We start from the raw sequence: 72089 nt of genomic DNA on the forward strand, positions 1-72089 counted from the left end.
ATCTGAACAAGTGTGCTTAGATCAGACTCCTTCCCTTGGAAAGGCTTAGACAGATATTGCCAGCTGCCCTTGTTTTTCGAAGATGACCATCCCCCTTCTATTCACATAGATTTTCTCCAAACAGAACAATATAGTGAATGGCTGTTTTTTTCTCGTCTGCCTTCTGCCTTTCTCTGATGACTACACCATTACAATCAAAAGAAGAAAATTCCAGTCCAGGTAATTGAGTTTACCTATATGGTATTCTGGCTATTGAACAGTTTTTTGAGCCTTTTGTGTGTCAACGTGAAAACGTAATCATTTTAGAAAACAGAAAGAAAGTTTCTGGAACAGCAAAACAGAAGACTGTACCCTGAAACATGGTAACCACACGGAGCTATGACCATTCTTTGGCTCTGCCTGGGCAATTAGTCAACTTTACTAGGCATGTTACCACAACTACAGCACTACTTACCTTCCTGCATGATTTTGCTATCAGACAGTTTTCAGCTGTCCTTCCTAGGTCTTCAACATCTACAAGAACAGCCTTTCATCACTTGGTCTCAGAGTTCCTCCATCTTCTAAACTCCAAGGACCCTCTTGCAAACCCTGACTTCCATTCAATTCAACTGGGATTTATTGAGCATGGACTGTGTGTCCAGAACCTTGCTAAGGCTCCTGACAGACAAAGCTGAAGAAATCACCCTCCTCTTTCCTCAAGAAGCTCATACTGTAGCAGAAGAGACAAGCCCGCATGTGCAGCCAGTCATCACATACAGGAGGACATGTAGAGCATAGGGATTAAGACTGTGGGCTCTTGGATCAGCCAGATTCAAGTATAAATCCCAGCTCTTCCACTTCGTGACTATGGACAAATTCCTTATCCTTAAACTTCTCCATTTGTAGAGGAAGTTAACAGTACCCACCATGCAGGGCCATTATGAGGACTAAGTGAAATAATGCTTGTAAGGCATTTAGAACAGTCCCTAAGACACAGTAAACTCCATTACAGTTGTCCCTCGGTATCCTCAGGGGATTAGTTCCAGGACCCCTTCAGATACCAAAATACAAGGATATTCAAGTCCCTTATATAAAATGTCATAGTCTTTGCATATAACCTATGCACATGCTTCTGTATACTTTAAATCATCTCTAGATTACTTATAATACCTAGTGCAGTATTAATGCTATGTAAATAGTTGCCAGTATGTGGCAAATTAAAGTTTTGCTTTTTGGAAATTTCTGGAATTTTTTCCCAAATATTTTCAAACTGCAGTTGGTTGAATCCATAAATGTGAAACCCATGGATATGAAGAGCCAACTGTATAACTTAGAAATCAAGAAGGTAGGCTCAGAAATCAGAATACCATAGTTCCAAGCCCAATTCTGCCACTTGCTAGCTGTACCATTTTAGTTGCTGAACTTCAGTTTCTTCACCCATCAAATGAAGATGACAATAGTAGAGTTGTTGTGTAGATAAAATGGTCTTATATATGTAAGCATTAAAGACCCACAGTAAAGCACCAGGAAAAGCATATAACATGAAAATCTTACATGTCTCTCTGGTGGCCTGTATGCTCCTTTCCAGTTTGTCCCCTGCAGTGGTTCTCAGGGGCTCACCTACAAAACCTCCAGGAATCACTGGAGCACTGTATGGATACTACTAATTAAATAAAGGAAGTTGCTCAGTTGTGTGTAACAGAAGTCAGATCCAAAAGACTTAACAGAATCAACAAATGAATGATGTGTGGTCAATTAGAATTGAACAGGACCCCAGCATTCTAACTTGGATAACTTCTTGCCTGATGTAAATGAGAGTCTTGTCTCCATGGTAGAAATATGGAGGAGACTGAGATCCTGACTAGTCTATGGATGCTATAGTTAACAGAAAGGAGGCGTGCAGGAAGGGTACTGGATAAAATCTCTGGGTTTCAGTGATGAAGCTATGACCCCCAGATCTCACTGTAGAACCTATTTCTAGTGAACAGGCAGGACCATGTGTGAAACTGGATGTCTCCTTCTGCTTAGGCTTCCTTCCCCTGTGTTCCATCCAGTCCCAGGAACATAAAACAAAAGGAAGAAGCAAGAGGAAGACCTAAGAATCTACAGAGAAATTCTGAAGAGAGAACAAAAGGAGAAAACGAAAAAAAAAAGAGAGAGAGAGAATCCAGAAGACCTTGCACTGGAAAAGGCAGTCTCGTGGAGCCCTCACTCAGCTGCATAAGAATGGACCTTGGGTCTGGAACACTTCCTTACCAAGGGTTAAGGAGCCCACACAGACCGTGCCTGGTTTATTACCTTGTGTGGGAATATGTTTCCTTGTTTCAATCTCAATGAGTACTCTTTTGTCTCTGCTTAAAGCATGTGCCTCATATGGTACCTGACCAACCCCACTGTTATGACTGTCCTCTAAGGCGAGGGAACAGGATTCCTTTCACTGCAGCATGAATGGGTGCAGCGCCTAGGCTAATTACCCTGTGTCAGCAGCAGGGAGAGACCCGCTAGCTATGGGGTGCCGATGCCCATTATTGAAGCTGAGCTTGCTGTGCCTCTTCTCTATGTAAGTTAAGTGCTGTCCCATCCAGGGCTGGACTGCATTGTTTTTTGTTTTGTTTTTTTTTTGAAACTCCAATCAATACCAAGATGCAATGGGCAGACGTGTTTGGAGTTTTCCTCAGGATTGATAATTAGGGCATTGTACTCTGCCTGACACCATGTCATGTGGACACCAAAAAATTCTGTCCATAAGGACTATGGCCAGAGGCCTCGTGGTCTAGGTCTAACCCACATTGGTCCTCTGCTCCCTTCCCAGGGATGAAACGCGGGAAGAGAGCATTGAGCTCCCCTTAGAGTTCGGAAGATGACAATAAACTAGAGAATGAGGGAATGAAGCAAGTTTTGATCTTTTCCATTTCAACAAATGTGTATTAAATGCTTATAATGTATTACACACAACCCCAGGAGACAATGGTGAACAAAAATGGACATGGTATTTATTCTCGTGAAGACTATAGTTCAGGAGAAGAGAGAAAACTAGTGAAAGAATTATTAAACTAAATGTAAATTTACAACAGGGATAAGAGCTGTAAAAGGGAAATACATGTTCCTCTGAGAGTATTTCATAGGAGGGCCTGGCCTGCTCATGGAAGTCAGGAAGAGAAGTGACAGATGAGCTGGAAGGAAAGGAAGAATTAACAAGGTAAAGGGAAATTGCTGGGAAGGGGAAGGGAGGAGAGATGGTGCAGGCAGAGAAGTGCACAGGCTCAGTGGCAATCAGAGAACTGAAAGAAGACCAGTGTGGGCAGAGTGCACAGGACAATGAAAGGCTGCAGGAAGAAGTCAGACCCTGCTGGGGGTTACGGTTCACGTTAAAGACTTTGAGCTCTCCAGTGGAAAACCAATGAACTATTTTCAACAGAGAGGTGACATACTAGACTTGCATTTCAAAAGATTACTCCAGCTGAGGTCTGGAGAATGGATTAGACTGTGGCAAGAGTATGCACATGAAGACAGGTCAACAGGTTATTTTGACTTCCAGTTTAAGGTGACAGTTTGAACTGTAGTTATTTTCACTCCTTTCAGAAATCCAAATAAAATATCAAAAAGGGAACTTTCAAAGGATTTCTGACAAGAATGAAGATGATAGGGTAGGAGACAACAGCAATAAAACTTTGCAAGCAGGAATGAGATGGATAGGTGATCGTTTCTTTTGTGAATCCAAGAGGATTCTGAATTGACAGTGGAAAAAGCTAAGAAGCAACCTTATATGCACCAAATAAGTCCTCAAAGGCTTAAGAGGCCTCAATATCTTCTGCTGCGGAAGGAAGTGAAAACAGAGTTGATTGAACATCAATTTACAAAGCACTGAAGACATGCACTTAAGGCTCTTTCCTTCCAGTACAAGAAACCTGTCTCTCCCCCACTATAGCTGAAGATTGAAGGTTTATTCTCTGGAGAGAGTACGATGTAGGGACAATGGATACAGATGAGATCAGAGGCTCTATGTAGAAAAGAAGGGCATCATGTGAATGATGAAATTGAATGATGAAACTCACACTCTTTTCCCCACTAAAACTGGTAACCAAGCTTAAATCCTTCAGGGAGAAGATTATTTCTGGGGAATTCGATCAGCACAACAGGGGGGAAACTACTAAGTGTGGGGGAAGACTAAAGACATTTTCAGATATCCAAGGTCTCTAAAATTTCCGTCTTATGACCCCTCTCAGGAAGCTGCTGAAGTATGTGCTCAGCCCAAAGAAAGAAGTAAACCAGGAAATAAGAGGATATACAATCCACTAAGCCTGAGATCTCTCTTTTCCTCTTCCAGCTTAATAGAGTGCATATTCTCTTCGATCTTGCTTTACTCCCTTGAGGAGAGATCATATAATATAGTGGTTAAGAACATGGATGCCTGAGGCAACAAAAACAAAAATAAACCAGTGGGACTACATCAAACTAAAAAGTCTTATGCACAGCAAAGGAAACCATCAATAAAATAAAATGGCAACCTACCAAATAGGAGAAACTATTTGCAAATCATATATCTAACAAGAGTAACTATCTGAAATATATAAATCACTCATACAATTCAGTAGCAAAAGCCCCAAAAAATCCAATTTTAAAAGGGGCATAAGGTCTGAATAGACATTTATCCAAAGAAGACATACAGATGGCCAACAGGCATGTGAAATGGAACTAAACATCACTAACCACTCAGGAAATCCAAATCAAAACCACAATGGGATAACACCTCACACCTGTTAGAATGGTTATTATCAAAAAGACAAGAAATAAGAATTGGCCAGCATATAGAGAAAAGGGAACCCTTGTGCACTCTTGGTGGAAATGTAAATTGGTGAGCCATTATGGAAAACAGTATGAAGGTTCCTTAAAAATTAAAAATAGAACTATCATATGATCTAGCGATTCCACTTCTGGGTTTTCTCTGAAGAAAATGAAAATACTAACTCAAAAAGATATATGCACCCCCATGTTCACTGTAGCATTATTTATAATAGCCAAGATATGAAAACAACCTGAGCATTCATCAATGGATGAATGGATAAAGAAGTTGTGATATATACACACACACACACACACACACACACACACACACACACACACACACACAGTGGAATATTATTCAGCCACAAAAAATAATGAAATCTTGCCATTTGCAATAACATGGATGGAACTTGAGGGCGTTATAGTAACTGATAAGTCAGACAGCGAAAGACAAATACCATATGATCATATGATCTCACTTATGTGTGGAATCTTTAAAAAAAAAAAAAGCCAAACTCATAGATACAGAGAACAGATTGGTGGTTGCCAGAGGCAGGGGGTGAGCAAAATGGGTGGAGGGTGTCAAAAGGTACAAACTTCCAGTTATAAAATAAATAAGTCATGGGGATGTAATGTACAGCATTGTGAATATAGTTAATAATACTGTATTGTATATTTGAAAGTTGCTAAGAGAGCAGATCTTAAAACTTCTCATCACAAGAAAAAGAATTCTTAACTATGTGTGGTGACAGATGTTAACCAGACTTATTGAGGTGATCATTTTGCAATATATACAAATATTGAATCATTATGTTGTACACCTGAAACTAATGTTACATGTCAGTTGTGCCTCAATAAAAATAAATAAATAAAATAAAATATTTTCCTAAAAAAATAAGAAGAGAAAAGCAACACAGATGCCTGGATCCTAATACAAGTTCTTATTGGCTCTCTCTGTTCCTAAATTTCCTCATCTGTAAATGGGGGATAACAGTATCTACTTCAAAGGGCCACTGTACAGATTAAAACCACTTGGAGGAGAACCTGGCCCATAGTAAATGTGTTAAATATATTGAAAGGAGATTCATAGTTCTGAGGAAGAATTGAAGATTTTTTTAAATGATAGCATATGATAACTAAAGAAGCAAAGAAGACACTCAAATAAGAGAAAGATAAAAATTGTGGTACAGTACATGACTCAAATGTGAACAGCATTTAAGTAGTCATAGTAATGTAAAAGTGATTACTACTCTAACTGAAAATTTAAAATAAATATATTAAAAAGATGGAGAAGTTCAGAAAATGTGATAAAAAGCAAATCTTCGTCTTTAGCAGGCAGACAACTGATAATGCCTACAGCTGAAAAATTAAGTTTAAAACAGGTCATTGCAGTAATTAAGCGGTGGGGGAAAGTTGTAGTTAGGGTGGCAGTGATGGCAGAGATTAAGAAAAGTAAAAGAATTCAAGGGATATTTGGGCAATAAAGTCAAGAGATATTTAAAAGATAAAAATCAAGAAGTCTTGCTAATGGACTGAAATGGGAAGTTGAAGGGAAGGAAAGCATCAAAAGTTACTCCTAGAGTTTTGGCCTTCATTACAGTTTGGATGATGTTGCCATTAACTGAGATAGAGGACACTAGAAGAGAGCAAGTTTGGGGGTGGGAGAAGGGATGGAGATCATGAGCTGTTTTTGGACATCTGGATTTAAAGATACTCCATTCCACCCAAATGGAGTTTTTCAAGAAAACAGTGGAAATACTGATTCAGAGCTCAGAAAAATTATTTGGCCTGGATATACATATATATGTGAGTCATCTACAAAAAGTGGTCATTGAAGTCATGGACATGACTTTCCCCAGGAGGAAAACCAAAGAATGAGAAGAGTCAAAAGTCTAGGAGTGAGCCCTCAGGGATTCCACATTTAATAGGCAAGTAAAGGAGTCTGGGCCTACAAAGGGCGGAGAGCAGGAATAACCAGAAAGTTTATTCTAGGAATAACCTGGAGGAAAACCAGGAGAGTGTTCCATCATGGAGGCCAAGTTCAGTTTGGAACATGATGAATACAAAGCAGCAGTTGTTTATATCTAGTTGTTTTTATCTAAGAATCTGGAGATTGGGAAAGAGTGCAAGACTCACCACACAAAAGGCCCCAATTGTAGGATTTTGACCTAATTCCCCTTTTGACCACAACCTCCATTTCTGCACTTTGCATTTAGCCTTCATGTTCTTTGTAGTATTTTAGTTCATTAATCCCCTCATGGACTCACTTACCTTTCCCTTTTATTTGTTAATGCCCAGGAAAGCACATCCAGGGACTCAAGAGCACCAGTAAAGAATCAGGGTTAGGGCTTCCCTGGTGGCGCAGTGGTTGAGAGTCCGCCTGCCGATGCAGAGGACACGGGTTTGTGCCCCGGTCCGGGAAGATCCCACATGCCACGGAGCGGATGGGCCCGTGAGCCATTGCTGCTGAACCTGCGCGTCCGGAGCCTGTGCTCCGCAATGGGAGAGGCCACAAAAGAACCAGGGTTATTGTCAGGGTTAGAATCATGATCTGAGTGTGACCCTAGGAAGTCATAGATGCTTTTTGAGCCTTGGTTTTCTCATCTGTAAAGTAAAGGTGATGATAATGGTCCCAATGTAGGATCAAATGAGATATTTCAGTGCCTGACACATTGAAAGCAAGAAATTAATATCAGTTATTTCAATTATTATCCATGGTCTTAACTCCCACCAACATATTAGATAATTCCTATAAGTTGAATTTCTACCTTTAAATTTTTTTCTTTAATCAGTAAGAAGCCTTTATCTGCCCCAAGTATTTTCTATGTTCCTTTAATGTCACAGTTCACCCAGCCACCCAAATCAGAAAACCTGGGAATGATTCTTATTCCTGTTTACTTCCTCTATCCAAGTCATAAAATTCTCACAATTCTTCCTCCTAAACATCTCTTTCATTTATCTTCTCCTGCCTCTCCCTTCTTCCCCTGCCCTATTTAGACCCTAGATTTCTGCTTTAGCTTCCTAAGTGGTCTCTACCTCTAGAGGTTTCCATATACCTCTTTTCTAGAATATTTTCTAAAATGCAAATCTGATCAACAATGGTAGGCAAATAACAGGCATTCAAGAACATTCATTTGTATTTCTTCCTACTTTTCCAGCCTCATCTCCTGCCACTGACCATACACACCCCACGTCTCAGGGATACTGAGATATGTGTCATTCACTGGTGTGCCTCCTCACTCATGCCTCTGGGTCTGTTCTGCTGGTCCTGCTACCTGTCCTGTCCTACAGTGTCTCTTACTCTGCGACTTCTTCACTGATCTCCCTCCTACCCACCAAGGCAGGGGTAATCCCATCTTCAAGTTGCACAGTCTCAATTAGAGCAGTTATCTCAAAATATTTTAATGATTCATTTCTATGTATTTCTTTCTATGAAGCCCCTGAGGGAAAGTGCCAGGGATAGCTCTTGTCCCTAACAAGTGTCTACTCATAGAAGTGCTCAGTAAATGTTTGAAAAATGATTGAACTCCGCACCAAAGATGAGATGCCCTCTGACTTCCCATAGGGCTCTCTTTCCTGGCAATTATGCCTCTCGTAACTCAGTTTAGGGATTCAAAAACACAATAGTCTTTGGAACACTCAAGATGATTCCCATTTCCAGCTCCAAACTGTTCATCAAGCCCTAGGCCTCCACATCCATTTCTGTTATACCTCTCTACCTGAGTAAGCAACTTGTTCAACAAAACTATACTTGTCCTCTCCATAAACTGTTCACTTTGACCCTAGGACTTTCCTAGCCTATCCTCTAGATGCTCCCACTCCAACGTGATTTAGCCCTTTTGCAGGTAAGATCTAGACTTGCTGCCAATTTTCAATTCTAAATGATTTCCCTTCCAATTATCCACTCTACCTTTTCAAAGTATTTCTTACTTTTACCTCTGTTCTTTACTTAGAAAACTGATCTTGTTCAATTTCTCTGATCCCTAGCCCAAGATTTATTGATGGCTTCACTCATCTTTCTTTTTTCCTTCTATTCCGAGAATGACTTTCTTCCCCTTAGATGGTCTTCCTCCCACTCTTACTTTAAGTCCTTGACCCCTTCCCAGGAGCTCAAGAGAGAGTCAATTATTCCTCTCTTTATTTTAAATCTCTCTTCTACTACTCCTTTCCTTTACTCTCCACTTATAGACCTATTCTCCTTATCCTAAAGAAAAAATTAAAATTCTTTTAGCTCAGTCCCTTCTTTTGCCTTCCTTTCAATGCCAAAATAGTCTACATCTGGTGGTTGCTCTTTCTCAGTACTGTTCTATGATTTGCTTCTACCCCATCACTGTAATAAAAATGCGCTCTAAAAGATCACTAATGATCCCCTAATTTCCAAATCCAAAGACTTTTTCTCCATCCTCAGCCTCCTTGACCTTTTGTAGCATTTATATTGTTAGGACACACAGCATTGTGGTTAAGCAGCCCCAAGAGTTAAACTGCCATAATTTAAAGTTGCTTCTGTAAATCGCAAGCCTTGAATTTTGGTAAGTTTTAAAAATCTTCTGTCTCCATTTGTCATCTATAAAAAAAAGAGATGATAATAGCAGTATAGGTTTCATAAGGGTGTTGAGTGGATGATAATTTTGGTAAGGCATGTTGCAGTGCCTATCTCATTCTAGGTGTTCAATAAGCATTTGTGATAGTGTTTGAACCCATCGTTTCACTTTTTGGGGGTAAAGTTCTTCTTAAGCTGACATTAAAACATGTTCTTCTTCTCATCCACTTCTATGTATAACTCTTTCACTTCTTTGCTGGGTGATACTGGGCATGTCTTTAAGCCTGATAAGTGGCGATTACTACCTATTCATAAAAAGATTGAAATGATACATGTAAGAAGTTTAAGTTTAGCACAATATCTGGCATACAGAAAACATTTGCTTTTCTGACTAAAGAAACAGAGGAAACATCTCTGGTTCCGTAACTTTCCTTCTTCCTGTCTTAAATCTGAATGTTGATATCTGGTGTGAGGCAATCACATTGCAGGTAGGAGGGAAAAGCCAAGAAAACTGCAGAGATGACTATCTGATATCATTGAATGAACACCAGAAGCCCCTACCTCCAGAATTCCTATGTTTGTTTTTGTTTAAGCCACTGTGAACTGGTTTAAACTACCTGATCTTCTATTACTTGCAATGAAAATATTCCTAATGATACAGTCCCAATTTATGCTTAACAGTTGTAGCTAACAGTCTTTCTGTTATCCTTCTAGGCAGTTTATAAAGATGAACCGAGAGTATCTACAGTTATTTCCAACTTAACTACAACTATTTTGAATCCTTGTGCTACAGATAAACTATTTAGCTCTTTGGGGAAGTTTTTTTAGGTGCAGTGCCCAAAAGTCTTAGACAACCACATAGTTCCACTGTCTGTGGTATAAAATGCCAGTATCATCTTGTTAACTAAAGACAATAGGTTTGTCCTACATATAGAATATGCCTTTTTTCTCTATCTATTCTGCAAAGAAGCCACTAAATAGATTGAGAAGATAGCAACTGAGTAAAGCAACTCGTTCAACATAACGAGTATGAAAAGATAACAATTTTGGAGTTGGCCAGATGGAGACAGAGTCTAGTTTCACCACTTCCTAAAATGTAAATTTTTTGATCCTCAGTTTCTTTAATTGTAAAAGTAGCCTAAAAAGGGGATAGCGTTCCTACAAAGGGTTATTATGAAGAGCTAAGGTTAATGCTGTCAAGTGCCTAGCATAGTGCACAGTGTGGAATACAAAGAATCTGCTCTTTTATTGCTTCAATTATATAGTAGACAGTGAGTAAATTTTACTGCCCTGACCACTCCCACAGAGCATTAAGGAGGACTAGAGTTAAAATTCACCCACAGGAAGCTTTTGAAGGTTAATCTCAACTATTCTGACCATACTCTTTCTGAGCCCCGATTAATATTTATGGAGTCATATGTTTTTCAAAAATTATATTCAGATAAGTGATTTCTACTTCAAATTAGACACTCCAACAATATGGTAATTACTCAAAAAACATTTTTTATAATGCCTCTTTAAGGAACATTTTTCATAACGTACACCTTCTGTGTCATAGGTATTAGCGACAGAGTGAATGCTGGTCTTTTGGGGAAGGTCACATGACAAATAATAGGCCTAATGGTGGCTAATAGTTAAAGTTATCTAACTTCCTTAGATGCATTTTCCCACACGTATTGAGAACATTATACGTGTGTGTGTATTTTCCTTAATAGTGATAAATCATCATTTTTATTATGAAGTTTGTGGGTTTTTGGAAAGCCAAAAGTCATTTCAAGATACCACTGATGAATAAGGTGGCTTCAAAATATGCCAGATTTTATTGGGGGGGAGAACAAAATACAACAAAACAAATAGAATACAACAAAAGCAGAAGTGAAATTTAAATATTAAGAAATAACTTTTTCTTTTATGACCCAGAAACTGGCTTTGAAGTTAATTCTAAAATGTTTTGGGGTTAACAGCTTCCAAGAGTGCCCATTTTGAAAGACAACAATCGTGTATGTGTATATTTGATTTAAAAAAAATAAGTCCCTTTTTTATTCACAACTGGACTAAAGATCTCATTTTGTAAACATGATGTCTATGCTTAAAACACAGAACATAGAAACACAAAGAAAGGTCTGTCAGGAAAGATCTGTTTTTAGTGCTTTAGTCAATCTTCCAACATTGCTTATTTCAAATCAGTGTTTTTCCTACTTTTTTGACCGATGTATTTTGACAAATACATTGTTGGAATGTCGCCTTTAACACGAAAATGACCTAGTCTGTGTAAATTTTGATGTAAATATGATTTAACAGTTTAATGAAGCAATACTTAATTTGTGTGATAAAAATCAGATATTTTCTTTTCTGTGGTTATCTATTTTGCGACCTCCTAAATTGATTTCACGTCCCGCTAATGGGTCGAGTAGCAGAGTTTGAAGCAAACGTTGTAAATAGCCGGTCCCACTTGCCAGGCTCCAGGGTTAGCTTGTCTCTAACTCATCCTTTCCCAGACCAGCCAGCTTCCCGCGGCTTTGGTAACCTAGCAACCAGACAGCGCAGGCAGACACTTCCGGACCGCAGTTGTCCAATCAGCTCTGCAGAGTTGTCGCGGAGGCTGATGGGGCTCCGGAGACTGCGCGGCCGCGAGTGAGTGCATCTTGGTGACGGGCGAACGCGGGACTGTGGTGGCAATGGCGGCTTGGTCCACCTTAAACGCTGCGGGTGTGACTCTGTTCCTCTTGTTGGTCCTTCTTCGCGTCTCACAGGCTCAGACCTTCTTCTTCCCTTTCCAGCAGCCGGAGACATGCGGCCACAACCAGTACTTCGATATCTCCGCGCTCTCCTGTGTCGCGTGTGGAGCCAATCAGAGGCAGGATGCTCGAGGTGAGACGGCCCGGGATGGGCCCTAGCCAAAGTAACACCTCCGCCTTGATGCTGTCCCCAGACCCCTCGTCACTAAAATATCTTTTCGTCTGCGGAAGAATGTTTCAGAAGGGTTAACTGCCAACGCCTGAGAGGAGGGTTTCTTGGAGGATTGAAGTTTGCACACAACGAGTGAGGTTGGGGAAACCCTGAGTCCGCTACCTCATAGGCTGTCGAAATTAATTTCTCGGCTCCAGTCCCTCACTCCTCATCCGGGGGGTCTTTAGGGAGGCACCTGGAAAGCTGACTACCGAAGGAAGAAAAATAGAGAAGTAATCTGAGGTGCAGAGGAGCAGGTGACAGAACAGGTCAGGGAGGGAATGCAAATTAGCGCTTGTAAACTTTGATAGTTTTTGATCTTTTCAAATCCCAGAATTTAGAGCTGGAAGGGACCTTACCCGTAATCAGGTCCAGTCTTCTCGTTTTACAGATACAGAAATGGAAGCCCAGATGAGGTCGTAATGTCTTCTTTGTCTTCTAAATTGGGGACAGGAAGAACTCCTGTCTCTTTGGCCTCAGTCTTGACCTATGTGTTTCCACTATGCAGTCTGTCCGTAATATTAGAGATTTCCTTAGGATTTAGCCCTTTCATTGTTGAATATTACTGATTGCCCTTAAAGTCTCTTTAGATTAAACTTAACTTTTTTTTTCTTGAGACGTTCGTTCATCATTTCGTCCTGGTTGTCCTCACTGAAACTGCTCAGAATAAGACTTTTCCCATATTATAAAGTTTAGAATGTTTTTAATCTCGGTTTGGGCACCCAGGTATTAACTTTCTGCCATCTTTAAATTTGATGTATCTTTATTTAAGTCACTGTGTAGGACAGGTCAGGATTCTCAGGTGAGGAAATATGAATGAGAAAGCATTTCCCAGACTCTAAAGTGTAAGGTTCATAGTTATGAACCCTGATATCATAAACATTCTACTACATGGATTCCTATGGGTGCTGTATCCACTTAATGCCTCCTTAGAGAATGCTGTCCTTACCTGTTCAGCAAATTGAGTAGTGATTATCTTATAAAGTTTACTATCTTTCCAAACAGAGGAAAACAGTGATTTATTTGAATCGAGATAACTTTCCTAATAAGGTTTTGTTTTGACAAAGTAAATTTGAATTCATTGAATATATGTGTATGGTTGGATGAAATAGAAATGTAAAATCTCCCATAGCAGTTAATCAGTAGTTTGGTTATTAGTTTAATAGTTATAACTTAATAGTTTATTTATGCTTGCACTTAAAATGGTAGCAAACACAATACCTACTGTGTGCCAGAGGGATTCTAAGACCTTTACAGATAATAACTAACTTATATTAACCCCGTGAGGTAGGTACTGTTTGTTGTTCCCATTTTACCAAATTGGAAGCCAAAGCACAGAGCAGTTCAGTACCTTGCTCAGGGTCACACAACTAAGTAGCAGAATCAAGATTAGAACCTAGGCAGTACTGGCTCCACTGTATTGCTTTTTTTTTTTTTTAATATTTATTCATTTGGTTGCGCTGGGTCTTAGTTGTGGCAGGAGGGCTCCTTAGTTGCGGCTCGTGGGCTCCTTAGTTGTGGCATGCAAACTCTTAGTTGTGGCATGCATGTGGGATCTAGTTTCCTGACCAGGGATCAAACCCCAGCCCCCTGTATTGGGAGCACAGAGTCTTAACCACTGCTCCACCGGGAAGTCCCTCTGCTGTCTTGCTCTTAACTACTACTTCTCAAGATCTTAAGAGTTATGAAAATTTTCCTATCTTGGAGTTTTATTTATCAAGGTCAAAATTGGCTCTTTTCTTTTTAGGAACTGTATGTGTGTGTCTACCAGGATTTCAGATGATCTCTAATAATGGAGGACCTGATATTATATGTAAAAAGTGCCCAGAAAACATGGTATGGAGTATTTATTTTAAAAAATAATCTTACTGTAAAAAATAGTAAATTAAATACCTTTGTTTTTTAAACTACAATTTAATGCTGTACTCTAATATTTTCCCACAGATTTTAAAATTATTAAGCCAACTTTGTTTTTACTAGAGTAAATTTTGGGAGATCAGTGAAATTTTGCAAACTTGGAAAAAAACAAAGATATTGCTTTACTTTTTGAAATCTGAAAAAACACAAAGCTGTGAACATTTGAGTGTCTTTATTTTTATTTTTATTTCATAGAGAAACTGAGTTATAAAAGCAAATATCAATAGATGAGTGAATGATACATATATAGAGCAGTTTTGCATTTTTGTATCATTTGGTACAGAGTGAGTTCAGTGTCTTAGATTTAGCGTCAACAGTTTTATATAATGATTCATGTTCGTAATGATATCTGAATGATAAGTTCATGAAATGCCAGTTTCATCAGTAAATAGGTTAATATCTGTTGCTGTTTTGTTAATCATTTCATTATATCATAGTTTTTGGAAAACTAGTAAATTAATAGTTACTATATATGATGATTCTTAATTAATAGAAATATATCTTTGAATCATTTTGGGTAATTAGGAGTCAGTGTGCCAGTTCTGCCTTTATAGTAATGTTTCTTCTCATTATTGTATGAAAAAAATTGAGTCTGGGAATTTAATATTTAATATATAAACCAGTCCTTGTTTATGACTAGTACTTACAGGTTTGATGATCATTTTGAAACTTTATATTTTTGGAAATATTGACCCTAGCTGAATTACAGTGATAAAAAGCTGCTAATATGAAGTGGTGCCAAAAGCAGATTTATTTTTCAGTGACATTACTAAGCTATCATAATGTTTAAATAGTCCTACATGTATAAGTGTACTAACAAATATAGGAGCATTTCTTGATATATCCAGTCTTTTCAACCAAAACCTAAAATAATTTGTGGCATTGTTTTGTTGTTACCATTGTTTTCTATTAATTTTGGTTACATCCATATTTGTAATAAAATTACTGTATTTTTACCCCAGGTTTTTTTCTAAACCATATAATATTTTAAGCCCAATTTTTGACGATGTCATATTTTATCAAAAACCTTTACTATTAGTGGATAAAAGGAAAGATCTCATAATTTAAACAACTTTAAGTATATTTATTTATGATAAAATTCATCTATTTTAAATCATAACTTAATTGTTAAAAGCTATTATATTTGAATTTTTAAAAATTAGAATAACTATTTTAGAACAGGTAAGACTAAACTATTAATTGACTATCTGTTGATTAAATAGTGTTGAATTTCGTTGCATTTTTTCTTTGTAAATGGAAAAACTGAATGACTATTAATTATGAGAGTAAGGACTCATTTAAATTGAAAATCATAAGGAAGAAAGAACTATTGCCTGGAGTTAATAGTAGTCAGTACTATAGTAATGATAATATAGTAGTCAGTACTTATAGTAATAACGTATAGCTTGATTTTTGAATATAAGCACAAATTGTCTATCCAGGAAATCTTTATGTGGCTCATATTTATGTAATTTATTTGCATATCTCCTGCAAATTATACACTATTGTGGCTTTTTGGACTTACATGATAAATTAAGGAGAACATTAATTAAGAAAGGGAAAATAATTTTTTTCTTTTAATTTAGAAAGGTGTTACTAAAGATGGCTGGAACTGTATTTCTTGCCCTGGTGGTTTAACTGCAGAAGGAAAATGCCACTGTCCCACTGGCCATATTTTAGGTAAGAAGTAGATTCTAGAATGTGTCCTTATAGACTTTTTTTTTCCTCTTTTTAATGTACATTGTATACATTGTAACCACAGGAAATATAAGTGGTATTTTTTATGTAACTATTTCATACCAAAAACATTGTTCTCCAGCATACTTTTTTCAGTTAATGGTATGATCTGTTAGATCTACCACATACTTTTTAATCCACTCCATGGTATTTCATAGCATTTTGCTATTTAAAATATTTAGATTATTTTCTAACAAATAATGTTTGGGGTTTTTTTGCGGTACACGGGCCTCTCACTGTTGTGGCCTCTCCCATTGCGGAGCACAGGCTCCGGACGCGCAGGCTCAGCGGCCATGGCTCACGGGCCTAGCCTCTCTGCGGCATGTGGGATCTTACGGGACCAGGGCACGAACCCGTGTCCCCTGCATCGGCAGGCGGACTCTCAACCACTGCGCCACCAGGGAAGCCCACCAATAATGTTTTGATGAATATTTTTATGCACATCTTCAAGTGTTTCTGTGGGTTAGGTATCTGAAAATGAAACTGTAGTATTATAAGGTATATGAATTTACAATTGTAATAGATACCACCAAAAGCCCTCTAAGTTGTGAAACTTATCAGAAGTCTATGAAAATACTTGTTTCCCCAAATCCAGTGTAACAGGAACATGCAGGTAAGAGGTAAGAAATTCTCTGAGGAAAATATATTAATTTAAGATGATGATGATGATTTGGAAATTGGTTTCTGTATTTTTTATGTGGGAATGGGGAAGGCTTCACTTTTTGATACTTTATTATGGATGGTGCTTGACATGTCTTTATGCAAACAAGTTGTTTTGAGAATTACTAGAATAATAATTACAACTGGGTTTTACTAAGTGTATAGAAGCTTATATATTGACTATGAGTTAACATCTTATTGTTTCTAAATTGTTTAGTGGAAAGAGATGTTAATGGAACGTTGTTGTCTCAAGCAACTTGTAAGCTCTGTGAGGAAAGTGAAAACTCTTTTACAATAGCAAATGCTTTAGGAAACAGGTAAGCGGTATGCTGGGTGCTGACTTCATTAATATCTTATATTTATGTAGAATCTGTGCCTTTCCTATCAGATTCCTTGCTCCTCACAATAACCCAAGGAAGGATAGAAATAAACAGGTAAAGAAGCTGAGGCCCAGAAAATGAGACAGAATAGGGTTTAATTCTTGTTTCAGTGTCTTGTTGGTTGTTTGACCTCGCTTGATAAGTCTGTCTCCTTGTCTTCAGAATGGGGACATACCACCCACTTCATAGGCTGTTACCACAGCTCAGAAACATACTTTCCATATCTAAAGTTCTTAGCTAAGTACTACAGAGTAAGTGCTCAGTAAAAGGTAGCGATTTTTGTTTGTCATGTAATTTGTACATAATCTATAATATAACGCATAGTATATAATAGTAACTTTTATTTGCAATCTACTTATTATATACTAGGTACTATCTTTATATATTATATTACATAAAAATGTTAATAAATGTGATGATAATTATCATAACCCAGGTATCCTGGTTTATAGCCTTATTCTCTTTCACTTCCTGTTCCCCGTTTATGCATGCATACCTGCACACCACACACACACACCTCCCTTTCTTTAACTCGAACACATCATCCCTATTCCAGTTCTTCATTTTTTTAGTTGCCTACATGCTGACCTCCCTCTAAATACCGTTTTCAGTTCCCAAATTTGAGATAGAAAATACTTGAGCAGTTTCTCCTGGGGATACTTAGTGTTGGATCATCTTTTCTCTGAGGCTGACCTAGATTGTAGCATCCTAATACAGACTACTGGGTTGATCCCCCGTTCCTCCCCTCTTATACCTCCCTAAGCCTAGTTTGAGTTCTGTGCTGTGCCCCAGCTCCTCCTCCTACCTGTTCTGTTTTGTAATGAGTACCCATAGAAACCTATCAGTGTCCCCACTAGTCCACTGCCCTCCCTCCCTCCCTCTATATCATTCATTAATGAAAAATATAAAGTATTTTCCTAAAATAAATAAAGACGATGAAAAGACTTTAAGAGTGTTTGTTGTAGGTTTGATGAGGGTATAGATACTCGTTTCTTTTCAGCGTATGTTACCTTTTTGCTTTGTGGCAGAAAAATAAGGAAAGTATATTCAATAATAACTACTTATAAAAATGGATTTGGTTTCATTTATATGAGTTTGTTGGGCTCTTTTGTTATTTGAGTGACTTAACCATCTTTGCTATTCAATACTATTTATTTTATATTACCTGCGGCTTCAAAAGAATATTCGCCTATTATTGGTTAATTTTATTTATTTATACCTTGCTTGTAATACAAAGAGTAGTATATCAGCATTAATACTTCTAATATGTTTACTTTATTACAAGTAATTGCTTAGTTGAATGAATCAATTCTAATATAATCAGTTAGGAAGACAAGTTCTCAATTAAATTAGGGCTAGTATAATTTATTAACATTTAACAAATTTTTTTTGTTATATTGACAGATGTGTCCAATGTGAACCAACATTCATTAATACCAGCAGGTCCTGTGTGTGTTCAGAACCTAACATTTTAGTAAGTCTAATCAAATTGATAATGTATATACTTTTAAATTAAATTACTTATATTCTTCCATAAACTTTTTTTTTTCTTATTTATTAATGAAGACAGGGGGATTATGTTTCAGCAGCACAGGGAATTTCCCTCCACGTATGATTTCAGCTGCACGTTATGGAGATCTTGTGAGTATGCTTCAGTTTTTTTTTTTGTTCTATTGTTAAGGATATTTCTGCATTTCTTCCTTTGGTAATTAATTTGGGGCTAAAATGAGAAACATTTATGTGTAAATCCCTTTAAAATAGAAATTATCAGTCAATAAGAAACATTAGACAACAACTCAGCATTATAATTTATAAGTACAGTTGCTCTCTTCTCTACCTTAGCTCATTTCTTTTTCAGTGGATCTCAGAATGTTTAAGCTGGAAAGGTCTTTTATAGATCCTATAAAGAATGCAGTATAATATAGTTAAGAGCACCAGAGACTCTAGATTTGAACCCTGGATTTACCAGTCATTAGTTTTATACCTTTGGACTTTTCTAAACGTCAGTTTTATTGTCTGTAGGTTGGGTGTAATAATACCTACCTCACAGAGCCTGTACATGGTAGTCACTGGAGATTTGAGGATTATTTGTATCCGACCAAGTTCCTTCTTTATAGATGAGAGTGTAATGGCAGATAGTTAGAGCTTTTGCAACAGAATCTGGTGATAACAAGATCTGGGATGTAAAATGGGAAGTGGATGAATTGGAACTGAAGAGGTCATCAGTCCAAGAGAATAGGAGTTAGATGACTAACTAGGAGTCAGTCAGAGTAGAGCTTGTGTGGATAGGCTAGGATCTGGTTGCTACAATCATCACTGAATAAATGGGAGTGACTAGGGGGGCTGTAAGGATAGCCGTGATGAGGGTGGAATCTGGAATCCTCATGAATAAAGCAAAAATTCCTCTCCTCCAGTATAGTCTTGTGGGATTACAGGCAAGTACCAAATATTTGCAGAAAAACAAATACTAAAATAGACATATACATAGGGAGCTTAAGATCATCCAAATATTGGCTCGTTTGTAGTAAGATTCATGTTTTCTGGGGCATTCTTCTCCAGTCTCTGATTATAGTGACATATACCATTATCAAATTTGCAGGCCTTTAATTTTCATTTTTTCCTTTTCAAAATAAGTAAAAATAATTTTGCCAAAAATTCCAACAATGTCCCTTTTTCATATTTGGTCTCAGATTACCAGTCATTTAGAGGTCAGGTCCCCTTCAGTCTCCTCCAGTATGGAACAGGTCCTCAGTCTTTCCCTGCCTTTCATGAACTTGACACTTTTGTCATTTTACTATTTTTTTTTTTTTGGCCATGCCAAATGGCTTACGGGATCTTGTTCCCTGACCAGGGATTGAACCCTGGGCCACAGTAGTGAAAACCCAGAATCCTAACCTCTAGGCCACCAGGGAAGTCCCCTACCTTAACAGTTTTGAAGACTAGAGGCCTTACAATCCAGAGGGTGACCCTCAACCTGGGTCCATCCAGTTTTTTTTCATAATCAGGACATGCCTGGCAGGAAACCACAAAAAAGATGTTGTGCTCTTCTCAATCCATTGCGTCACATCAGGAGACACATGTTGTCCATCTGTCCCACCACTAGTGGTGTCAACCTAACCATCACCCCCTGCTGTAAACTCACCACATCTGCTATTAAGTTACCATTTTCCCTTTGTGTTTAGTAGTTTTTTTTTTTTGCGGTACGCGGGCCTCTCACTGTTGTGGCCTTTCCCGTTGTGGAGCACAGGCTCCAGACGCGCAGGCTCAGTGGCCATGGCTCACGGGCCCAGCCACTCTGCGGCATGTGGGATCCTCCCGGACCAGGGCATGAACCCGTGTCCCCTGCATCGGCAGGCGGACTCTCAACCACTGCGCCACCAGGGAAGCCCCTGTATTTGGTAGTATTTTTGAGGAGAATTTCCAAGGTTACATTTCTTCTTCTCTAAACCTTCTCTAAACTAAGTAGCTTTAGTTTCCACTGATGTCACTTGCCTTCATCAACCACTACTATGATGGTTGCCAAATGTTTCTATCATTCCTTCCACATTATTAACGTTCTACTGTAAGGAATTTTCCCTTCCTCACCTTTATACATTTATTTGTTCAGTAAGGACAGTATGGATTTGTGGGTTCCTATTTTATTCATGTTTTATAATCCAGTATATTTATTATTTGTTTTGGTGCTCAAATTGTCATAGATTTAGCCATTATTAGAAGCCCCTTTGAGTTGGTTCCTATGTCTTTTTGACATATCTCTATCATTCTTTGAGCATTTCCTTACTTTCTGGCACAATAAGATTTCCAGGCTCATCTTGTACTTTTCCTGCTTCAGCCCTGGAAACAGTTATTTCTCTAAGAAGCTCTTAAGGATAATACTTAGAAACCAAGCTTACCATGCTTAGTATGCCCGCTTTAGCAGACATAGCTAGAAAATATATACAAACATTATGTATATACATACGCACGTCTATAACTATTTCTGTATTTATCCTATAGTTTTATATAATTTTATAAGAGACATCCAATCCTCCTCAAGTAATATACCAATCAATAAAAACTTTCGAAATATATGAATCATTCCCTTTTTCCAAAAACAGCTTATATCTTGTTTTGTTTTCCCAACTTTAATTTTGAAAAATTTTTAAGTTGCAGAAAAGTTGAAAAAAATAACTGTGCAAATATCTTTTAGTAGTTTAACCAATTATTAATGTTTTGCCACATTTGCTTTATCTCTGTGTATGTAAATGTATGCATATGCACACATACACGTCCATATTTTTTTCTGAGCTACTTGAAAATAATTTGTAGCTATATAACATTTCACTCCTAAATACTTTATTATGTAGCTCCTAAGAACAAGGGCATTTTTGTGGTATCACACCTAATAAGATTAAAATTAATATAATAGAATTACCTGATATACTGTTCATACCCAAATTTCCCCACTTGTTTCAATAAAGTCTTTTATCCCTCCCCACTTTTTTTGGCAAGGGGGACCCAGGATCAGTGAAAGACCCCGCACTGAGTTAATCTTTTTAGTCTCCTTTAATTTAGAACAGAGAGACCCTTGTTCTGTTTTGCTTTTTGGGTTTTTTGGTTTTGTTTTGGCTTTTTTTTTGGTTTTTTTTTTTTTTGCATTGACTCTTGGAGAGTCAAGGCCAGCTTTCTTGTAGAGCATCCCACACTCTGGATTTTTCTCATGATTAGACTCAGTGAAATGTCTTTTTGCAAAAATATGATATAGGTGTTGGGAATAGCCCATTACATCAACAAGGAGCACATAAGGTCAGGATGTTCAGTTAGTGGTGATGCTAAATTGACTGCCTGGTCATGGTGCTGTCTGCCACTTCTCTCCATTGGAAAGGTACTGTGACTAATAAGTTAGTCTGAGATTTTACTTTGAGACTATGTACATATCTGTTTTAGCAGCCCTTTGATGAACCTTACCTGAATCAATTATTAAATTGATTATTTCAAAATGATTTCACAATTCTGTTGTTCCCTTTATATTTTTAGTTAGCAGTCTTCTATAAAGAGTGCTTTCTTTTCTCTCTGTGCTTTTATTTTTTTTTAGCTTTACTGCAAACTCCAGGTATCATGAGTGTGTTATAATCTGTCACTGTTACTCTTCTTTTCAAAGCTCAAATTGCCTCAAATTTGGACTCCCTTTGGTATAGCCCCTGTGTTATTTTGACATGTCTCTTTCAGTCTTTAGGCACTACCTTAGTTTCTCTATACTGTGTTCCAGGCTCAACCAATGTAATTATAATTTTAAATAGTCACGTAATACTCTAGTTTATGCATTGAAATTCATGTAATTGTATGTCTATTGACTATTTAGGTTTTCTGTTATTAATAATATTGCTGTCAACCATTTTATGCACAAAGATGTGTTTTTCCTTTTGGAGAGATTATTGCCTTAAGACAAATTTCCTAAGTGTTTCTAAAAATTCCGTGGATATTGTTTTACAAAGGATCATACAACTTTATCACTGGCATTGTCTGTGGCTTCATTTTACATGCATTTGCCAGTACTGTTGTTATTGCTTTCCATTTTTGCTCAGCCTTTTTGTGTGTGTTAGTCAACCTTCTATGCATAGGTTTTTTTCTTACAAAATGAGAATTTTTGCTTATTGAAGAGATGAAAATAATGAAGTGACTCATAATTTTATTTTAGATTTCTTTGACAGTTGTGGTGTCACGATTCATATAATTTGGTTTTATCTCCATTGTCCATGTTCAGAGAATTTATTCTGAATGGTGCGTCTCGGTGTCTCATTTTTTAGCAAGATATGCAGATGAACTTTACAGCAGTGGTGCTTAACTAGAGGCTTGTATCTGTAGCTTTCAGAGCACATGTATGCCTTGGTCTCATCCTAGACATTCTGTTTCATTTGGTTTAGAATGAAGCCAAGCATTTTCTGTTTTTAGGAAATTCCACAGTTGATTCTGATACCCATCATTGTTTGAGAATCACCACTTCGGAGATTTTACATATTAGTTACTCTATATCCCCAGTCTCCAGTTGCTTAGAAATCATTCACAAATATTTCTTTTTTATTACTTGCCAATTTAATACAGTGTAATAACCCTAAATCAGCGAATATTAACCAATACTAAGTCAGAATCTAGTTTTTCTTTTATTTTTTTGCACTTTGATTTTTGTTTTAGTGAAATGGATATAATAGTGTTTTTTGTTTTTTTGATTATAGACATACTTTGTTTCCTTATATCCTTTACCTAAGTGATGTGATTTTGTAATTCAGTCCTATTTGTAATTACTGACATTGCTTAGAATTAATTCTTATATTCCCATTAAAATCTATTTTTCTGATAATATTGAGAAAGTAATGTTAGTTATTTCTGACTCAGCAATATGCATATTAATGTCTTCTAAACAGTGTAGGGTTAAGGAATTTCTATTTGAACTTAAAACTAAAATTCATCTTTGTGTTTACAGGGCATGTCTTTCACTTCAGAATGGTTTGCAGAGTATTTGCAGTCATCAGCAGCTGCTTGTTGGGTATGTTTGAATTTCTAGAAAATAATTTTATTCCATCTCAAAGAATTGTGATACCATTTTTTTCCCCACTTAATAAAACTTTTCTCTCTAAGTAGATATATCTCCTTGGTCATTTTCTATAAGAAAAATAAACCCTTTCTAAGTGGACTGAAAGAGAATACTAAAGAAAATGTTATTCATTTCACATTTCATTATTCGTAAATTGAATGTGTCCAAACTTATTCAGCAGAAATTGAATGTTAGGGGAAACTGATTCATACTATCATTTAGTAAATGTTTATTGATGACCTACTGTATGCCAGGCTCTGTTCTCAAATCTTTAAGTTATCTATTTCCGGAAAAGGCAGAGAAAAATCCCCCGTAGAATTATATTGTAAGTAAATGTTAGGTGGTGCTAAGTGCTATAAAGACAAATAAATCAGGGTAAAGAGCATAGAGAGTGGAAGGTGGTGCTATTTTATGGAGGGTGGTCAGGACAGGCATCTCTGGGAGCGTGATATTTGAGTAAAGATCTGAGGGAAGTAGAAGAGAGCCTTGTAAATATCTAGGGGAAGAGTATTCTAAGCAGAGACTATAGCAAGTGCAGAGGTCCCGAAGCAGGAGTTCTCTGGTGTTCATGCTAAAGAAACAGGAAGGAGACCTGAGTGGCTAGAACAGAGTGAGCAGGGAAAGTGGAGAGATGAGTTCACGGGTGAAGGGAGTGACTATGTTGAGGACTTGGAGTTTACTGGAAGGGATGTAGAGGATTTTGTGCAAAGGAAGACAATGGTTGACCTCAGGTTTTGAAAAGATCACTCTAATATGGAGAGCACATTTTGTTGGGGCAAAGACAGAAGCGGGGGGACCATTTAGGAGAATATTAGAGTAATCCAGGTGAGAGAAAGTGGACTCGTGGACAAGGATGGTACCATGGAAGTGTGAGAAATGTTTAGCTTCTGGATATACTTTGAAGATTGAGCCAATAGGATTTAATGATGAGCTGGATACGAGAAGGGAGAGAAAGAATATTACTGCAGTGATTTTTATTTGAATAACTAAAAATGGAGTGGTCTTTTCCTGAAAGGGAAAACAAAAAGAAGTTTGAGGGGCAAACTCAACAAATGATCTTATTTTGCTGTTCATAAACAAATTACTTAAAATGGATTAGATTTATATGCATAAGCTCTAATATAGGAACAAATTATTATTCTTTCAAAAATAATTATTCTGCATAATAGTTTTTTTAAATGTCATGCTGTTAGTTCTTCTTTTAATTGCTTGTCTTTATATTTCCACCTAAAATTTACAGTTAAAATGTACAAATTATTTATCTGCCATATAGAAAGTTCTTTTCTACTTAAATTAGAGGAAAGGTATTAAAAGCAAAAGAATGTCCAAAAAAAGAATTTGCAGAATAGGTAAAGTTAAAACCGAGCATAATTTTTATGTCAACTTTTGCTTAGGATGTTAAAGTCCATACATTTCTTTGTCATTGCTCTCTTGTAGGTGTATGCCAATCTAACGTCTTGCCAAGCTCTTGGAAATATGTGTGTGATGAATATGAATTCTTATGACTCTACCACTTTTGATGCATGTCGACTGTTTCAGTTTATCTTTGAAAATACTGCTGGACTGGGCACTGTTCATTCTGTTTCTTTTTGGTAAGGCTATTCTAATTGATGAACCATATTTTGACGAAATTCAGTGCAATTACTTTCACAAATACATATTAAGAATTGTTCCCCATTATTAAAACAATTGTGATTGTTTATAGGAGACAGAATCTTCCATGGCTGTTCTATGGAGACCAGCTAGGATTAGCACCTCAAGTACTCAGTACTACACCTCTTCCTACAAATTTCAGTTTTAAAGGGGAAAACCAGGTACAAGTCACTATATTATTGAAGGATAACTACATTTTGATTTACAATTTTAAAAGGTAACAAGAATATTACTAGTCATAATTCTTGATAGGCTTTTAAAAATTTAATTACTAAACTAAATCTGAATATTAGCTGCTGAGGAACTAAAAATATAAAGTTTAGCTGCCTTACTTGAGTATGTGATACCTCTGGATTATGTCGTATGGCAGCAAGTAGTACTTGTGGGGTTGGGAAGGACAGTTTTCATCACCAAATGTAAAGCCATCTCTGTCCTGTATCTCCACATGTTTAAAAAGGGCTTCCAAAGATTGACTGGGATTCTTATGCCTTTCCTTAGCACTTCACAGCTCCAAATTCTTACCTCAACTTTTTGACCTTCTAGAATGAAAGAACAGATTTTTCCCTCCCCTACTCACCCCCCATACACACACACACACACACACACACACACACACACACACACACACACACACACACACTCACACACACACACATTTAACAGGTTTCAAATGAAGTTATCTGTCACCAGTGCTGCCTCTCAATTCTGAAATAATAGTTTCTGTGTGAAAACCCAGTCCATTTATTTTGGTGTGTTTAATCATAGAGATACTTAGATTAATGTTGCTTCAAAGTAAAGATAGTTGAATTCAATATTTGATCTCTGGAAAAAGAAAAGATCAATCAACAATGAAAAAAATTTACAGGCTATTTTACTGAATATATACTCTGGAAGTCTAAACTCTGAAAGTTTGTATAGACTGTTGTATGTAATATATATATTTATAGAGTTTCAGAGTATGTGACACTATTTTATTCTTGTTTTTCTTTAATCAGTATACAAAACTGAAGTTTGTTGCTGCTGCTTATGATGTAAGAGGAAATTTTCTCAAGTGGCAAACTTTAGAAGGAGGTGTTTTACAGGTGAGTATAATTCTAGCTAGAGAATTCCTAACATGTCTTATATTTGACTGAGGCAAAGATGAGAAAAAACTAGATTATTGCTTGGATAGAGCATCAGTTGCTTGGTAGAGTTGATTTTTTTCATGTGTTTTAAATTGGAATTTCTTAAAACTACTTTAAGTTATGACTTACAACAAAGATGCTCCCTTAACTTTTCATTCCCTTGATACATTGAATGAGTATTATATAAAGTATATGTCCATGTTGAGTGTTGAGAACCCTTGACTATAAGCAAAGAAAACATTTGTGAGAGATATTTATCAGTTGTATTCTTTTGCTGTAGCTTTGTCCAGACACAGAGACAAGATTAAATGCTGCTTATTCCTTTGGAACAACCTATCAGCAGAATGTAAGTTGGAACTATTTTAGGCAGTCTGTATTTTAGCTTCATTTTTTCACATCAGCAATAATTGGAATATCTTTGAATTTTTGAAATTGGAAATTTCTTGTAGTAATGAATAATTTCACTGATTGATATAGTTTTTATTAATCTAATCAGCATGAAAAGAGTACCTTGTCATAGAGTCTTAAACATCATAATTAGTTGTTTATTTACTTCTAGGCATATAGGTCATAAAAATAATCTCTACTTTTGAGCATTTTAGAATAAAGCAAAAGTATTACTTCATTTTTAATGAACAATAAAGTGTTATCACTCCCTCTTCCCTCTACCCTCCAGAAACAAATAAAAATGCTTTCCTTTTCTCTCCTTCCATGCTTTCCTCCCTCCCTCCCTCCCTGACCTTCCTTCCTTTGGTAATGCATTTTAAAACTACAGTATGGTACAAAGGAATATTGAGCCATTAAACGTTTGAAAGAAATTCACTAGTCTACAAAAATACTTCTTGATAAAATGCATATATGTACACCATAGAACAAAACTGTGCTTCCAGTTTTGTTAAAACCACAATGAAAAATACTATCAGGGAAAACAGATTAGAAGATAAACATTTTTAACAGCAGTTATCTCTGAATGGTGGGATTACAGGTGATTTTCTCTCTTTTTTATATTTTCTAAATTTTCTATCATGAACGTGCATTTACTTTTATTATCAGAAACGACTTCTATGTTATTTTTTAAAAATGCTATTTTGTGTCTACCTTGGGCCAGGAGAATCAAGACTTGTTAAATGCCCGCTGCTGTATGCTCAGCATTTTATCATTTTTATCTCATCTGATCCATGAAATAACTATGTGAAATACATATTATTTGTGTTTTATGAATGAGGAAATGGTGCTCAGTAAGATTAGGTAATTTACTCAAGGTGTTGCATCAAGTAGATGTTCTGTTAGGCTTGAAAATCATGGTTTTTCCATTGAAACTGGTTGCCTCTCAAGGAGTTCATAGCCTAGTAGAGAAAACGGCTATATAGACAGACAAAGAATTGCAAAGAATGTGATGTGTTGTTCTATAGATATGAACAAGGTACCATGTTGGTCCAAAGGAGAGTTCATTAGCAGTTCCTAGGGAAATATGGAAAGGCTTTACAGAGTGAGTGATACTTGAGCTTGTAGAATGAATATGAGTTTGCCAGGAGAGCACAGTGGGGAAGGGAATGTCAAGCAGAAACACCATTTGCAATGTCAGAGAGATGTAGAATAGCACAGCATATTTAGAGACTGTAAGTAGATTAGTTTGACTGGACCATAGACAGAGAGGGAGCAGTGGGAGATAAACCTGGCTCTGTTAAGGGGAGCCAAATCATAAACAGCAGTGTACATCAGGAGAAAGAATTGGGACCTCATCCCATAGGATAGGAGTTTTTAAACCTTTTCACTGTACACTTACTGTTGAGAATGAATGGGTTGTAGGACAAGATCCAGGTGGTTCTTTACTGTTAGTTATTTTGGTCCTTATAAAAGAATCATACATAGTATTCATGTTTTGAAAGACACATGGAAATGTGGATAAACAAGGTAACTGAAAGATATTTCATTTTACAATTAAAAAAAACTTGTAAAGATAATAAATATGCTTTCTAATTTTCAATTTGGATACTTCATTTTTCATTTTCTTTTCCAGTGTGAGATTCCTATCTCTAAGATCTTAACTGACTTCCCCATGCCTACATTTTATGATGTGTACCTTGAATATACTGATGAAAATCAACACCAATATATTTGGGCTGTGCCTGTGTTAAACTTAAATCTTCAGCACAATAAAATATTTGTGAACCAAGGTAAGGCGTCCATACATACCACTCTTTCTCTGAGCTGAAATCAATTAACCAGTCAACCAACATGATAATTTAATAAATCACAGATTATAAGAATGGTCATAGATTCTCTCTGAGTATAAGTTTCTATATAGCATGCCTAAAAGTAAAACAGTAAGGTTGCTGGTATATTTAGAAATTTTTACTAAATATATCAGGCTTATTATTAAGAAATTATGTTATTGCTAAAAGTGTATCCTGAGAAAAATTAGTAGAACTGTAAAATCAGGGCTAATTTTAATAGAAAAATTAGTAGAACGGAAAAAGCTCTCCTTGAGAGCCATCTTGAAGAATTGAAGGTACTTTTTAAATGCCATCTCTTTTTTTTTATTATTATAAAAGACAGTAGCTCTGGCAAGTGGCTTCTGACTCGGCGCATTTTCTTAGTGGATGCACTAAGTGGAAGAGAAAATGACTTAGGAAGTCAGCCAAGATTAATTCGAGTTGCTACCCAAATATCACTGAGGTAAACAAACGTCTAATGCACTAAATGAGGCTTGGAGTATATGGGAAAATGTGGTAGTGAAAGTATTGCCCTGTAATTATCAGGTGAAAACAATAAGAACACCTGAACTGGAACAATGCATACTGTGTTTTTAGATGTCCCGATAGATTGGGATACACTAATAGAGGGGAAAATTACGTCAGAAGAGATTAAGGACTTTTGCCAAAATTCATATTGTAGGCCCACTCTAGACCTGCTAAATTAGAGTGGGTTGAGAGGGGGAAAGTGAAGATCAGTGGGCTGAAGCAGGTATGTTACAGGCTGCCAGGTGATTGCAATAGACAGGCCTCCTGCGGCTCCATCTCCTTTAACAGCTACTGTTCTAGGTTGGCCCTCATTAATTATCAACACCTCACTCTTCCTAGGATACTTTTTTTTAAAAATAAATTTACTTATTTATTTTTGGTTGTGTTGGGTCTTCCTTGCTGCGCACGGGCTTTCTCTAGTTGCAGCGAGCGGGGGCTACTCTTCATTGTGGTGCGCGGGCTTCTTATGGCGATGGCTTCTCTTGTTGTGCAGCACAGGCTCTAGGTGTGCGGGCTTCAGTAGCTGTGGCACACAGGCTCAGTAGTTGTGGCTTGCAGGCTCTAGAGCACAGGTTCAGTAGTTGTGGCGCGCGAGCTTAGTTGCTCCGCGGCATGTGGGATCTTCCCGGACCAGGGATCGAACCCGTGTCTCCTGCATTGGCAGGCGGATTCTTAACCACCGCTCCACCAGGGAAGTCCCTTCCTGGGATACTTTAATGATGACCCTGCCTTAGGGTAGTGCCTTGCAGCCCTCATGCGTCTTCTCCAGTGTGAGATTCCTATCTCTAAGACCTTAACCAGCCTTCCCACTCCAATATTTTATGATGTGCACCTTGAATACACTGATGAAAATCAGCACCATCTTCTTTGTGGCACTTCAACATACATTATTTTTTTCACTTTGATTTTTATGATAATCTTATCAGGTAGGCAGTACAGAAGTTTTGTCATATACCTTGCTGAAATCCAACTGTGCTGTTATTAGCAGTCCCTCAATCTAATGTAGTATCCCTAGTGAAAACGAAATTGAAACTAGTCACGCCTGATTTGCTCTTGGAGAAACTATGCTGGCCACTGGTGTTTGGCATTTTCCTTTCTGAGTTTACAAACTGTACATTACTAATGCATTGAATTCAGCAAAATGTACCCCATTATGTGCCCTAAACAGTATTAGATATGACACAGTATTTTGTTAAGAATTCATCTTCTTTGAAACTTAGGATATTATCTGCCTTCCTCTAGGCTTCATGTAACAGTTCTCTTTTGAGTAGTCCTCAAAAGTGGTGCACAGTACTTCACTGATTTCATTTGTAAACTTCGTAGGACCTAGATCAACAAGAGTTTCTAATTTGTCTCAGAGGTTATATTTCAATATAAAGTTCTGACCACTTCAAATAGCCTATGTTGTTACCATTAGTTTATGTTTGACCTCTAATTTTTAGTAACTGGTAGTTCTGAGATCACCAAGACTATCCATATCTAATTCAGAGGAAACAATAAGTTAAATTTATGTTTAAGGGCCTAGATGTATTTATAACTAAAAATGAATTTTCTTTTAAACAGTATCCGCCTTGTACCCAACACAAAAAATGGAAATATCTACCCTCCCTTAATTACCATTGCCTACAGTGACATTGATATCAAAGATCCCAACAGCCAGTCTGTGAAGGTGAGTTCCTTCCTAATCATTGCCTCTCTATGTGTTCGTATAATGCTGATAGAGTTTGTGTTATGATCAAAAGACAATTAGTCCTTTTTAAAGTTTTAAATAAACATGGCACTTTATATAGTCAAGACTTAATTATTTTTTACTAATAGTGGTAAGAGGTGAGTTCTTATGGATCCTGGGTATAAAAAAGCAAGGATTATGTTTGTCAGTAGACAGCGTCACCAGCAGCTGGGCCTCCCTGTCAGTATCCTGGGGTATGCTGAGCCATGCAGCATCTGCTCCCATCCTCTTTGGCCACCTTGCTTCTGTTAAGATTTTGCCTCCTTGACTAACTAAACCAGGAACTCAAACCTTAAGTGGGCATGTGTGTGCCTCTTCTCACCAGTCTTGCCCACTTGATAGAGACACAATTCAACAGGCAGAAAGAGAATCAAATTATCAGCTTTATAACTAGTAGCGCTAAAGTGAGCTAGAGAATGCAGTTTGGACCTGCAGCCAATTAGTCTTCTGCTATTTCCCAACTCAGTTAAGTTTAACCACAGAACTATAATCCTCCCCTGCCTGGCAGGGCCTGTATATGGAAGCGATACCATGTACACACTGAAAACGGGCTACACCAAAGAGAATGAGCCTGGGAAAGACCGAGCCGCATGGCACAGTTCCTCCTCTCTACCTCGCCAGGCAGATGAAGCATCCCTGCTTTGATGAGGGGTAAATGAGAGAGGATAGAGATCAAAAGCAGGCTAATCCTTCTCTACTTCTTCCTCATTCCCTGTCCTCTCCAGAAACATGAGAATTGGAAGGTGAGCATTCCTTACTCCAAGACTCACTAATAGCTTTTAATTTCTATTATTTTACTTTTCTGAATTTTAAAATTCTAGTTCTTCAGCCAGTGCTTTTGGCCTCTCTGTTGCACTTGTACGTGTGCTCAGCTACTATTGGATTCAGGCTTTCGTTAAGAGAAAAGTAGGCACATAAATAACTTTTCTCTGAAAGATTTCACATCCTCATTTGTATTACCTGGTTTCATGTTAAAATTAGCTTCGATTGCCTGTATTTGTATACATTATAGTGAGAGGAGAAGAAAATCCAGAAACATGCTTAGTAACAACAAAAGACTGCCTGGTTTACGTCTTCCTGGAATGGTCATTCTTGGGTAGTCAAGAGTATATTTATCTTAACATAAAACACTTCTGGGTGTTTTCTTTAAATATTTTTCTTGTCCAAAATATTCTAAACTAAGTCTTGACAAATTGGAAAAAAAGTTGAGAGAATCATAAAACCATATTGAGGAAGTCCACCTCAAATTCATTCTAATTGTAGAATGTACAGTTCTTTCATCATTTCTTAATTTCTCATGACAGCTATTGTAAAAGTTCTACATTCATTTTAAGTATCCAGCTACATCTCTGCTCTCTCACCAAAGACAAATAACCTATCTTTGTATTTTACGGAGCAGATCAAAACCATCCAATACGAATTCCTTCAGATTTCCTCTTTAATACTTAAGTATCTCTGTTTCATTATCTTTCCTAACTCCTGTTGCTATTTCTAAGAAAAAAGGACCCTTCCCACTTTCTTAAGCAAATTTTCAACCTGTACTTGTTTAGAGTACTTCCTCCAGTATCCTGTTTCACCCACAACCCTTTATTCAGCCAGCTTCTCTGCTGGTCCCTTTCCTTTGCTTATAATACCCTTCAGGTTGCCCCATCTTAAAAACAAACTAACACAACCAAACAGTAAAATTATCCATCAGCTCTGCCAACTGTTCGGCTTGCTATCGTGTGTCTTTCCTTGATTTCCCAACCATTTACTCTTTCATCATTTGCAGTTTTGCTCTTGCCATTTGCTTCTTTGAAAACCTGTTTCATGAAGTCAGCAATGAATTCCACATACACTGGCTTTATTTCTTTAACTTGACACTTACACAGTTGACCCTTGAACAACATGCGTTTGAACTGCATGGGTCTACTTATACATGGGGTTTTTTTTTTTCCTTCACTCAATATGTACCACAGCACTACACGAAGTTGGTTGAATCCGTGGATGCGGAGGGCCAATTCTAAAGTTCTATCTGGATTTTTGACTGCACGGGGGTTGGCGTCTCTAACCCCTGCATTGTTCAAGGGACAGTTGTACAACATTTGACACTACTGGTGACCTCCTCCTTTTTGAAACTCCCTGTTTATGACCTTGCTAAGACTTAGGTATCTTCCCTCTCCTACTTCTCATACTCCTGTCTCTCTTAACCCTTTGCTGGTTCTTCTTTCTACTGTCTCAATATAATAGTATCCCTAGGATTCTTGTTCAGCCCTTTGATTAATCTGCCATCTTAGGCTGTGATTGTTTAGCCAGTTGCTGAATTCTTGATATGTAAGATCAGTCACACTCCTCAGTTACAGAAACCTATCAGAAAATGAAATATGGTTAGTTTGGCTTGACTGCTATTAGTGAACCTAACCTAGCTCCTAATGAAGCCCTCTTTCTTTAACATGTGTTCAAAAGGGATGTTTAAAGTAGCATGAATAATTCCCAAGAGCGTATTCATTTATGTATTGATACAAATAAGGGTCAACTCTAGTAACATTGATAGTTCAAAAGTATGGCATTTATGGCATTTATGGTAAAATTCAGTTACAAATGTATTTTTCTAGTAAAAGTAGGTTTGTGTTATATAACTTCAGTATGGCTAATTCACTTTCTTTTAAATATCAGGTTTCTTTCTCGGTCACATATGAAATGGATCAAGGAGAAGCACATGTCCAGACAGATGTGAGTTTATTTTAACCTGTTAAAAATACTTACAGTATATTTTTTAATTAAAAACAAAGTTTTTACATGTACAGGAAAGTTGTCAAAATAGAGAGATTTGCCATATATCCCTCACCCAGCCTCCCCTAATGTTAACATCTTACATGATGGTAGTACAGTGATGTTAATCAGAAAATTAATATTGATGTAGTCCTAATCTGTTAACTAATCTAAATACTCTTTGGATTTTACAGATTTTTTTCACTACCCTTCTTCTGTTTTAGGACCCAGTCCAGGGTCACATATTACTTCCAGCCATCGTGTGTATCTTTAGATCTGTGACAGGTGCTCTGTCATTCTTTGTCTTTCATGACTGACACTGGTATTTTGGACCTCAGTTGGGTTTATCTGATATTTTCCCATGATTAAATGTAGTTTTAGCACAAATGCCACAGAAATGATGTTGTACCCTTCTCAGCAAATCATATCAGAAGATACTTGATGTCAGTGTATCTTATTAACAGTGATGTCACCTTCGATCATATGGCTAAGATGGTGTCCACAGAGTTCTCCACTGTATTTTTCCACTTACAATTAATAAGTATCTTGTATCTTGTGAGGAGATACTTGAGATTATGCAAATATCCTGCTCCTCATTATTCTTTTGCCCTCTAATTTTAGCACCCATTGTTAATTCTTGCCAGTAAAAAGTGTTACTGTGACATTTGTCTGATGGTGATTGTGTATTTCCATCATTTCTTCTATATTTGTTAATTCAAGTTCTGCTATAAGGAGGAACTGTCCCTTTGTCCACATTGATTTATTTATTCAATTATTTATTTAAATCAGTATGGACTCATGGATATTTATTTATTCTAACAATAATAATTCATTACTATCTATTTTCTTGCTCAAATTGTCCCAGATTTGACCATTGGGAGTTCCTTAAATTTGGCTCCTATGTCCTTTTAGCCACCTTCCACCACCATTTTTTGAGTACTTCCTTACTTTCTGTTTACAGTATCTTTGAACATGGATGAAATTACATTATGAAATTACATAAATTCCAAATTTTTTTTTTCCTTTAGATTGCTTTGGGTGTGTTGGGTGGACTAGCTGTTTTATTGTCTCTTTTGAAGACAGCGGGTTGGAAGAGACGCATTGGGAGTCCCATGATCGATTTACAGGTATGATCACAGGAATTTTTTAAGTATATTTTTATCTTTTGGCTATTTTATATCCTTCTAATAAAACACAGCTAGAGAATGAGTCAAAAGTTGCCTTGAGTTTCTCTGGTGTATATGACTATGAGAGGTGTATGCTCATTTCCCTCCCACGTTGCTGTGGGCCAGTCTGCACACAACAGCAGAGCTGTTCTTGTTTCCTCACGTCCTCACCAATCAATACTTGCTGTTTTTCAAGTCTTTCCATTTTTTGCCAATTTGGTGGGGTAAGTAGTATGTTATTCTTGATTTAATTTTCATTTCTCTGATTACTCTTCATATGCTTTATTAATCATTTGGGTTTCCCCTTCTGTGAACTTCCTGTTTGTATCCCTTGCCCATTTTTCTAATTAAGTTTTCAGTTTTTCTTGTTTATTTAAACAAGTTTTTATATTTTATTTATTTGGAGTTTTATGTATTTTCTAAATATAAATCCACTTTTGGTTTTTGATGTTGAAATTTATTCTCCAAAAGTGATTCATGTGTTATTTTATCTATGTGTTACTTTAACAGAAACTCTTGATTTTAATATTGTCACATCTGAGTAGGTTTTCATATTACGGCATGTGCTTTTAGGATCTTGTTTAGGAAAGCCTCCCCTATCTCAAGATCAAAAAGGTATTCGCCCATATTTTATTCTATTAACTTTATAGTTTCTCTTCTCAATTAATCTTCTTTATGTTTGTTTTTATTTTTATCTATCATTTTTTGAATATTTACTATGTGCCAGGCACTTTTTTTTTTTTTTTTTTTTTTTTGCGGTGCTCAGGCCTCTCACTGTTGTGGCCTCTCCTGTTGTGGAGCACAGGCTCCGGACGCACAGGCTCAGCGGCCATGGCTCATGGGTCCAGCCGCTCTGTGGCATGTGGGATCTTCCCAGACCGGGGTACGAACCCATGTCCCCTGCATCAGCAGGCGGACTCTCAACCACTGCGCCACCAGGGAAGCCCCTATTCATTTAATTTTTATAGCAACAAAGTAATAGGTGGTATTTCCATTTCGCTGATAAAGAACGTGAGAAAGGCACGTAGTAAATTTGTTTGTGCTGGGATGTCTTCCTGGCTCCAGAGCCAATGTGCCAAGGAATCAGAGGAGGGGGACTTGATTTACTGTCTGGGATAGTCAAGAAAGGCTTCCAAGAGAAGTGAACTTTAAGCTGGGTTATCTGCGCATTCCACAAATAGTCACTGACAGCCTACTGTCTGAGTGCCAGGTGCTCTACTAGGCACTGGGGGGATTGTGATAATGAGCAAAGAGACATCGTCTCTGCCCTCAGAGCTCATGAGAGTTTGCCAGAGAGAAAGAAGAATATTTGTAGAATCAATGCCCATTTCATTCCCCAAAACATTTGAGATGAAAGTGTGGAATAGTTGATTATTGAGTAAGTGGTTGGAACTGGCAGATGAAGCTAAATATTTAATTTTTGTCTAGGTTGTGGAGGACCTTGTGAGTCAGGAATTTATATTTTAATAAGGAGTCACTGTACATTTTTAAGAAGGGGAGTAACACAATCCAATTTACATTTTAGAAAGCCAACTCTGATAGTAGTATAGAGGATACATTGGAGAGAAGGATTCCAGACTCGAAGAAAATTAGGAGGCGGTTCTAAATTTCTTAGATGGTGAAAGATGAGAAGGGTTGAATAAGACAGAGCCTATTGGGAATGGATCAAAAGGTTAGGACCCAAAAGGTGTCTAGGAAGTGGCTGCAGTTGGTCTTTCTAACTGATCCATGTATACATGAAACAAGGCTTCAAGCTTGAGAAACTGGGTAAATAACATGTTATTAAAAGTAATAGTATAAATAGATTGTGTCTATAATGGCTGTAATTCTCTTTTTAAATTGCAGACAGTTATGAAATTCTTGGTTTACTATGCTGGTGATCTGGCCAATGTTTTCTTTATCATCACTGTGGGAACAGGTCTTTACTGGCTTATTTTCTTCAAAGTAAGTGATTTTCTGAATTTAACCTACGTGCCAATACCTGAATAACTTGTAAGCTTTCTTTATAAAGGAACTGTCTTTAGTGGAGGATATTTCTGATCAAGAGTATTGGGGCAAATGCTAAACTCACCATTCCCTGAGTGTGCTGTGTTTACTGAGTGCATCACCACCTTCCTCTTTTACGCTTTCTTTGGGTTATAACTTGTGTTTAGTAAAAACTTTGTATGGTCATATTTAGCAGCGTAATTTTTATCATAGGCACAGAAGTCTGTCTCTGTTTTGCTACCAATGCCGGCTCAGGAAGAACGTTTTGTTACTTATGTGGGATGTGCCTTTGCTCTGAAGGTAAGTTTCAAAGCACGGTTTACTGAATTTAAAAGACCTGCTAATAAGCATATAAGTCTTTAAAATTAAACTGCTTTCAAAATCTTTGGTGTAAAATTTAGTTTAATTTTGGAAGAAAGCATGAATTAATTCTGTTTTACTAGGAAGTCTCCTTTTATTTATAATAGATATCTTATTCTGAAGATCTGCCTTAAATATTTTTTTATTATTTAATTTAACCTGTTAATTGAGAGTAAAAGGTACCATGCTGGATAAAGTGCTGAACTCTTAGCATTTGTTCTCTGCCTCCATATTCCTTTCCTCCTCTCTCCATGGCAACCCCCCTCCCTACTTCATTGTTCTGTCGATGGATGTGAAGCTCTTTACATGCTTCTGTGGTAGATCTCATCCAATTGTGTTGTGATTATTAAGTGTCTGATGTTCCCACTGATCTGTGAGCTCCACGAAGAGAGGAATCATCCCATACTTAGATTTTTATCCCTTGTTTGATCAATAATGTACCTACTAGGAGGAAGCCTTAGTTTAAACATATTCTGTAAATGAAAATACCAGAAATAGGGGGAAGAAAACAACAGTGAGAGCATGCTAAAACTTTAATTAGGACAAGCAAATTATAGTTGGAAATACCTTTACTTATAAAGAAGTTAGATGATCTAGAAAACAAAGTATGCTTTTGGAAACCTTGGGAAAGAGAGACAATTAATGCAAGATCCCTGTATGAGGAGGAGGTAGTGTGCCTCCTTTCATATCCCTATTTCAAAGAAAGACAGAAAAAGGGAAGTCGAATTAATATGTATATAAAAATTCTGTGAATTTGGTGATTCCGTTATTTCGTGAACTTCTGTTGATCCCCTAATGGTATTACGACTTTGTAACTTGTGAAAGTTATATATTCTTGTGATTACGGTATGTTTGTTTCTTTTTTTTTTTTGAAGTATAGTTGGTTTACAACATTGTGCCAATCTCTGCTGTGCAGCAAAGTGACTCAGTTATATACATAGAGCCACTCTTTTTTTATATTCTTTTCCATTATGGTTTATCACAGGATATTGAGTATAGGTCCCTGTGCTATACATTAGGATCATGTTTATCCACTCTGTATATAATAGTTTGCATCTGCTAACCCCAAACTGCCAGTCCATCCCTCTCTGCCCCCCTCCCCTTGGCAACCACAAGTCTGTTCTCTATGTCTGTGAGTCTGTTTCTGTTTTCGTAGATAAGTTCATTTGTGTCATATTTTAGATTCCACATGTAAGTGATATCGTATGGTATTTGTCTTTCTCTTTCTGACTTACTTCACTTAGTATGATAATCTCTGGTTGCATCCATGTTGCTGCAAATGGCATTATTTCGTTCTTTTTTATGGCTGAGTAGTATTCCATTGTATATATGTACCACATCTTTATCCATTCATCTGTCGATGGACATTCTTAAAGAATCACTGTTGGTTTCATAAGCAGGCTTAATGCAGATACTTTAAGGTGCTTTGTTTGTTATTCTCAGGCTCTGCAATTTTTGCATAAGCTCATCTCCCAGATCACCATAGACATATTCTTTATTGATTGGGAGCGACCTAAAGGAAAGGTTCTTAAAGCTGTTGAAGGTAATGAAAGTAACCATTTGTACCAAGATTCTTTTGCCACCATTGTAGAGCAAAGAAGGTGAAACGCTTTTACTCATTTTATCCCCCCAACCAGGTGAGGGTGGTGTTCGGAGTGCTACCGTTCCAGTAAGCATATGGAGAACATATTTTGTGGCAAATGAATGGAATGAAATTCAGACTGTGAGAAAAATTCACCCACTCTTTCAAGTACTTACTGTCCTCTTCCTTTTGGAGGTATAAACTGTTTGATGTAATTGTATACAACTTATGGGTACCTCATAAATGTTAATATAATTCCAGCTAAGTTTTCATGTCAGTGGAAGAGTTTTCTAAAGGTTAAAATATTGTAATCAAGCCATTAAAAAATACACATAACATGAAATTTACCATCTTAATCATTTTAAGTATACAGCCCAGTACTGTTAAGTACATTTCCATTGTTGTGCAGTAGTCTCTAGAATTCTGTTCATCTTGCAAAACTAAAACTCTGTACCCATTAAACAACAGCTCCGTCTTCTCCCCTCTCCCCAGCGCCTGGAAACCACCATTCTACTTTCTGTCTCTTTGAATTTGTCTACTGTAGGTAAGGAGTGATTTTTAAACCACTGGTTTGTAGCAGAACCCCATAGGAAGCTTTTGCAGAATACCTATGCCTTACCTCACCCCTCGAGATTATGTTCAATTCCGTAGCTCTGAGGCAAGCTCAAGTATCTGTATTTTAAGAAACCCCCACCCCATTATTCATATTCTCACTCCTGTATTAGAACCACTATTAGAAGGTTGAAATTTTCTAACAAATTATCATTGAACACCTACTATGGACTGTGTTCTGTCTTAAGAGCTGGGGCTGTAGCTTAACAAGACACACTGAATGGGTACATGCTTATGATCCCTTTACAGTTATTTCATGGGTCTGAGTAGAATTATTAAAGAAGTATTCAGTACTGAATATGAGACTGAAATATGGAAACTGTATGAGTAACAGATTTTCTCTAGAATTAGCTGCTTAAGTAAGGTTACATATGAATTATTAACTTGTATGTCTGCCTTCCTTTTTCCTTCTTTCCCACTTTTCTCCTTCCTTTCCTTTTTAAACCTAGAGGAATGTGTGTGTCCCTAGGATATATGAACACTGTCTCAAAAATTCATTTATAGTAGTGTTTTTTAAAGCTTTAAAAGGTGTTACGTGAGAAAAAAGTATTATAATGAAGTAAGTTTGGAAAACACTGGATTCAATAAAGTCATGTAGATTCCTTTACCATAAAACTTTCCAGAGCTTTTATTCTATGAGGGTGGAAGGCATGGAGGTGAGCATAATATACTAACTTAACTTATTTGATCATGGTTTCCTTTTATCAAAGATGGTATCTTCCTCAAAAGACATTTTGGAAAATACTGTTTTAAAGTATAAAAGGTATTTTACATAGTTCCTGGCATATGTTAAAACTCATGAAATACTGGTTGTTCATTGGTAGTTTACTGAAGAAAGCTTTATTCTCTTGACAGAAATTTTTGAGCTTTGTCTATGTATATGATAATGTTATATTTGGCCTTTAGTCATATTGAAGAGAATACCAAATGAACTAGCTAAATATTTTGTATTAAATACTTTGTAATTAAAATACTGGATAATTATTTTTATCTAGATTTTCTACCATTTATACAAACTTGAATACTTTAGTTTTTCAAGGTAAGGGGTAGAGAGGAGGGTCTTATTTTCAGACTAGAGGAGTTTTCTTTATGTCTGTTTAAATTATTTTTTCTTATTATTTCAGGTTGTGGGATTCAAGAACTTAGCATTAATGGACTCATCTTCTAGTCTTTCCAGAAGCCCACCTAGCTACATAGCTCCTTATAGCCGCATTTTGAGATATGCGGTGTCTACCGCTCTTTGGCTAGTCATTGGAATTATACAGGTAACAAGAGATTGTGCTTTTAAGCAACATTGCCTCTCTATATTTTTAACTCTGTTTACATGCTAATCCTCAAATATTGACCACAACATGATTTCTATAGTATAAAGAAGGTGACAAGAACAACAATAATAATAACTGATAGCTAATTTTTACATAGTATGATAATCTAGGCACTGTGTTAATTTACTGCATTACACAAAGTAACTTACACAAAGTAACTTACTTACTTACTTATAGTAGCCCTCAGAGATAGATTCTTTTAGTATCCTCATTTTATAGCTGAGGATGCTGAGGCACAGAAAGGTTAAATATTTACCTAAAGTCATGCAATTAGAAATTGGCAGAACTGGAATTTGAACCCAGGCAATCTGATTTCAGAGTCCATTTCTTCTCAATAGTGGGTCTCTGAAGGGTCTTTCAGAGTCTGTAGCTTTCTAGTCACAGGATTTAGTTTATATATAATGATAGGAATTGCTAAGGTACCCTTAATCTTTTCTTTTCTTTTGAAATATAACGTACAGTTTACATTTATTTATATATCATTAAACCTCTCAAAAACCAGTACCCCTTCTGAAATCTTCTCTGAAATATTTATTGAAATAGCTGAAACTAAAAATAAATCTTCTCAGGTCCCAGGGCTCTAGCAGAGGATCTTTTCTGTGCTTACTTCCCTTATCTTCTTAAAGCTTTAAAAAAAAGAATGAAGGAAGAAAAGAAAGAAGCAGCAGCTACAGCGCTTAACTCTGATCTCTGCATTTCTTTCTCTTGCTTACAGACACTCCCATGAGTGGAAAAAGGCTTTCTGTTTGATTAAGATCTCTCTAACTTTTAAGTAAGCAAATGAAGGTGGGACCTCTAGAAAGAATAGGTTGAACTTCCTGTAAACTGGAGAGCAAATATTTGCCTTAAAAGCTTATTTTAAAAGATCTTTGGGATTGAAATCCCAAAATTCCTACAGAATTGGACCCAGGTGTCATTCTGAAACTTAAGAATAGACTCTTTAAATTTGCATTTATTTTAAGTTGGTGAGACTTGTTCAAACTTGAAGCTATAGGATAGAGCTAGTGAGGGATAGTTTGACAATTGGAAAAGAAAGAGAAACAGAAATTAGGATTTGAAATAAAATTCGATTAAAAGAATATGGGGTTTGATTTTTTTTCCTTCCAGTTTTATTGAGATATAACTGACATACAACACTGTATAAGTTTAAGGTGTACAGCATAATGATTTAACTTACACACATCATGAAATGATTACCACAATAAGTTTAGTGAACATCCATCATCTCATACAGATACAAAATTAAAGAAATAAAAAAAAATTTTTCCCTTGTGATGAGAACTCTTAGGATTTATTCTCTTAATTTTTATGTATAATCTAAAACAGTGTTAATTTATCATGTTGCACATTGCATCCTTAGTACTTATTTATCTTATAACTGGAAGTTTGTGCCTTTTGACTGTCCTTATCCAGTTCCCCCCACTTCCCCCTCCAGCCCCCACCTCTGGTAACCAGAAATCTCATCTCTTCTTCTAAGAGTTTGTTCATTTGTCTGTTTGTTTTTGATGTATAATTAACCTACAACACTATGTTAGTTCCTGGAACACAGCATAGTGATTTGATATTTCTATACATTTCAAAATGATCACCATGATAAGTCTAGTTACTGTCTGTCAACCGTATTATGGGGTTTGATGTTTATCATCAGTATAATAGTAAGAAAATATTTATTTTTACATATACCAATATAAGTTTTTGTGAATAGATGAGATTTATCTGGGTGTAGAGAATTTAAAGGAATACCATCTGAAGCTTTTCGTATTGGTTGAGTACAACAATACAGAAACCCCAAATAGCAGTGGCTGAAATAAAAGTGACTTTTCTGTCTCCTGTGAGAAAGAAGAGCAGAGGTCGGCAATGCAGGGCCAGCAGGGTGGCTGCTGTCAGGCCCAGATGCCTGTTGTTCTGCTCTGCCCCTCAGGACTTCACCTCTAAGGTCACCTCGCAGTCCGTAATGGCTGATGGAGTTGCAGGGGTGAGCCAGGGGAGAAGACCTCACCCTTTCCTCTTTATTTGTTCACTATGAGTTTTAACTGAAAACATTAAAACAGCTTAACTACTCATAATGAATTATGAAACTGTAATAGTTAAATTGTATTATCATTTATGAGGCATTTATTCTTCCTTATTTTGTAGACCTGCAAGAAAGTTTGCATACTTGTGTTGTTTTCTGTTCTGCATTTCAGAGGAAGATTATTAAGAGAAAGTCTAAAAGTTTTATAAATCAAAACCCAACTGAGAAGTAAAATATAAAGAGAACAAAATTTATATATAGCTGAGCATAGGTGGTTTTTAGCTCACGTTTTAGGTATGAAAACAATTTAGCTCATTTCACATGAAACACAAGCAGGTAAAGTAGTAAAGCTGAATCATGAAAACCCCTATCAGTTATTTTTAGCATGCCTCTTAATTTTTATTTCCCCTGGTTTCTTGTCTTGTGTGCCGGAGTCTCAAACAGAGCAAGTCTCGAACCACTTGAGGGGGTGTCAGTGATAAATGGGCCATGAAGGAAAATGTCAGCAAACACGAAAAAGCAAATCCTGCCATAACTATGTAGTCCACCCAGACTGTTCAGCCGCATACCCATCGATAAATCCAAGTATTGCAGAAAAGAATAATTCCCTGAAACCCCTGTTCAGCTAGCTTCTGGCCCTTGTAATCCATTTGTGTGGGCAGTGAGCTCAGATGCTCCAGCATGACTGGATGAGGAGGTGGGCAGTGGGGCAAGGGCAGCCCAAACTCAACGACCATAAGGGCCGGGGTCTGGTCCTGTGTGCAGATTGGTGGGCCTGCCAATCCGGGGAGTGCAATGGACGCTCACCCTCTCCTCTTTGAGAGCCCTTTCAGAAGTGTCTTTGACATCTCCTTGGTCAGAACTTGGTCACATGGCCACACTTCACTGCACTGTCAGCTGGGTAGACCCCCTCAAAGAAGGGGTCTGTCACTAAGGGGAAGGGAAAGGATTGTTCAGGCAGCAACTAGCTGTCTTGGGCACTACCGTCTAACCTCGTTCTTTGTGTCTCACTTTGCTGTCATTTGATACCATGGTCACATTCTCAAACTATCAGTGTTTATTCCTAAAATATCCATAAAAGTTCCTTTAGCCTATTACAGTTCTGTAAATTTGTCTATACAAAATCTTCTTGATTCTCATAATATTAGGCTTTATTGTTCACTCCTTATATTTCCCCAAACCCAGCTTCTTCAATTTTTAAGTGGCATCTTTTAGTTTTTAAACTTTGAATGTTACTGTTTTTCATGTCATTTAAAGGAGTTTTAAAATGTGTTCATAGAGTATTTAGGAAAGTTTTTTCAGTGTTCACCTGCTATATTCTTTTACATATCTGAGTACGTGTTATGTGCGAGGCACTGTGCTGAGCTCAAAGATATGCTGTAACAAGAACAAGTCACAGCTGTGACAAGTGCTGTGAAGGGCATCAGCAGGGAGATGAGATAGTGAGTAGAGGGGGAGGTAAGGGGAGTGGAAGTTAGGAATGTGACAGCAGGCGACAGCTTTGAATTGGGTGGTTAGGAAATGTTATCCTTCTCTGAAGTGGATCTAAGAAGGCCTACAATGTAAACTTTTCTCTTGTGATTTATAAAACTTCCCTTTGTAGCATTGTTATTAAATCTATCTAAGAAAACACTTGAAACCATTCCATTTGAATGTTTAACACATTTTCTGTAGTTGAAACAGAATACTTGACATATGCTTTTTATGTGCTACTCTATCAGAGAAGATTAATTTGAAAAACAGCAATTTTTCTAGTGGCTTTTTGAATTTAGGAGATGAGCGGAATTGCAGAACCAGACCTAAATCTGGCCATTAATGCATTGGTTTATCCTAAAGCTTTTAAAGCCCCTTACTTCCTCCCCCTGTGTTTGTCCTATCTTATTTTAATGACACAGAGAAGTTTTTAAAATTCAAAATAAGTTCCCTCAGTGAATCTTAACACAATTGCAAAGCACTCTTCCTTTGACAGAAGAATCAGAAATGATAAGTAGGATTTTATCCCACAGGAATTGTTATTGGCCACTATGTTCTTGGTTGGAACTTCTTTTTTCTTATGACACTATACTGTGGCTATGAAAGAAAATGAAATCCTAAAATCTAATAAACATAAACTTGGCTTAATGTTTCAGATTGTGTTCTTTGCTGTCTTTTATGAGAGATTTGTAGAAGATAAAATTCGACAGTTCGTTGATTTGTGCTGTATGAGCAATGTAAGTACTTTCTGACTTTATCTTGCAACTGTTATTTCTCCCTTTTTAAAGGTCATGAGTACACTAAGAGAGACTTTAAAAGTGATTTGCTATGATTGTATTTTTAGTCTGATTTCCACTGGTGGTTAATTCCAGAGATGGTTATAACAAGCTATAATTTAATATTTACTGTCTTAATTTTTCCTTCTTTATTTGCAGTTTCTTAATTATGAATTGCTTATGCCACCAAACAGTTGACTCAGCCTGAAGTCCCTGAAAAGTTTTCATATATCAACCCTGTTTCTTCCTTTCTTGGGAGTGTCTCCAGTCTCTTTTGCATCTACTTTTTAAAATAACCTCATTATCCTTTATCTTATTATTCTCTTTATATGTTTTCCAAGAATTCAACCCTCATTATTTTGAGAGAAAGGAAGCAATTTTAAGAAGAACTTAATTTTTATTGTTTTGCAGTTGAGTTGCTAACTGCTTCTTCTTCTCTTTTGATAGATATCAGTGTTTCTGTTATCCCACAGATGTTTTGGTTATTACATTCATGGTAGATCAGTACATGGGCATGCTGATACTAATATGGAAGAAATGAATATGAATCTTAAAAGAGAAGCGGTATGAATGTATTTTATATCTTTTTGTTTTTTAAGTTGAGAGATGGTTTCTCTTAATCTGGGATTTGTAGTAATCTTTTTAAAAAATCCTCATTGATTACTTTTGAAAGTTGCTAGGATACCAGCTCATTACCCTGAACACTGAAAGGGAATGAATCAAATTCCATCCTACAGTTCTTTTATGAACTGTATTTCAAAGTAACCAAATAATTCATGAGGGAAAGATCTTTCTGTTGGAAGAAAGTAAAAGGAATTCTAAGTTAGAAAATCACCATTTTGTAATGACTAATGGATTAATGCCTATAGGCTACAATCATCAATGGATGCTAAAAATTAAGTGAAGGATGACAGGGAACTTTATAATGAGGAATCAGGTTGATATAATCTGAACACACTGGCTCAACCTTACTACAAGTAAAAGTTAGGAAAACTGACATTATGTACTTCCTGTTATGTTGCAGTAGGGAAGTACATAATATCACCCATGAAATATTCTTGCCTAAGAAAATTGAACCTGAATGTAATCAAGCCTCTAGATCTAACCACCAGTTTACAGGAAATAGAGGGGATAGAGACAAAATAGTACCACAGGAAGCAATTAGCCAGTTGCAGAATGTTAGGATGTCTCACAGGACAAACGACCCAGTGTCTCCAACAAATCAAAGGCATGAAGAGAAAAGGAGAAGTGGTGGTGGTGGTGGAAGAAGACTGTTAGATATAAGAGAAATTTAAGAAAAAAAAATAATCAAACACAATATGTAGACTTTGATTGGATCCTGATTCAAACAAACCAACTATAAAAAAATCTTTGGGAAAAATCTTGGAGACTTAATAGACTAAATATTAAATTATATTAAGGAAAGATTAATTTTATTAGGTGTGAAAATGGCATTTTTTTTCAAGGTCTTATTGGTTAGAGATACATACAGAAGTATTTGCAGATGAAATAACATAGTATCTGGGGTTTGCTTTAAAAGAAAAAAGTTGGGAGGATAGATGAAAATTGGTAAAATGTTGGTAATTGTTGAAGTTGGGTGATGGATGGTTTACTGTTCTTTCTACTATGTATATTAGAAAACTTCCATAAGAAAATTTAAAAAGAAAAATATGTACTTAAGAGGAAAAACCAAGAGGATTTATTGATTAAGGGACTATACCTGTGACTTGCAAGAACTTAATAGATGATACCAACATCTCAGAGAAGAACAATTTGTTTAATACATTGAACTGAATCAGTTGGTTAACTATTAGAAATTATACCTGGACTGAAAGGTTAAATTTAAAAATGAAACTATGAAAACCTAGAAAAGAATATTTCAGATTGGGAGATGACAATCTAAGCATAAAATACAGAAAGCATCAAAAAAGTAACATTTGTTGATTTTACTTTATTAATGTAGAACATTTGTGTAGACAACAATTATATTAATAAAAGACATGGGGTAAAATTCTCATAGTAAATATGACAAACATACTGATAGCTATTGAAAGTCATATAAATCAGTAAGCAAATTAAGTTAAAACCTCAGTGGAGGGACTTCCCTGGTGGTCCAGTGGTTAAGACTCCACACTTCCACTGCAGGGGACACAGGTTCAATCCCTGGTTGGGGAACTGAGATCCTGCATGCCGCAGAGCGCAGCCAAAAAACAAAAACAAAACAGAACAAAACAAAAAACTCCCATGGAAAAAGGACAAAAAGTTTTTTTAATATGTAAATAAACAGAAGAGACTAATAAACGTCTAAAAAATATTCACCTCATAAATCATAAAAGAAATGAATGTAAAAACAACATTTTTACTTTCTTCAAATTACCAAACTTTTTTTAAAATAGCTAATAGTAGAATCAAGGACAGGGTGAAATGGGCACTCGTCTCAGAATACATTTTTACAAACGCTGGAAAGCATTTGGCAAGAGTTTTTTAAGAATTCATTATCTTTGGGACTTCCCTGGTGGTCCAGTGGTACAGAATCCGCCTTACAGTGCAGGGGACGCGGGTTCAATCCCTGGTCAGGGAACTAGGGTCCCACATGCCGCGGGACAGCTGGGCCCACGTGCCACAACTACTGAGCTCACGTGCCTCAACTAGAGCCCGCATGCTGCAAACTACAGAGCCCATGTGCTCTGGAGCCCACACACCACAGCGAGAGAGAGGAAAAACCTGCATGCCACAATTGGAGAGAAGCCCACGCACCACAAGGAAGAGCCAGCGTGCCGCAACTAAGACCTGATGCAGCCAAAAATAAAAAAAATAAAGAGTTCATTATCTTTGACTTACTGATTCTATTACTCAAGGAAATAATTAGCAATGTGAAAAACTACTTAGGTTCAGGATCTTCATCACAGGGCTTAATTTATAAGGGCAAAAAATACGTAAAAATGGGAGAATATTAAGTAAATTGGTTTACCTATACAGTGAAACCCTAGGTAAACATTAAAAATCATGTTTTGTAGAACATTTAATGACATGGGGAGTTGCTGAGGATATAATGTTAAGTGAAAAAGAAATCAGTACGATCCCAGTTTTATGCCATCTATATGTATATGCCTAGACAGCAACTGGAAATGAAATACCTTAAAATACCTGTATCTCTTGGTGTTCAGATTATAGGTGATTTTTTTTCTTTTTTTATATTTCTCCATATTTTATAAATTATCTGTAGCAGCATGTGCTTTTTTAATCAGGAAAAAAAAATTTTTTTTTTTAAATAGAGAAATTCACTACACATAGACTGCCTTTAAGTCAGTAGAAAACCAAGTGTTATATTATGTTTCCAGCTTAGGTTTAGATAAAGGAGGAGAATGTTAAGCTCCAGAGTAGGCAAATAAAATTGAGAATGGAGGCAAGAATACTTACGCTGAACCCTAAAGCATCTATGAGAATTGGCTAGGTCGGGGGTAGGGCAAACTGACAGGCATATGGTTCTCAGGATTCAAGTCGTGTCAAAGAGACTTGAGTATAACTGGTTCACTTTGTTATAAAGCAGAAACTAACACACCATTGTAAAGCAATTATACTCCAATAAAGATGTAAAAATAATAATAATAATTTAAAAAAGAGACGAAATAGATATCTGGTCTATAACATTAACCATTGGGTCATGTATCACTACCTTTTTTATTGGAATTAATTAAGGAAGCATATTAAAGTGTTTAGAAAACAAAAAAGACCATTTATAAAAGTAGCTAATTCTAAGACTAGACTTTGTCATTTATTAAAGAGCAATAAATTAATTATAAAAAAGCTAAGAATGGGCTTCCCTGGTGGCACAGTGGTTGAGAGTCTGCCTGCTAATGCAGGGGACACGGGTTCGAGCCCTGGTCTGGGAGGATCCCACATGCCTCGGAGTGGCTGGGCCCGTGAGCCACAACTACTGAGCCTGCACGTCTGGAGCCTGTGCTCTGCAACGAGAGAGGCCGCGATAGTGAGGGGCCCGCGCACCGCGATGAAGAGTGGCCCCCGCTTGCCACAGCTGGAGGAAGCCCTCACGCAGAAATGAGGACCCAACACAGCCATAAATAAATAAATAAATAAATAAATAAATAAAAAGCCAAGCATTTGAAGCCCTTTAAAAAAAAAAAAAAGCTAAGAATATCAATATACAATGAACTTAGTATGAGGTTTTTTTTAAGTAGGCAGAGTAAAGGAGATGATACAGCACCTGCAAGGAAGTATGACGAAATAGAAATTAGTAAAACCTAGAGGGGAGTGGGAACCTTGAATACTGTTGGACTCTCATTGTCTCAAATATAATAGTTCAGTACAATTTCAGTTGGCTTCCAAATCTTGTAATGTTAAATATTGTATTTTCTTTTTAAGATAGGCAGAATTTTCATAATCTTGATCTTAATTTAAATTTTGTAACTTTTCAGGAAAATTTGTGTAGCCAAAGAGGTTTGATACCCAATACAGATGGTCAAACTTTTCAAATTGCTATTTCTAGCCAAATGAGACAACAGTATGACAGAATCCATGAGACACTAACAAGGGTTTGTATAAAGTACAGTTCACATATATTTTGTCAGTATTTCATGTTATTTAGATACCAAGGATGTAAGGCATGTTGCATTTATCCTTGTCTCTTTTTCACGTTAGAAAAATGGCCCTGCTAGACTATTGAGTTCATCAGGAAGTACTTTTGAGCAGAGTATAAAAGCATATCATACTATGAATAAATTTCTTGGCTCTTTCATCGATCATGTATGTATCATCATTTATTTTTAAGCTAGAATCAAAATGTAATTTTAGAAAAGTTAACGAGGAGTGTCAATTATTTCTTCAGTCAACCAAGTCAATGGACTTATGCCTTGTGGGGTTTTTTGTTTGTTTGTTTTTGCTGTAAAAACTAATACTGTGGCTTAGGAATGGAGTTAAGTTATATAAAAGGAAAAGATTTTTACCTATTAGCATGATGATTACCTTAAAATATGTCTGTACTGGAATTTTGTTACTTAACAAATATTATCAATTATTTATTGTAGAAATATGCTATGATTGTATTCCTAAAAAGCTTGTTATAAATTGATTTTCAGTATATCTAGTCCTAAGTACTACTAATAGCATTTAAAATTTAAAACATTCCTAAAGAGTATTTTGTTATAAAGTCCAGCGTAGTAAATTGTCTTTAAAGAACAGATTTTCTTTGTGTCCTATTCATTTTTCTTTTTCTCTCCTTCTGATTTTACAAAAATTGGGAAGCATTCATTTCACTGCTATTTTTGAAATGACTCTCGTTTTTTATATTAGGTTCATAAGGAAATGGACTACTTTATAAAAGATAAATTGCTTCTTGAAAGAATTCTTGGAATGGAATTCATGGAACCAATGGAAAAAAGCATCTTTTACAATGGTATCCTTCAAATGCCTTTGCTGAACTTGATTATTATTTTCCAAGTTTGAAAAAACATGCTTGTAATTCCTGTCTTTTGATTTTTTACTTTTATATAGGAAACATAATGAACTTAGTTAACTTCAAGGAATTATAGTAGTTTTCTGTGTCCCATTTTATTATGTCATGTATCAATAGCAAGAAACAAATATATAAAAGATAATTATTCTACAAGAAAGTAAAAAAAAAGCTGAATTTCAAAATCAAACAAGACTTCCCTGGTGGTCCAGTGGTTAAGGCTCCACACTCCCAATGCAGGGGGCATGGGTTCAATCCCTGGTTCAAGGAACTAAGATCCCACATGCCACACGGCATGGCCAAAACAAAACAAAACAGAATCAGTGGTAGACATGGAAGAGATAGTAAAACAAATACATAAAGTTCAGATTTTATTGGACTGTTCATTCACTGGCACACTTACGAAACACTTAAGAATAATGTTCATGATTTATCTTTAACATTTAATTTTTCATTTTATCCAACTTCTTAAGAATTGCATGTATCTGTGTGACAGGAATAGTGACCAAGCATGTTTTTTTATCATTAAAAAGGAAGTATATATGTCACTGTCAATGTGACTGATAACCTCTTGTGTGGCTTGGGAAGAATGGAAATGGTATAACCAGTGTCCTGGCCTAGATATCACTTACCCTTGTTATTGAGTGTCACATATTGTCAGTCCTGGGATACACAGACTAATGGTCCCTCCCTTGGGCATCTTGTTTAGTAGACTGTGGAAAGTAGGCATGTGATTGGGTGAGTGGAGTGATGCTGGGATAGAAGTCTGTGCAGATACAGGTTGCACTGGGTGCAGAAAGGAAAGTAGAAAATCTAACTAGATACAGGGTGAAACCAGAGAGGCAACATGGTGAAGTTTGAACTGGGTCTTAAAAAATAAGGTGGTGGTGTCAAACAGGAGGGTCCCGGTAAGAGAGCTGAAGACGTTTGTACAGAAGGGGGAAAGGGCATTATACACTTAAGGAACTTTATGATTGAAGCCTCGAATGAAGTGGGTCAGTGAGAGAGAGTGCATGAACAATAAAGAGGACAGAGACTGAATCCCAAAGGCCTTGTCTGACACCCTAAGGAGTTTTGCTTTATCCTATAGAGCACTTGTTTCCAAAAACATTTTTAAAAAAATTTTTGTCCTACAAGGTGTGTGTAGGTTGATCCATGGAGGTGTGAGAAGAAAATATTAAAAAGTCTATTTGTATATTTGCAATTCCATCATTCTTAATTTATATTTTGGAAAAATTGCATGTAGTAGTAATTAATAAACTACGCCTATTATGGGATGCATGCTCAGCATTTTATTCTGTTAAGGATACATGATCAGAACAATTTGGAAACCACTGCTAATGAACATGGATGTCATCAGAAAGCCTTCAGCATATCTGATTTATAAATTGGAAGAATTATTCTGGCAGTAGTGAATAGGTTGAGTTAAGCAGATGTAAGACTATAACAATATAACTTAGTCATTAAGAACATAGCTTTCATATTAAAGAATATAGCTTAGTCATTATAACTTAGTCATTAAAAATATAGCTTTCACAATAAAGCTTTCTGGTCTTGGGTTCAAAATCTGACTACTAGTTTTGTGCACTTGAGGAAGTTGTTTACCCTTTCTGAACTTTAATGCCCTCTCTATAAAATTAAGTATAACCTTCTAAAGGTTGTTGCATTTACACATGTGTAATCATTGTGTAAAGAACCTGGTATGGGTAGGCACTCAGAAAAATGATGTTACCGTTTCTAATAATAATAATAATAATACAATCATCATCAACAATTTCTTCATCTCTATTGGGAAATTAGGAGAATATGAGCTAAGGCAGTAGTGATGAGGATAAAGACGAAGAAAAGATTGCCAGAGATGTTAAGGAAAAGAGCGTAGGAGAGAAAGAGTAGTCAAAAATCATCCGGATTTCCAGCTTGTGTGACTAGGTGGTTGGTGGTGGTGCCACCCTTCTCTGAGACAGGAAGTGCAGATGGAGGATCAGGTTTTGAAGGAAAGAGGATGAATTTGGTTTTGAATATGCTGTGTCTTGAGGTACCTTTGGGACATCTAGGAAGAGATGTCCAGTAAGCCATTAAATGTAAGGAACTGGGGGACTGGATCTTAGGAGAAAGTAAAGGCACACAGTAAGCTGGGGAGTCTCATCAAATGAGATCATTGCTGGAGCGATGGCAGTGAAAGGTCACCCACGAAGAGTGTATATTGCTGGCTTGTTTATTTTTTAAAAATATATATACAACTATATGTACAGAAGTGCATATCTTGTAAGGATATAGCTTAATGGCCAGTGAATTTTCACAAACTGAATATATTCCTATAACTAACTCCCTGATCAAAAAAGAATGTTAACAGCAAGCCAGATGTCCTCTTGTATAAAACAAGAGGTCCTAACTGGGTATCCATGGGCGGCTGAATCACTGAAGTGATTCTCTGTACCTCCCTGAAATTGTGTGCAAGATTTGTATATGTGTACTTCCCCCACTTCCTCTCGTGAAAGGGTCTGTAGCTTTCATTAGAATCTTAAAAGGGTGTTCACATCCCAAAAAGGATGAACGCCTACTTGGGGAGTGAGAAGAGAAAAGGTCTCAGAGAAGAACCTTAGGGGACTACTTGAGACATAAATTATAGCACACTATTCTAGTCCTTGCTGGTTTTGTTTTGCTTTTCATTTATTTATTTTAATTGAAGTATAGTTGATATACAATGCTGTGTTAATTCTCTGCTGTACAGAAAAGTGTGTTTTGCTTTTTAAACTTAATCTATCTCAGAGAATCTTTCTAAGATTCTTTAGCCTTCAGTTATATAAACAAATAGAGAAGGGATATTCATTACCTGATCATTGAAAGATATTGACTGTATACTTAAACTACTAGCAATTACAACCCTTGGTGCAAATGATAAAACTGCTTTTTATGAGCAGAGTTCTTTGATTAACCTTTTAGATTAGCAAATTTTAATACCCATTATTTTTTGTAAACCATGAAGTATTTTTTTCTTTTTTTAAATTCAGGTATAATTGACATACAATAGCCATGAAGTATTATAGTAACTAGTTGTTTTTAAATATCCAAGTTTTATCACCAGAAATTTATCACAGGTTTATTCTATTTTTAAATTTCTAATTTATGTCTTACAAATTGCTTTTTTTGATAGATGAAAGTTATTCTTTCAGCAGTGTTCTGTATTATGGAAATGAAGCCACTCTTCTTATTTATGATCTGATGTTCTTCTGTGTTGTGGATTTGGCTTGCCAAAATTTTATTTTAGCATCCTTCCTTACGTACCTACAGCAAGAGGTAAATTTAAGAATTTTTTCTGGGTTTCATTTAAAAGAAGTATGTTAGAAGTAGATGTTTATTTTTATAGCAGAGAGTAACAATGTATACTCTCACTAGGAATTTATAAAGATTTAGAATATGATTCGCCCTGCCAAAAAAAGGAAAAACATTTCAATGAGGTTCATTCTACACTTTCCTTCAGGTTCAATGAAGTACTGAGGTCTCGGGGAAGGCATAAGTTGCTTGAGCAAATATGAAAGGAACCTAATAGGAAGACATTTAAATTACCCATTTCTCCTACATGCCAGCAGTGAGCAGTAATTAGAGTCCCATTCACCCCCATTCACCAGATGTTACTGTAACAAAAAGGCAAGCTCTGAGATGTAGCTCGAGGCTCAGCCACTTTAACTTGTAACTCTCACACATCCCCTATCTGCTTGGATTAGAAAACAATTGTGTGGATGGGTGTGGAGCCTGAAATGGAGACTTCAAGAAAAAACAAATTTGTTCTAGAAATGTTAGTATTCATAACACCCAAATATTCCCCACTATGTCAAAGAAGTATATGAGTTAATAAGATATATTAGTTTTTGATAGCGATCTAGAATTAGAACAAATTCTGTTCCTAACAGTTCTTTTGACGTTTCCATAGCTTTTAGAGCTAGAGGAAACTTGTCTTGCCAAATATTTAAAAGTATATTCCTGTGAACCTAAGGGGATTTGTATTATTAATTTATAAAAATATATTCTGAATAGGGACGCACACTGCTTCAGTATTATGAAAGATGATAATAGTCTTGAAATAATTTTGTGTATTGCCATGGAATTCAGATGTCTGATACATGAAAATAAATAGTTGAATTAGCTAGTTTAATTTAGATATTTTAATTGATGTGCACAATTAATTTCCTTTATATATATATTTTTTCCTTCTGAATTGTTTTACTTTTTTTTCAGATTTTTAGATTTATTCGTAATACAGTCGGACAGAAGAATTTGGCATCCAAAACACTGGTGGATCAAAGATTTCTGATTTAATTTATTGAATAGATAAAAGACAATTATAATCATGGCAAAAACAAAGTCATGATTATCAGGTTAGTTTGCCATATTTTTTAAAACTTGTAATACAAATTATTCTATTTTTATTTTTTAATCTACAGAAAGATTTATTTTTATAACTTGTAGATACATAACTTGCTTTGTGAACATGTAGTGTGATGCAGTGGAAAATATTATTTTCCTATTATGCATGGTATTTAATTCACCAGCTTATAGACTAGACAGCTCTGACAATGGGACAAAAAAAAATCTAAATATTGCTTTCAGCATAACATTTTTTTAATGATATTCAAAACAGTCCCCATCATTTGTCTCTGTAGATTATTTTATGAACTAGATTTGCCTATATTTTCTCACACTGAAAAAGAATTTTGATTCCAATTTCAAGCCTAGTTTTCAATTCAGTGTTTTGTTTTACATATTTTATGGTTAAATAAATGTTGAAAATATTTTCAAGTTTACTTAGAAATTTGAAATTGTATATGGGCTGAATCAATTTGCCTCATTTTAATTGTTCACCCTGTTTGGCAGTGGACTGATTCACTATTGGAATAATAGGCACCTTGTGAAATGGTACATAGTCATTCCTTTGTATACCTGTATTATTAGGTCAATATACTCTTTCCATGAAGTATGTTTATATCTCTAATATCATTTACATTATTGAGCTGTAATATGTGACATTTTCCTCAGTACAGCTTTTTATACATTTATTCATTACTTAACATTTTAAGAGCACTCCCAAAGCTTTGCTCTTCAGTTATGTTTAAAGATTGTAAATAACAAACTGTAAGTTATGTTAACAAGGTGATTATTGAAAGTAAACTTAGGCTTCATAAGTTAGTAGGCGAGTATATTTTTTTAAATAAGGAAAAAAATATGAGGAGCCAAAATATAATTAATGTAAATCCTGAGCCATGTAGATAGTTTTCCATGATATTATTTTTCTTCAATATGCTCTTTAATAATCCTTTTCATTGTGTACCATGAACTTGAAAGTCACCTTATTGCAAGTATAGTGGTCATTAACCCCCAAAGCAACATTTCTTACTGCCTTCTATGTTAATGTGTAAATACTTAAATGTAATGCTATGTAAATATTGTTTATATTACTGAATTGAAAATATAGAATAAAACATTTGGTGTTTCTCTTTCCTGTTTTATTAATATGTATTTTATGAAATAGCATTTAGGAATACAACAGTATTGGGGCGGGTGTCCCCAGCCATTGCTAAAGCTGAATCCTTTACATTCTTTGAATCTTGAGGATGACTGAGAAGAGGGGAGGCTAATAAGTTGAGGATTTGAAACTCTGGTTTCTTAAGGGTCACAGTACAGAAATGCCTTTCTAAAAGCCTCAGAGATAAGTAAATGTACCAGCATGGATTTTTAAAGCCACCTACTCAGAAGCTGATGAAAGAAATACGACTCTCATTCTACATAAAAGAAGTTAATATTTGTGTGAATGTATCTAAGTGGAAATTTCAAAAAATATGATCGGTTGGCTCACCTGCTGATAAATTAAGACAGAGAAAAGACATTTAAAAAATCATTTTAAAGTAGTTTTGTACAATATTATTTTTATTTTGGTTAGATACATAAAAGGGTATACAGGTTTTCATATACTGTTGACTCTTGTGTTCATATTTCCACGGTTTAAACTTTGTGATCATGTGCTTAATTTTCTACTAGACCCATAATCTTTTGTCTATTTCTGTAAAACCAACCCACTGTACTTTATATATTATATCCTTAATTTTACTGATTACATAGAAACATTTGATAATCTCTTGGTCATTTCATAATGACCCTAGGTTCACCTAGAGGTTCTTTACAAGCTGCTGTGTGCTTTCTATCCTCCTTATTTATTTATTTATTTTTTTAAATAAATTTATTTATTTATTTTTGGCTGTGTTGGGTCTTCGTTTCTGGGCGAGGGCTTTCTCTAGTTGCGGCAAGTGGGGGCCACTCTTCATCGTGGTGTGCGGGCCTCTCACTATCGCGGCCTGTCTTGTTGCGGAGCACAGGCTCCAGACGCTCAGGCTCAGTAGTTATGGCTCACGGGCCCAGTTGCTCCACGGCATGTGGGATCTTCCCAGACCAGGTCTCGAACCCGTGTCCCCTGCATTAGCAGGCAGATTCTCAACCACTGTGCCACCAGGGAAGTCCTATACTCCTTAGAAATGCATAGGCCCTTGAAATAATTCTGCAGATCAGTCTCTCTATTTGAGATGTTTATACTCGCTTACTTCTTTCATACTGCTGCCCTAGCAAACTGCCTTTTGAGAAGGCTCTGCTGTTTACCTAGATTGAGAAGCATTCAAAATGACCATTAACACAGTGCTTGCAAGCATGAAACATGTACCTTTTTGTTATTGGTAAACATTGACAATAAAAGCTGAGAGGAAATAAATGTAAGTTGAAGAGCAGTGTGGCTTAATGGAAAAATGCTCCAAATTTAGTAACAGAAGCCGTGGATTTGAATTAGAATTTTGCCCTTTGTCACTTACTAGCTTTGTGACTTTACACCAAGTTGTTTGGCATCTTTGAGCTTCACTCCACATCTTTATAATGGAAATAATATCCTTTGCTTTACCACTTGTAAGGATTAATTCATTAAGATAGGCTTATAATGGTAAACTATGAACACTGGAATTTTAAAATATTTTAGTTTGAAATATGTGCCTTCAAATGTATATTCTGTCTTGCTAATAAATTAATTCTATGATATCAAACCTGAGATTACTGATTTCAGTAACTAAGCAATGAAAATCCTGGACCTTACTTCTGCCTCAGTCACCCCAGCCTCAACAAGGAAGAGGCCTTGGTAGATGTCAGACCTTTAGTGAAAGGAGGCAAGAAGGAGCTGTTACCCCATTTTGTAGGTGTGGTTTGTGGTACAGATTAGAAAAGAGTAGAGAGTGGAATGTTGTCTCTGGAAGGGAGGGTTTATTTCATTTGCTTATTCATTTATACATTCATTCAAGCAACATTTCTACCCATTCCCGCTCCCTGGCCCCTCAGAAGGGTAAGACAGTTAGTAGAGGAAACAGGTATATTAACCATAATTACAGCAATCTGAAAAGTGCTGTAGCCACTAGGGTGTGTGAGGAAAGCTCGTAACTGCGCATCTCTGGTCATCAGGGCTTTGACCTGACAGAGTGGTATTTGATCTAAGATTTAAAGATAAGACAAGTGCAATCAAAGCAAGGAACAATATATGCTCTGAGGTGAAGCACATGGCCATTGGCTACTACAGATTGTTTGAATACGGAATACATATATTGTTTATATATATATTTTTAATATTCTGTATATTATGATGTTTTAACATCTTAAAATTTTTTTCAGACTGGGGAGAGACTGCCCTGCTGGGACTAGCCAATTCTTAGAGGTAGCAAAGGACCCACACAGAAGCAGGCCTCTGATATGCAAACTCACCAATCCAGAGCCATACCTGCACCATCTGGCCCTTACCCCCACTGGAAGCAATATTCCTCTGCCTTAGTCATCCCAGGGCCAGGTACCAGGCAACCAGGGACCACTCCTATAGCTTAGAGCCTGCTGTAATTATTCAAAGTAACCAGTCCTAAGTTGTTACCCTGCCCTGCCTTGCCTTTCCTGCAGAAATGCAGAAACTAATAAAGGCCATGGCCTAGGCTCTCCCCTCGCTCCTGTCCCTTTGCCTCCTGACCAACACTGGTGCTTCCCCATGTGGCTCTGCATGGCATGGGTGCCTCCTGTTTCTGACCTGTGAGTATAATAAACTTTGTTTTCCTGAGCCTCTACTGTGTCTCTTCTTGTGGCCGAAGCTGACTGACTATCCCGTAAAGGAACACACAACAGTACATTTGGGGGTTTTGGAGGGAGACGGTTGGAAAGGAAAACAGGAGCCATATCATTAAAGGCTTTTACATCAAGCCACAGTGTATGCAGAGTTTAACCAAGCTAAGTTTCCCAGCCTACCTACAAATGAATACTCAGTACCCCGAAGAGTAAGTGAATGGACAGAGGCGCAAGAGGGGACCTTCCGCAGTCAGATGGCTCTGGTATATTGATGGTCCATGGGCTAGGAGACTGCCTGGCTGCATGTCATGGTTCACAAGAAAATACATTGCCTATAAGAGAGGCAGTAAGGCAGTAAAGGATAGTGGCTGAGAACACAAACTCTGGAGCCGCACTGCCTGTATTCAAGTCCTGGCACCACCACATAGTAGCTGGGTGGTTTGGGGTATCTTGCTCATCTGTAAAAGGGGATATTAGTACCTATTTCATAGAGTTATTGGGAAGGTTAAATGAGTTAACGTGTGTACGGTGCTTAGAAGAGTGCCTGGCACATAGTAAATGCTATGTAGATGTTAGCTATGTAATAGTAGTAGTAGTAGTAGTGGTAGTAAGTCCCATGAATATTTAATTATGAAAGAAAGACCCAGATTAGTCCCCTGGGAGCTTGTATTAAGACACTGTCACATTGCCGGGAGTGCTAGAACAGTAGACAAACTGCCCAATCAAAGCAGTCTGTAGGATTTAATAAGTAACTTTCCTTCTATTATAGTTATTATTACAAAAGAAATACATGGCTGTGGCCCAAGGATAAAAAAATGACCATTGGGAGGGAGACTAGAAACAGAGCCACAGGTATACAGTCACTTGATTTATGACAAGGGTGACATGCAGTGCAGTGAGGAAAGGGTGGTTTCTCAATGTTCAATTGAATATCACAAGGGAAAAAAATGAATCTTTACCCTAATGTTACACACAAAAATCAATTTCAGGCAGATGGTAGATCTAAATGTGAAAGTTTAAATGATAAAGCTTCTAGAAGATAACATTGGAAAATATGTTCATAACATTGGTGTAGGCCAAGATGTCTTAAGACCCAGAAAACACCGACCATTGGTAAGTTGGACTTCACTATTTACATTAAATTTACAAGTATGCATATTTACAGTAAATGTAAATTTTCCATTTACATTGAAATTAGGAACTCTGTTCATCAAAAAATAGCATTATAAGAATGAAAAAACAAACTTCAATATGAGGAAAACAATTTATAAACATATATCTGACAAAGCATTCCATCCAGAATAAAGAACTCATCAAATCAATAAGGAAAAGACAGACAATCCAATGGAAAAATGGGCAAAAAACTGAAGTATGCATCTCCCAAAACTGGGTTCGCAAATGACCAACCAGCACATGTGAAAAGTGCTCAACCTTAGTCATCGTGAGAATGCAAAATCAAATCAAGAGATACCACCGACTACCCAACCATCAAAATGGCTAATATCTTAAAATGCCAGCTGTTGGTAAGGAAGTGGAACAAATGACTGATACTATGTTATATAAAGCGAGAGGATTTGTCTTATTAGACTGGACTATTTTCCAGGTATCGCAAAGATGTTAAGACTCCACGTCTCTGCCCTGTTTGACTGAAGCAACGGTGACAGCGGATGGCAGTAGAGTGCATGCTGAACTCTGGCCAGCTTTCCAGGGTGTTGAGCTCCCTGGGCTGCAGAGCCTGGGGACAGGGTTCCCTAGCGCCGCACTTCAGGACCTTGACCTTGTCACCGCTCCTCACTTCTGATGTCCCTCCCCGTATATGTAATGCTGAGGTTTTTTCAACCCAGGTTTGGGAATTGAATGCTAAAAGTAGAAATATAAGAGAGAGAATCACAAAACAGGTCATGTCTCGAGGAAAAAAAAGCTCATTAAAAATCTAATGATTATGGAATCTTCCTTCATTTTAATAAAATACACATTTACATTAAAATCTTAAAAAAAAAAAACCATTATCCAGAGTATGTAAGGCCTCTTTTATAAATATAATCTCACTAAATGGGACTCTGTATGATATTTTCCTTATATGCTATGATATATGATATATCATAATGTAAAATGTGACATACTATATTGTATGTTAATACTATATGTTATATGTTTTAATGTGGCAACCTTAAACCTTCAGCAAAAGTCAATATAGTTTCCAAAACCATGCAGCCCACGTTCTTTTCTTAGATTTTCTTAGAGTTTGTTTTACATGAGTGAGGCCTCTATATTAAGCAAGATTACAAGAGAGGTTTTCAGCATGTATAAGTGTGATGACACGTGTATGTTTCCCCCCTATTTTTTGTTTACGCAATATTTGTACTTTTTAATACTATGATGCTATTAGTTTTCTAGTTTATATCTCATATTTATTCTTTTACTTGGTGGAATCGGAAGAAAATAGTCACACACAGTCTTGACCTGACTGAGAGAGACATGGTCAAGCCTGTCACTGGGCCTGGTCTCTACCAGTCTGATCATCTTTAACTTGTACCTGCTTCTTTTCCTTGGGGAGAGAATGATGGAATTTATATATAGTGACCTGCTGCTTACTAAAACTACATCCTATAACTATGAGCTTACAAACAGCCTTCTCATATACATCTTCCAGTTACAAATCCATGTTTAAATGACATAGCAAATATAAACAAGATTTTTCACCAAAGATTTGTGTTTCCCCCCCGCCCCACAGTCAATCACTTTGGATACCTGGGCACAACCGTGTGACAGAAAAGGAAGCTCCTGGGTAGCAGGTGGCACCACTTAGCCTCATCATTAAGGGAAAGATCAGGTCTGTTTTGATTTCTCTCTTATCCCAATTGTCTGGCATTGCACCTTGAAAATAATAGCAGGGACTTCCCTGGTGGCACAAGAATCTGCCCGTCAATGCAGGGGACACGGGTTCGAGCCCTGGTCCGGGAAGAACCCACATGCCCGCAGAGCAACTAAGCCCGTGCGCCACAACTACTGAGTCCGCGTGCCAGAACTACTGAAGCCCGCGTGCCTAGAGCCCGTGCTCCACAGCAAGAAAAGCCACCGCAATGAGAAGCCTGCACCCTACAATGAAGGGTAGCCGCCTCTCGCCACAACTAGAGAAAACCCGCTTGCAGCAACGAAGACCAAACACAGCCAAAAATAAATTAAAAAAAAAAAAAAGGCAAATGTGTGAAGGAATGAAAATGAATGAATGAATGAAGGGGTATTCTGGTCAGAGTTATTGTCTATTATCACAAAGACGGGGGGAGATCTCGTGATGCCATTACTGCTTGCTCCTACGGAGCATAATCAATTTTCAAATATTTATCCAGTGCTTATGCATGCCAGGTACTGGGCTAGGTCCTAAGGATACGAGGCCTTTTCCAGCTTCTAGGATCACCTGGGTTCCTTGGCTCTTGGCTCCTTCCTCTTTCTTCAAGGCCAGCAGCGTAGCATCTTCAAATCCCTCTCAGCCTCTGAATCTCCTGCCTCCCTCTTTTACTTAGAAGGACTCCTGTGATTATTGGGCCCACCAGATAATCACCATCTTAAGGTCATTAACTTAATCATATCTTCAGAGTCCTTTTTACCATGTAAGGTAATGTATTCACAGATTCTGGGGATTAGGACATGACTATCTTTGGAGGGGGGCATTATTCTGCTTACCACAAGCAATTAAAAGAAAATGTACAGGGTAAAAGAACATAAAACCTACAACACCTAAAATAGTTTGGGTAGCCTTGTAAGGCCTGTTGTGGGAGGGTAGCAGAGATATAAAGGATGAGCAGAAGTCAGCCAGGATGATGGGGTGGGAATGAGGGTGAACATTTCCAGAGAGAAGGAACATGAGCAAAGGCCCTGAGGTAGGAGCAACTCCGTTTACAGGAGCTCGGGGTGGGCCATTTGACAGAACTTACCAACAGTAGAGAGGGGATTTGCTTAGAGTCAAGCATACAGTTTCAAAGCAAGAAAAAACTTAAGTTCTGGATTCTATCTACTTCCCTGCTGCAGCAGCCAGAGCAAGATTTAGTTTTGTTTGTTTTATTTAGCTAGCTAAATGTGGTTCCATCCACTGGACAGTTCTCATTTTCTGGAGCCTTTCTCCAATCCATCATCACACATATTTTCAAAGGATTGTTACCTAAAAGAGAGAGAGACCAAGCTCAGAACACAAAGCCAAGGCTCCAGTCCTACTTGGGGAAGGTCTGCTCCTTGCTGGGGGTCGCCTATTATTCCGATCATGTTTTCATGTTAGCAGTTTTCTTTTTGCAGCCACTCTTGTTGTGAGGAGCTGAAGGACGGAACTAACACAGCAGGAAAAAACAGCTGTTAGTAGACCAGGGCATTTAAAAAATAGTTTTAAAATAAATCATAGAGCTCTTTTTCCCCTTATGTCACTGTTGAACTTTTCTCAAGCCAGCTTTCATTGGGAATAATTGTAGCCGCTGTCTGCATGGCATTTTGATTCCCAATATTTTGATAAGTATTTGTAGTTAGTGTTTCCATGGCACTTTGATTCCCAATATGTTAATAAATGTTTGGGTGTCATTCCATGTATCCTTTTCAGCTGCTTTGTATTATGAGCACAGCAATGCCAGCTGCCAGGGAGACTCATTAAATTGACATTTTCAATACTTCTGTAACTTACGAGAGCAATGTAGCTCTAACCCCCAGAGGGTAGAGGGTTATGAGATCTTATGACCAGAGTATCTATCCTAGATACTAACCAAACCAGAACTTCAAATCCATTTCTCTTATTATGGCCTCTCTCTTTGGTTATTATAAAGCTGCAGGAAGAGCCCTCCTTTAATCCCTTTTTTGGTTTTTTGTGTGCTTACCATAAAGAGGCAGAATAGAATTGTAGCGAAGAGCAAAAGCTTTGAATTCTGAGAGACCTGGATCTGAACTCCCCACTTCTCTGGTTCCTTTGTGTGTGACCATAAGCAGACTCTTCAACCACTTTGAGTCTGTTCTTCATCTGTCAAACTAGAAGATAACTGTCTCAAGATGGTCATTGTAAGGATCAAAAGAGATAATACACATAAAGTTGTTAGCACAGAGCCTGGAACAGGTAATTGCACAATGAATGTACATCACTGTGACTGAATTACTGTTTTGACAACCTCAAAACAATTTGATGTGACACATTCACTTATTTGAATGCCTCTGTGTATATCTGCGGTGAGTATAGATATGACAGTCCAGAAGACAAGACGTGGCCAAAAAACGGTGCTCCAGAAAAAGGGAAACACCTTTGATTGACCAACAACCTCAAGATGGTGCAACAGTGGGAGGAGTGTTAACTTCCTTAATGCAAGTTAAGGCCCCTTTAATTGAGTATCCAAAAGAAAGAAGGGAATGGCCCTACTATGTGCCACTCATCCATGGTGTCTGGTTCCAAATGTACCTGATTCTTAGGGGCCTTGACCAATTGGATTTTATTTGGAGGGTGGTGATTAGGATGATGAAGGATCTAGAGATGCCCCAGGAAGAATAACAGAAGGAACTGGAAAAAGATTTACCAGGACCATGGTGGCTTTCTTCAAATATTTGTCCTGTGGAAGATGGAGTTAATGTCCATATAGCTCCCAACCACTGACTTAGAATCAATGAATGGAAGCTATGAAACAGTGGATTTCAGCTCAAGAGAGGGAAGAACTTTCAGATAATTTAGAGACACCTAAATAACAGTGGTTCCTCGTCATTCAGGTCTTCCTACACATGCCTTAGAACGGCACATGTAGGGATGCAGAGAGGGGCTACCTTCCTTGGGGAAAGTATGGACCATGTGGATTCCACGGTCCTTTCCCAGTCTGCCACTTGGGTGTGCACACAAAGCCTTCCCAGGAGGGGGTGGGATAAATTGGGGGATTGGGATTGACATATACACACTACTATATATAAAACAGATAACTAAGAAGAACCTACTGTATAGCACAGGGAACTCTGCTCAATACTCTGTAACAACCTATATGGGAATAGAATCTAAAAAAGAGTGGATATATGTATATGTATATCTGATTCACTGTTCTGTACAGCAGAAACTAACACAACATTGCAAATCAACTATACTGCAATAAAAGTTAATTCTAAACCTTCCCAGACAAAATCACCACATCAAAGGAGGGTGTCTATTTGGCCCCTTGGATGGTGAGCCTTGAGAACTAAAATACTAAAGAACACTTATTCCTGGGCTTCCCTGGTGGCACAGTGGTTGAGAATCTGCCTGCCAATGCAAGGGACACGGTTTCGAGCCCTGGTCTGGGAAGATCTCACATGCCGCAGAGCAACTAAGCCCGTGTGCCATAACTACTGAGCCTGTGCGTCTGGAGCCTGTGCTCCGCAACAAGAGAGGCTGCAACAGTGAGAGGTCCGCGCACCGCAATGAAGAGTGGCCCCTGCTTGCCGCAACTAGAGAAAGCCCTTGCATAGAAATGAAGACCCAACTCAGCCAAAAATAAATAAATAAATTTATAAAAAAAAAAAAAGAACACTTATTCTTGCACACAGGATAAGCTCAAGGGTCAGAGACTAACTGGACACCAGGCTGTTATTTATATAGTCCTACCATTTGGAGAAATAGAATTTATCCCACGATGTATGTGTCTAAGTCCGCAAAGTAACAAGCCTTGTTATTAAGGTTGTCTTGAGGGGCTCTGTAAATAAGAAGTGGTTCAGGAGAGTCTGAAATGGATGGAGATCAAATGAAAGCTCTGAAACTCATTTCTTCTTCCTCACAAAAGAAAGGAGTTCAAAGGTTAGATGAATGTTTATCAGGCAGATCTTGGAAAGTATGCGAGACTGAAGTCAAAATGTTTGGGTTTAGTTCTGTCTCTATTGGTAACTAGACCTTGGCTAAACCAGTTTTGCTGTCTGGGCTTCTGTTCCATCATCTGTAGTCCGAGTAATCTCTAGAGCCTCTTCTATCTCTAAGTACAAGATCCATAACTGACAACTTTCTCTATGTAAAATGCCAGATGAAGATAATTAATGTCCATACTGAGCCCACTTGCCCTTGGACTAGTCATTTAACCTAAAATTTAGTTTTATATATTTTTAAAATGGTAAATAATAATCTTGAGAGGGCAGGTGGGCAGGTTTATAAGCAGCACATCAGTTTAAACTCAGACAATGTATGTGAAAGATGTTAACGGCCCCGACATTTGAACATAGCCTGTAATATGGAGTATGCCGCCACAAAGCCCCGAATTCCTATCCCAAATAAATCAACCCGTGGAAGAACACTGCTAGCTGTCTATGGAATATCCATTCTCCCCTCCTTCTTCACTATGGAACACTGGTTTCATTGGGGATGGAATATGCTCAGCTTCCATGGTGTAGGTGGCCATGTTTCATGGTGGCCTATGAGAGACTAGCAGAAGTTCATTAGTACTTCTGAGAAGCTATTGATTTTTCTGATAAAAAGGGATAAACTGAACTAACATACTTTTGCCCTTTCCGTCTTCCTGCCTGGAGTGTGGTCATTATGCCTGGAGGTGCCGAAGACATCTTGAGCTCAAGCATGAGGCTGCAGAGCAGGAGAGTACAGAAGACTGGGTCTTTGATGACTGCCTCGAGCAGTTAGGTCAGCCCAGGGCTGCTGGTACTTCTTGTTACTGGGAACTATAAACCCCTATTTGTAGACAGGTGTCCATTACATGCAATATAATGCAATCCTGACTTTTAAAACACCCCCTAAACAACTACTTCCCAGTCAGCCCACACTAGTTAAACCATAGTAGGAATTTCACCTGATACAATGTCCTACCTCCTAAGAGTGCAAATAACCACTTACAGCCCACTCAACTCAATGACACAGTGGAGAATCCTCCTCTCATACCTTCCTCTCTGCTTCTTTCTTCTAAATATGCTATGCATGGTTTTCTGACAAGACATCATCTTCACCCTCAACAAGAATAGCAAGCAAGTAGTGAGTATCAACTCTGTTCCTTAAGAAACTTCTGATTAATTGACTGACTGCCAGCAGCATTGCTTAATTCAGGGGCATTTAATAGAAAAAAGAAGGCATTAGCTCAAGCTTTCTTGAATAACCCCTTTAAGGCTTATACTTACTGTTCCAGAAAACTACATTTAAGTGCTAAGAAGGCAAACACAATATTATTAATTGTTTAATTTTTATTATAATTAACATATTTCATGTTAAATTGGTTACACTAGTTGTTTTTACAGCTATTCACTTTATAGCATACTGGAGTCTTTTATAAAATTCTGTGTATATTACATTTATATCTGTTTTAAAGAACTCAAGAATAACGTTACAGTTTTAAGTGGTTATATAAATTTATATGTATCTTTGCTTTCACAATTCGTGTTGGTTGTATTTATGGTTTATGCAATGCTGAGTTCTCAGTCAGGATGCTACTCTGCTATAATAATTTTCCTTGGATTAAAATAGATTCTATTTTGTAACATCCCGCTTTATGACACAGTTTCCAAGAATGCCTGCACTCCTCTTAAGAACAGAAAATAAGATAGGTATATTTTTCTTCTTCCTATAAGGATTGGGCTCCTATGTCCCTGCTGGACAGGACGAGCTCTTCCACTCAAGCCTTCCCTCAAACTCATGACATTTCCTTCATCTGTCCTATATGTATCTTTTCACTAACCATCTCAGTCCACTTCCCGAGTGTGCACGCCTGCCGCAAACCTCGGCTTCTGTTCTCTAAGCTTCTTCCTCCATCTCCCCCCAGCAGGCTGATCCTGTCTGTCACCGCACAGGGGCTCTTCTCCCTGTGACTGCATGGGCGCTAGCTGCTTGGCTTCTCAGTCCCACTGAGGGTTTCCATGAGAAATGCAATCACACCAAGTATCCTGTGTTGGGTTTCTTTTAACTTTCTGAAGATTCAGGAGATCCCAGTCGTGGCACAGCACTGGACATCTCCTCTCTCCCTTTGTCTCTGTCCTTCCCTCTCTTCCTCTCCCCACACCCCTCCCAAATTCACCCAGGAGCTCCTTGCGGAGTAACAAGACATACCCCACCACCGTAGACTCAGCTCTTAGCTCGGGCAAGAATGGCATTTTCCTAAGGGAGGCAAGCTCTCCCTGAGAGGGATGCTTGCATCAGTGGCTAACAGAATTTTCCTCCCATCTTGTTACACTTATAATCATCATACCCAAAAGGCATTTACTCACATATGTTCATGAATAACCAAAGAAAGTTCTGGCTCACAGAATGGTTTCATGATCTTGTACTTTAAACTTCGCTTTTACAAGGGCAGCAAAAGTAGAGACAGAGGGTTTGGACCATTCTTTAGTTTGCGGTGGGTCATGGAAGCTAACAGATGTGGAAATAGAATGTCCCCTGCCATCCCAATAAACAATGAATGTTGCCCACCAGCAAGTCATCAGCCACTGCAGCTGCCTTCCTGATGGTGCGCCCTGAGGGGAATTCAGGGGGAAGAAAACCAGAAAACATTCTGTGCTCTGAATACTGGCCCTAAATACTTAAGAAGCCCATCTAGGAAATAATTTCAATGAGCCCAGACTCCTGCATCTTCCCCTACATAGAAAAGCACTAAAACCAATAACTTGAGATGTCTGTTTTTTTGTGAATAGCAGTAATCTTTTGATGTTCGACTACACTTTTTTTTTTTCCAGTAAAAACTCCTGTGTATACTGGCTCCTCCCAGAAGAGTTCCTCAGAGCTGTCTGAGAGGCTGTCTCCAGGGCTACAGTCCTCAGTCAAGTCCCCAAATAAAACTTAACTCGCAAATTTTAGGTTGTGCATTTTTCTTCAGTTGACACAGAATGAATCAGGATAAAAAAAGACCCTCGAGGGCTTCCCTGGTGGCACAGTGGTTAAGAATCCGCCTGCCAGTGAAGGAGACATGGGTTAGAGCCCTGGTCCGGCAAGATCCCACATGCCGCGGAGCAACTAAGCCCGTGCGCCACAACTACAGAGCATGCGCTCTAGAGCCCGCGAGCCACAACTACTGAGCCCGCTTGCCACAGCTACTGAAGCCCGTGTGCCTAGGGCCTCTGCTCCGCAACAAGAGAAGCCACCGCAGGGCTTCCCTGGTGGCGCAGTGGTTGAGAGTCCGCCTGCCGATGCAGGGGACACGGGTTCGTGCCCCGGTCCAGGAGAATCCCACATGCCGCGGAGCGGCTGGGCCCATGAGCCATGGCCGCTGAGCCTGCGCATCCAGAGCCTGTGCTCCGCAACGGGAGAGGCCAAAACAGTGAGAGGCCTGTGTACCGCAAAAAAAAAAAAAAAAGAGAGAGAAGCCACCGCAATGAGAAGCCCGTGCACCACAGTGAAGAGTAGCCCCCACTCGCCCCAACTAGAGAAAAGCCCGCACGCAGCAACGAAGACCCAACATAGCCAAAAATAAATAAATAAATTTATTTAAAAAAAACAAAAAACAAAAAAAAGACCCTCGAAACCCAGGTCACATCTTGTATATTTACTTCTGTTACAGTCACGTGTTAAGTGTTCCTAGTTTTACACACACTGAATTGGGGAGTATACACAGCATCTGATACTAAAACTCAATCATTTAAATGAAGAGACCTTAATGACAGGTAAGGGGAAATGGCCTGTGGGGTGGGTCAGGCAGTTCTTCTGTGCGCTTGTGTGTGTGCACAAGTGCAGGTGCTCAGGGGTGTGGCATGGCTCACAGCAGAGGAGCGGTGCGAGTGGGAGCTGTGTTGGCTTATGTTCTTGGAGTCACTCTCACTCTGAATGGTTTTGATGAAGTCCTGTTCCTCATCTCACCTCCTGCAGCTACAGGTCTTGCTCCTGTCACGTCACCCCTATGGGGACCCCACCCCTCTTCCATCTTTCCCTGAAGTACTATTAACACTAGACATCTGTATTTTTTTTTGATTTCTGAATTTTTTATTTGTCAGCCTTTTAAAAATTTTTTGTTTAATTTCTTTTATTTTTTTAACGTCTTTATTGGAGTGTAATTGCCTTACAATGGTGTGTTATTTTCGGCTTTATAACAAAGTGAATCAGCTATACATATACATTTATCCCCATATCGCCTCCCTCTTGCGTCTCCCTCCCACCCTCCCTATCCCACCCCTCTAGGTGGTCACAAAGCACCTAGCTGATCTCCTTGTGCTATGTGGCTGCTTCCCACTAGCTATCTATTTTACGTTAGGTAGTGTATATAGGTCCATGCCACTCTCTCACTTTGTCACAGGTTATCCTTCCCCCTCCCCGTATCCTCAAATCCATTCTCTAGTAGGTCTGTGTCTTTATTCCTGTCTTGCCCCTAGGTTCTTCATGACCATTTTTCTTTCTTTTTTTTTAGATTCCATATATATGTGTTAGCCTATGGTATTTGTTTTTCTCTTTCTGACTTACTTCACTCTGTATGACAGACTCTAGTTCCATCCACCTCACTACAAATAACTCAGTTTCGTTTCTTTTTATGACTGAGTAATATTCCATTGTATATATGTGCCACATCTTCTTTATCTATTCATCTGTTGATGGACACTTAGGTTACTTCCATGTCCTGGCTATTGTAAATAGAGCTGCAAAGAACATTGTGGTACATGACTCTTTTTGAATTATGGTTTTCTCAGGGTATATGCCCAGTAGTGGGATTGCTAGGTCGTATGGTAGTTCTATTTGTAGTTTTTTAAGGAACCTCCATACTGTTCTCCGTAGTGGCTGTATCAATTTACATTCTCACCAACAGTGCAAGAGGGTTCCCTTTTCTCCACACCCTCTCCAGCATTTATTGTTTGTAGATTTTTTGATGATGGCCATTCAGACCAGTGTGAGATGATATCTCATTGAAGTTTTGATTTGTATTTCTCTAATGATTAATGATGTTGACCATCCTTTCATGTGTTTGTTGGCAATCTGTATATCTTCTTTCGAGAAATGTCTATTTAGGTCTTCTGCCAATTTTTGGATTGGGTTATTTGCTTTTTTGATATTGAGCTGCATGAGCTGCTTGTAAAATTTGGAGATTAATCCTTTGTCAGTTGCTTCATTTGCAAATATTTTCTCCCATTCTGAGGGTTGTCTTTTTGTCTTGTTTATGGTTTCCTTTGCTGTGCAAAAGCTTTGAAGTTTCATTAGGTCCCATTTGTTTATTTTTATTTCTATTTCTCTAGGAAGTGGGTCAAAAAGGATCTTGCTGTGATTTATGTCACAATGTTCTGCCTATGTTTTCCTCTAAGAGTTTTATAGTGTCTGGCCTTACATTTAGGTCTTTAGTCCATTTTGAGTTTATGTCACCCTTTTTTTAAGTCAATCAGTTTACATAACAATAAATTTACTCACAAGTTCTTTTTTTCCCTGTGAAATATTTTATAAATACAAAATACATTGAAACTATATTTTGAAAAATTAAATGCTAAAAATAAATTTACTCATAAATTTTCTTAGGCTTATATTTCACTCTAGAAACCCAAACTGCCAACAGAGTTGGATTAACAACTACACACAGGCAGATTTATATTACTTACATAAATTATCTGTAAAAATTCATCAGGATAGAAAAATTGTTTTAATTTCCTTATTTCAAATGTCAAAGGCTACCTTACTTTATTACTTTATATACTCATTGTTGAGTGTGTAATAGTCAGTTTGCGGGGTCTCATCTACATGTCTGGGTTTCCCAAATCAGTTAATTTACCTATTGATCTATCTATCTATCTATCTATCTATCTATCCATCCAGTATGAGACTATTTCTGTATCCAGAAAGAACATAATTTACACTAATAAAAAATTGCAAGGTATACATTTTCAGAAATTTTATGCATAATATTGTAGATGTTCCATAACTATTCTTGTCTTAGAAAATCAAAAAAGAATTTTACCCTTTCACAAATGGTGTTGACATCACTGTCTTTCATCAGATATCTTTTTTTCAAATCCTTAATAATTTCATCAGAATAAATGACTAGAAGTGAATTATTGGAACAGAGGGTATAACTATTCAGGCCTATTTTTAAAATCATTACCATTATTATTAGAACAGTGTTACTAATTTAAATTCCACTAAAAGAGTATGAAACTCCCTATTATTCTGCAGTATTTCTTTCTTTTTTAAAATTTATTTATTTTATTTATTTTAATTTTTGGCTGTGTTGGGTCTTCCTTGCTGCGCATGGGCTTTCCCTAGTTGTGGCAAGCGGGGGCTACTTTTCATTGCGGTGTGCAGGCTTCTCATTGTGGTGGCTTCTTTTGCTGTGGAGCACAGTCTCTAGGTGCATGGGCTTCAGTAGTTGTGGCATATGGGCTCAGTAGTTGTGGCTCAAGGGCTCTAGAGCACAGGCTCAGTAGTTGTGGTGCATGGGCTTAGTTGCTCTGCAGCATGTGGAATCTTCCCACACCAGGGCTTGAACCCGTGTCCCCTGTGTTGGCAGGCAGATTCTTAACCACTGCACCACCAGGGAAGCCTCCATTCTGCAGTATTTCTAATATTCAAAATCTAACTCTTGATGTCTACATGCTATTTGTCTCTCAATTGAATTAATGCCATTGGCAGGTTGTACTTTCCAGAAAGTCTCATGGATGATCCATTTCTTGATTTCTTCCGTGTTTGATAATATTTGTTCTCTTTATACTCAAGAAAAGTCTGACTACGTTCAAAATTCTTGGCTTACATTTAGTTTTGTTGGACCCAGAGACATTACTTTATTGTTTGTAATTGAGTGTTACATTAATCCCGT

At 37.4% G+C, this 72089-nt stretch overlaps 1 protein-coding gene and 1 pseudogene across 3 annotated transcripts; one reads left to right on the forward strand and one right to left on the reverse strand.

Moving 5' to 3' along the window:
- Positions 1 to 11972: 11972 nt before the first annotated feature.
- TMEM67 (transmembrane protein 67) lies at positions 11973 to 55835 on the forward strand. 2 transcript variants are annotated; one of them, XR_014326863.1, is made up of 29 exons: positions 11973 to 12175; positions 14001 to 14089; positions 15757 to 15850; positions 16785 to 16884; positions 18352 to 18421; positions 18514 to 18588; positions 23408 to 23470; positions 24956 to 25110; positions 25224 to 25332; positions 26167 to 26253; positions 26576 to 26641; positions 28316 to 28472; positions 28851 to 28974; positions 30603 to 30708; positions 33424 to 33480; positions 34548 to 34646; positions 36531 to 36629; positions 36885 to 36971; positions 38475 to 38574; positions 38669 to 38808; positions 40350 to 40490; positions 44694 to 44774; positions 45261 to 45377; positions 49250 to 49366; positions 49473 to 49577; positions 50124 to 50226; positions 53438 to 53580; positions 54520 to 54659; positions 55811 to 55835. XR_014326863.1 is itself a non-coding variant. In XM_082858600.1 (28 exons), exons 1-28 carry the CDS (start codon positions 11983 to 11985, stop codon positions 54598 to 54600), a joined length of 2958 nt encoding a protein of 985 aa, XP_082714726.1. In that variant the 5' UTR covers positions 11973 to 11982; the 3' UTR covers positions 54601 to 54898. The 2 variants fall into 2 exon arrangements, 1 of the variants encoding a protein (XP_082714726.1); XM_082858600.1 differs by lacking the exon at positions 55811 to 55835 and having other exon boundaries at positions 54520 to 54898.
- On the reverse strand, positions 42935 to 43247 carry LOC309973949 (signal peptidase complex subunit 1-like; annotated as a pseudogene). Its single transcript has one exon. The product of its transcript is annotated as a signal peptidase complex subunit 1-like (transcript).
- Positions 55836 to 72089: the final 16254 nt, after the last annotated feature.

This window comes from Leucopleurus acutus, assembly GCF_964270905.1.
Source record: "Leucopleurus acutus genome assembly, chromosome: 17".
In the NCBI taxonomy this organism is placed as follows: Eukaryota; Metazoa; Chordata; class Mammalia; order Artiodactyla; family Delphinidae; genus Leucopleurus; species Leucopleurus acutus.

Excerpts from the sequence above, each read along its gene's own strand:
- TMEM67 (XM_082858600.1), top strand. The coding sequence starts at position 11,983 with ATGGCGGCTTGGTCCACCTTAAACGCTGCGGGTGTGACTCTGTTCCTC. Across the intron at positions 36,972-38,474 it reads GATGTGCCTTTGCTCTGAAG|GCTCTGCAATTTTTGCATAA; the intron begins GTAAGTTTCAAA and ends TGTTATTCTCAG. Across the intron at positions 45,378-49,249 it reads TGAATCTTAAAAGAGAAGCG|GAAAATTTGTGTAGCCAAAG; the intron begins GTATGAATGTAT and ends GTAACTTTTCAG.